Source organism: Arachis hypogaea, chromosome 19 (genome assembly GCF_003086295.3).
Source record: "Arachis hypogaea cultivar Tifrunner chromosome 19, arahy.Tifrunner.gnm2.J5K5, whole genome shotgun sequence".
Classification (NCBI taxonomy): Eukaryota; Viridiplantae; Streptophyta; class Magnoliopsida; order Fabales; family Fabaceae; genus Arachis; species Arachis hypogaea.
In genome coordinates this window covers 123,207,348-123,279,436 of record NC_092054.1, presented here as the reverse complement: position 1 = coordinate 123,279,436, position 72,089 = coordinate 123,207,348, and the positions used below count along the sequence as shown (strand labels likewise).

Genomic DNA, 72,089 nt, shown 5'->3' with positions numbered 1-72,089 from the left:
CGGTCTTTGCGAGTATGTCATCCACATAGACTTCTACTGTTTTGCCCATGAGTTCGCTGAATATCTTGTTCATCAACCTTTGGTATGTGGCTCCGGCATTTTTTAGACCGAACGGCATTACCTTATAACAATAGATGCCCCCTGGCGTTATGAACGCCGTTTTTTCCTCGTCGGGTCGGTGCATCGGTATCTGATTGTACCCTGAGTAGGCATCCATGAAGCTCAGGTATCTGTACCCTGCCGCTGCGTCGACAAGCGCATCAATATTAGGTAGGGGGTAGCAGTCCTTGGGACAAGCCTTGTTGAGGTCAGAGTAGTCCACGCACATTCTCCATCTCCCGTTGTGTTTTTTAACCAGAACTACATTCGACAACCAGGTCGAGTAGTCCAGTTCCCGGATGAACCCCGCTTCTAAGAGGCTGGCTGTTTGCTTGGCCACCTCATCTGCCCTTTCCTGCGACATTTTTCTCCTTCTCTGGGCCACTGGTTTGGCTCCTGCCTTTACGGCCAGGTGATGCGACATGAGCTGGGGGTCTATTCCGGGCATGTCGGCAGGTGTCCAGGCAAAGAGATCGGCATTGGCCCTGATCATTTCCATCAAGGGCCCCTTTATCTCGTGGGGGAGGTTTCTGTTTATGAATGTGAATTTGTCGTCCTCCTTGCCGACTCTGAACTTTTCCAAGTCTCCTTCTGGCTCTGGTCTGGGTTTGTCGTCTACCCTGGCGTCCAGGTCCGCCAGGAAGACCCCTGATGCTTCCTTGGATTTTTTCCTGAGAGAAAGGCTGGCGTGGTCGCAAGCGACCGCCGTTTCCAAGTCGCCTCTGAGGGATCCCACGGATCCGTCATCGGTGATGAATTTCATCACAAGTAGTCTCGTACTGATGGCTGCCCCCAAGTCGTTAATGGTCTTTCTCCCCAGGATGATGTTATAAGCCGTCGAATCTCGTAATATCACAAAGTCTGCCATGACTGTTCTCCATCTTTGTCCTTGACCCACAGAGGTCGGGAGCGTGATAATTCCGTCCGGCTTGATGAAGTGATCACCTAACCCTACCACACCGTGCTGGTGGGTCGTCAGGTCGGAATCTCTCAATCCCAAGGCATCGAAAACATTTCGGAACATGATATTTGAATCTGCCCCCGTGTCTACCAGGATTCGTTTGACGAGGCCAGTTCCGACCCTAGCCGTGACGACCATGGGCGGACTTTCCGGCGCCTCGTCGAACCATTGGTCTTCCGGGCCGAAAGAGAGAATTGGGAGACTCTTAGGGCTTCTAACGGGTGAGGTGGAGATCGCTAGGACCTTGGCGTCTTTTTTCTGTGCCGATTTCGACTTCGGGGCGGTATTTCTGGCCGTTACCACGTTTACCACCGTGAGGCCGTGGTCGTCACCTTCTGGTTCTTGTCGTCGCCTCGTTGGTCGGGATCTATCTTCGGTGTCGTGGTCTCGGTTGCGTCTCCTCGGTTCCCTTATGAGGTGGGCGAAATCGGCGAGTTTGCCGTCCCTGATAGCTTGCTCGAGGGCATCCTTTAGGTCAAAGCAGTCTTAGGTCTTGTGCCCGTAACCCTTGTGATATTCGCAGTAGAGGTTCTTGTTTCCTCCCGTCCTGTCCTTCAGTGGTCGGGGCTTCGCCAGTATTCCCTTTTCTGCTATCTGTTGGTAAACTTCTGTGATCGACGCCGTGAGGGGGGTGTAGTTGGTGAACTTTCCAACTCGGGGGAACGGTTTGGGTGGTTTACTCGGGCCGCCGTCCCTGGCGTGTTCCTTTGGTCTTTCTCTGGCTTCGAAGTGCCGGGCTTGGTTGTAGGCGGGCTGCCGTTTATTGGCAGCCACAACCCGGCTGACTTCCTCGTCGTTGATGTATTCTTTGGCCACGCACTGGATCTCTTGCATTGTCCAGACGGGTTTTGTGGTGAGGTGTTTCCTGAAGTCCTCATTCGAGAGCCCGTTCGTTAAGCACAAACTTGCCACCGAGTCCGTCAGACCGTCAATTTCCAAGCACTCGTCATTAAAACGGTCCAGGTACTTCCTGGTCGGCTCTCCGGGTCTCTGTGTCACCCCTAGCAAATTTATCGGGTGTTTGGCTTTGACAATCCTAGTCGTGAACTGAGCCAAGAAGGCGTGGCTGATGTCGGAGAATTGGGTCACCGAGCCTTGCGGGAGGTTGTTGAACCACCGTATTGCCGGGCCCGCTAAGGTGACCGGGAAAGCACGACACCTGACCTCGTCGCCCACTCCTTCTAGGTTCATCCTGGCCTCAAAGGCCGTCAAGTGTTCTAGAGGGTCTTGCGTTCCGTCATACTTCATGTCTGTCGGCTTGTCGAAGTGTTTCGGTAGTCGGACCTCGAGTACGGAACGGTGGAAAGGAGTCGCTCCTATTATGACGGGTCCTCGGGCGGTTCTTCTCGACTCATTGTTCTCGTGGTGAGCTTCCTCGTCGCCCCTGTTCGATGCGCGTCGCCTTTCGTGTCGGGCGTAGATAATGGGGTCGCGACTTCTTCTTCTGGGGCGTACTCGCCCCCCGGTGCTCTCCGACTCGTATTGGGGGCTCGGCGTGCGCCTCGAGCGGCTCCTTGAACGGGAACGGGTGGGGCTCCGCTCTGGGGAGCGTTGGTCGCACTCTCTTTCTGCTAGCCTGCGCTCTAAGTCCTACATTCTGTGGCGTAGTTCTTGCATTATCCTGGCGTGGTTATCACCCGTCCTTCCGAAGGGGCGTCTCTCGTGAGTCTGTGTCGCATCCCTCGGGGGCGACTGTTGCTGTTGTCGAGATTCCGTCGCGACGGCGCCTCCCCCGAGCACGGGAGGCGCTACCTCAGAACCTGCCCCAGTCTGGACCAGCACGAAATCCATGAACGAGTTCTTCCCCACAGACGGTGCCAATGTTCGGTTGGTCGGGTACCGAACGGTTCGGGTTGGGACCCTGAGGTCAATGCTGGGAAGGGTGGAGAGGCTCGTCTGGTCGTGCTTTCCTAGTCCCGGGTATACGAGGTCCCGAGCACTTCGTGTGTAGAGGAGGGGGACCACCTGCAAAGACACTCCGACGCCCTTGTCAGAATGTGCGCAAGTGGAGGGGGAATAGTGTAAGAATGTGACGTACCTTGGGGGGAGAGCCAGTCTCCCCCTTATATACATGTCAGTAGTGGGCCCTTTCAGTGGTCAGGCCCATACCCTCGAAGACGCTGTCCCACGGCCGCGTGCAAGCCGTACGGGACGCGTGTCCGGGTCGGATGAAGGGCGTACTATTGGGCCGGCAGGAACTCGGGTCGGGTTAACCCGCGTGAGTTTGGGTCAGGCCGTAACAATAATATAGAGTATTATTTAGCAAACAGGTCAATATTTATATTTGCTTTATAAATTTGTTTAATACTATACGTATAAAATAATCAAATATAAAAAAAAAATTACATATGACGACCTTTTTCATTATGTGACCATACAAAAAAAAGTTATAATTTATAAATTCAAATATTTACTAAAGCAAATATTTAAATATATATAAAATATAGATTACTAATTCAATTTTTATTATCATAAAATTTATTATGACAAAATTTTTTATTTCAAGAGTTATATAAATTATTTTATAATTAATAATAAAATAAAAATATATTTATTATTTTTAATTATTTAAAAAATTATAAATAAAAATTTTATAATATTAATTTTCACGGATTGTGCAGGTCTAAATATCTAATTTACTCTAATCTTAATTCAATCCAAAGACGGATACATGTAATGAGTTGTGGGGGCAAGTGTCCCCATTAGCATTTTGAAAAAATATAAGAAAATATATGTATAAATATATATATGCCCCAATTGAAAAATTATATTTGTCCCCACATTAAAAAAATACATATTAATTTTTGTGTCAAAATATTTATTTTGTATATATTTTTAAAATTTTAGAATTAAATTTTGATACACTATTAGTATAAAATAATTTTACATATGTATCTAATTACGTAATATCATATCATAAAAAATAACTATTTTTTATATTAATTATATTTAAAATAAACATAATTGGATAATTATGTAAAATATTTTATACTATCAATACATTAAAATTAAACTCTAATTTGTATCTAAAAATATAAAATAAAAATATATATTAAATTAATTTAATAAAAAACAAAATATTATTATTGTAGCATTATTTAATTAATAAATTTATTTAGTTGACGGTTATATCTTTGATTTTTTTTTCTACTTCACTTTAATATTTACTAAATTGAAAAATTTTGTATTAAATATTTATTTTGATAATTAGTTCTCAAACATCAATTAAAGTAAAAATCAATTAAAATATTAATACATTTTGTACTTTTATCTGTCTAAATGACTAACTCTATTATTATTATTTGAAATTTAGTCTTTTTTTATTAAATAATTAAATAATTATTAAATAATCTATAAAACATATAATAAGAATATGAAAAATTTGATGCATAATTTTTTTTCTAAAATACTATTTATCATATATAATTCATAAAAAAATATGTTTTCTTTTATTATTGGTTAAAAGATAATTTATTTATATTTTTGATTAGTTTTATTTATTATTATTATTATATTTAGTTTATAAAAAGATAAATTAATAATTATATTATTATTTATCAATATATTAATATTGATAATGAATAAATAAAAATTATTTAATATTTAATAATTTTATATTATTTATTTTTTATATATTTTAATATATTTATAAGATTTTTTTATTATTTTTATATGCTATATATTTATCTCCACTGTTTAAAATTTCTGGATCCGTTACTCATTCAATCACTATGTAATCCACAATGCCCAATCGATATTTACTCATACAGTATTGATTACATCATGACTATCTAATCGTTTTATTTCTTAAGGGGACAGATCGGAACTATATCATAATTTACATTGGGGCGAAACTAAATGGCGGTGCATAGTAGGAGACATGAATTTATAACAGGTGATCTGGATCCGTGCTTCATGGATGATTAAATGATGGTTGTTCACATCATGACATGCATGCCTTTATTTCATATCTCCTAATTAAAACATTATTATTATTATTATTATTTTTTTTTTAAAATATTATTTTTTGAATTATTTTTTTAAAAATTATTTAAAAAATAAAAATAATAGATATCTCATATAAAAAAAATTATTTGTTAATTATATTTAGATACAATAATATAAAAATATTTATTTATTTATTATGTAATAAATAATTTTTTAAAGTAAAAAAAATTTTAAAAAGATTTAAATAATAATTTTTAAAAAAATGTTTTTTTAGCATTTTTATTTTTTATTATAAATTTGCTAAATATATTAATTTTTTTAATAACTTAATAACACCAAATAAACTCTAAAAATAAGAATAAAATATTAAAATGTGTTAATTAATTTTTTTTCCAATGCTTTTATTCCCAAAATATAAAATAAAAGAAAAACAAATCCGAATCACATGACACGATATAGATTTGCAAGTAGTTCCACGCTAATCTAAATAGTAACTTCTCACCCACGTGTATGTTCTCTTCTCGATCTGTTTGATTATAATTTGCCCCACTTAAAGTATCTAGGACGAAGTTTCATTGATGTCTTGTTCAATCAATGGATATCATTTTTGTTTTATTTTTTTTGTTTTTATATATATATTTTTTTTATTTTGGACATCGATGATGTCCTTTGTGGGTGAGGAATTTTGATGATGAGTTATGGGGCCAGCATTATTGACTATCGTATTTCTACCTATTGGGCCAGTGTTTTCTTTTGACATTTTGTCTGCTCTAATAATTATTGACCTAATTGTAATTTGTGTCAAGTTCACATTACTACCTTTATGTGATTTTTAATTACTTATTATTACAGTAATAATTTATTACTAATAAACATTTCTAAATAGATATGCTAAACATTAAGCCGAATGGAAGACATATATCTTTCTACGTGTACGTTGGTAGTATTATAAAGCTACTAATTAGCAAATTAATTAATAATGTTACTGTTTTATTCTTTTTTTAGTTGACTTCAAGAGATGTTGTCGAAACAAATTTGTAACAAAATTTTAAGTATTGAATAACTAATTCTTCTAAAAAAAGGTAAACTCGACTCAGAAATTATTTAATTAGTGTCAAAATAATTTGTATAAAAATTGCTAATGATAAACTTAAAATAAACATCAAAAGAAAAAATATAAAAGATGATAAAAATGTAGAGTAATAATTGAAACAAAATAATAACACAAACTGTAAAATGAAATAAGCAAAAAAAAAAAAAAGCAAAAATTTGATTTGTAACACTCACATGCACTTGCACTCTATGTTTTTCGTTGTATTGCAGAGATTCAGAATTTGATGAGTTTAAGTGATGATCTAATGTTCTTGAACGAAATTCTAAACTTCTTTTGAATCTCTATTATTTATAGACTATGAAATTGACTGATCTTGGAGCATGTAGTCCACGATCACATTTTCTCCTTTTTCTCTGCCACGGCCTTGCTTTGACCACGAAAAACCTTTATCCCCAAGTTTTGACACCCATTTGTTCCTCAAATTCCCTCGCATGTTACCTTCTTTAACTTGAAGGTTGAATTAAGCTTTTGATATTTCGAAGGAGGTCACCAATTACCCTTTGATTTCGACATTTTTGTACCTTCCATCGATTCCTACTTGCCCAATTTCGTTTCTGTAGTCGAAATGCTGCTTCAATAGTCGAAAAAGTCTATTTTTTATACTAACAAATTGCCCCTTAAAACGTGTGACTTTGTTCAAACGATACAAGTTTTAATATTCCTCGTACTAGGCACATGTAATCTTTTCAAATTCTTTAAAATTTTAAAAAACTGTTACGCTTCTTTTAAAATCGCGCACTTTTGTAAAAATGCATAACGCCTTAGGCCTGAATTACCGTATGAAACAAAACATTACTCCTCGAATTAAATCATTTCAAATTCCAAAACTTTGCTTCTTGAAGAAACCCTAATCCTTTCTCTCCCTAGGCAATGTGTTTTCCATAGTTTTCCAACTCTTTCATTAATCTTTTTCGTCAACCATCATCGCCATATTTTCTTTAACATCCATGGCTACCACGTCTCATTCTCGCGGAAAAGAAGGCAAAGCCTTGCCTTTTCCTCCACTAGTGGCTGAAACAATAATGCAGTTTCATGATGACGATGGAGTTTTGAGAGTCCCAAATCCAAATGCCGAAACTTCTACTCTCTGGCATCACCATGTATTTTTGTCATTCTCGGTTAATGGGGAGTTGTATTCCTTTTTGGGTCTTTTGGCTACCCAAGAATAGATTGATTCTATTTCTTCCTTCTTTCCATCACCACTAGAACATCTACCATTGATTTTTTGTAAAAACATTAAGGCTTCATATTTTGGTGGTCGAGTGTTCATAACTGCTCCCCCTAAAGAGTTCTCTTTTTTCAACCTGGATGTCTGATGCGTGGCAGAAGTTAGACCAATTAAGAGATTTTTAAATAAGAGAATAGCGTTGCACATATAGCTCTTAACCAGCTAAGATCCGCCTCACCAATTTAAAAAGGGTTGTCACAAAAATTAGAAATAAAAATATTAGGAGTATGAATCTCAGGTCGTCTCCCAACGAGTTGCAGGAAAGAGTGCTAATTTATTAATCAGGAGTTTTCCAGAAAAGTTGAGTTGGGTAAAAATATTTATAAATTAAAGCAATAAAAACTAAGAATTATTATTAATATTAAAAAGCCTTGACTGGGGGAATGATTAATTGGAAGTTCTGTCCTTGTTGGAATCTTCTCAGGTGTAGTGTAAATAGGTTGTTATTTTCGCTTAGTTAACCCTTACTAAATAAAGGAAAGTCAAGTGATTGAGCTAATTCTTACCCGCAAATCCTAGTCCTCTCCCTTGGGAAGGTCTAGTGTTAGTAGGTACAGAATTAGCCAACAACGTCCAATTTAACTAAGTACTTGAGCATTCCAACTCAAGTGTTTCCTCTTAATCAACCCCCATGTCAAGTGGGATTTCTACTCCATTGACATGAATATAACGCTCATAAAAATATAAGTAGACATAATAAATTAATTAAAATAAAATAGAGAATTAAAATTAATTAAAAATAAAAGTAACTCTATATATTAATAAATTCAAAATGCAACATAATTATCTGAATAGGGTTAATGAGCAACTGAAAAGAGTAAAGGAATAAGGAAACAAACTAAAGTAGTGTCTTCAATGGAGGTAATGACTCTTCAACATCCAAAATCCAAGCAAAAGCATAAACTATGAATGTAAAGCTAATTTAGATTCAGATCTAAAACTGAAAGTAATCCTAACATCAATGTATCTGAATGTGTGTGGATGCGTGATGAGTTTCTGCATGTTTCCTAGCTTTATTCTGTGTTTCTGGACCAAAAATTAGGTTAAAACGCGGCCCGAAATTGCTCCCAGCGTATTCTGTTATTTCTGCAAATCGCGCAGGTCACGCGTATGCGTCGTCCACGCGTTCACGTCATTCAGCGATTTTCCTTGTCACACGTTCGCGTCGTCCACGCGTTCGCGTCATTCGTACAGACTCCAATCCACACGTACGCGTTAGGCACGCGTTCGTGTCGCTGCGATTTTCTCCATTCCGTGCGTTCGCATGAGGCACGCGCTCGCGTCGCTGTTCACTGGTCATCTCCTTAGTTTCTTGTGTTCCTTTCATTTTTGCAAGCTTCCTCTCCATTTTCCAAGCCATTCCTGCCCTATGAAGCCTGAAACACTTAGCACACAGATCACGGCATTGAATGGTATAAAGGAGAATTAAAATATACTAATTAAAGATCTTTAGGAAGCAAGTTTTCAATCATAAAATAATATTAGGAAGGAATTGTAATCTCATGCTAATTATATGAATAAGTGGGTAAAGACTTGATAAAACCACTCAATTAAACACAATATAAATCATAAATGGTTTATCAATGTCTCGACTAGCACTTGTATACAAGCCAATTTGGGAATCTTTAAACATTATTCATGCATTATAATTAGCTACTTTTGATCTTTCTTACATTGCTTCTTTGTTAGGGGCCAGTATGTACTTCTAGTGCCCAGCCACTAATAGCTTTCATTTCCCTTATGAAATGATGGACCCGACCCTAATGGACATTTTGGCCCTGACCGGTTTACCAGTCGATGGTGAATTTGTGTCATGGTCAACTGACCGTCCTAAAGATGATTTTGATATCAATTTTGACGTAAATTTCATAGCGAGCTTTATTGAAAACAACATGGGTTCTGACAAAGACCCTGTTACTGATAGCGAACATGTGGCCTTTCTCCTACTTTGGCTTAATTCTTTCATCTTCTGCTCTAAGTCGGTTCAAATTCAAAAGAACAATTATTTGTCTCTGACCATTATGCTCCATCACAAAAAATTCATTGATCTTCCGGCCTTAATCCTGAGTCAACTTTTTGAAACTCTTTCTTTGATTGTTGATGAAATCCGTCGAAGGGATCCTTCAATCAACCCTTTTGATCCCCTTTGGGTCGTAAACTTGTGGCTCAAAGATATTCTGGAGCCTCGACTCATAACCTCTGGATCGAAAATTCCCGACACTCCTATTGATGGCATTTTTCTTTTCCAACCTTCCTGGACGAAACAAAAACCATGTCCCCCATTGGTGCCCTTCGACACTTTGTCAGAACCTTATTCAATATTAAGGAGGACAATAATATCTTATATTTTCCAAACTCATTCTTATTTCAACCCAAATCTGTTTCATGTTTAAATTCTTTTACCAGTTCTCAACCAAAAAATAAAAAATCAGTCGATGATATGTGGACTAGGTTCTTAACTCCTCAAACCCTTCCTATTAGCTTACTGCATGAATCGACATGGGCTCTCAAAAGGCAACTAGTTATTTATTTGCTACAGTATGTGGCTCGACAATTTGGTTTAGCTCAACCCTTGCCTTTTTCCTTTGTCTCTCGACCCTGAAACTCAAAAGGTTCACTAAGAGGTGTCAGAGATACAAGAATTTGACCAAATGTTAGAAATGAATCACCAGAGGATGCCGACTCAATAACACCATCTTGATATCAAACATTGTTTCTTATCGAATCCTGATTTTTAAACATGGTGGTCAAACTACTTTTTTGATCATTGCACTTCTGCCGATCAAACACTCTCAAACCTGGTATTTTTCCACGCATAGGTGGCATAAAAAAGAACTAGAGGTAAGCAAAAGAAATCTTCTATTAAATTTTCAATATTTCTTTCAGTATCTCACTTACCTTGTTCTCTCAATGTCCTTAGTTACTCGACACACCCCTATCACTCAAATTACTGCTAGCCTACTCAACCTACTTCGACTGTTATTTCACTACCCCTGTTCTGACTCAACATCCAGTAGTTCATGCTTCAATTTTTCTTCATTGTACCCTTCTTATTTAGTCTTTCTATTAAGTTTCTTCTGACTGCTCCCTTAATCTTATGTTTTTATTCCTTGGATTCTTGACACAGAAATTCGTCGCCAAAGACACTACTTTCATACCATCGACACAGAAATTCGTCGATTATATTCCTTCTCAAGAAACTGGAGATTTTCATTCTGAGGATATTGACTTCGGCCTGAAAAATATCTTTTCCAAAGCTCGACGGGTCTATTCCTTTGAAGGAATTGTGGCAATGTCTCTTGACCCAGGGACGAAAACAACTAACAAATTGCCTCAGGCAGCATTAACCAAAAAAGAATATATTCTAGAAAAATGTACTCCACTTGTAGCCATGAATGATCCTCAAGTCATTGATAACATCAATATTATTCTTGACTGCTTGAAATCCAATAGTACTTATTTCTTTAGCGCGCTAAATTCGACAGTATTTAGTGCGCTAAAAATTATTTCTTTCCCTCAAAATATTACCGTCGGCGTTACCGTCAGAATTTGTGTTTCGACGGTAATATTTTAGAGTTACAAATTTATTACCTAATTCGACGGTAAATCTGACAAAAATCTCGCCATTATTATTTTTACGGTAAATCTGACTATAACTTCGAAAGTACTGAGCGTTTTTCTTGTTGTGTGCAGAGAAATCTAAGAAAAAGGAAGGTGAGGGAGATGCACCTCCTCAGGACCAGGTAGTTGAGCAGATTATAGCTGTAGCTAATGATGAGTAGCCTGCCAAGACCCATTTGAGTGCCCAACCTGTGGAGATTGATCTCTCTCAGCCAACTGGATCTGATCCTGAAGACATTCAATAGGTACAATGTTTAATTTATATATAAAGATATGCTATTTGAGTTTTCAGATGTATAATATATTTTTTTTACTCATAGGTTGTCGTTCCCACATGGTCTTTAAAGTTGGCACCAAGAAGAAGGTCTCTTCCCCAACAGCAACTATCCCAGTCAATCCAATATAAAATGCTAGTTCAGGAACAACAAGAGTGGTAAACTTCTTCAAGTTTGTCCCAACTCCAGAATTTAAGGCTCTAAGAAAAAAGAACTAAAGACTTTGAATAATATAGATAGGGCTTTATTTTTTGTGAAAAATTTAGGAACTGTTTGATTAAAGATGTGTAGTCCTAATTTGTTATTTTGGTATAATCCTATGAATATGTGAAAACATCATAGCACTAATGGTTATATATTATTTTCATTCTTTACGCTTATTTCTTGATTCAAGCAATATTCATGGATCTGAAAAAATTATAGAACAAACATTTTACACATATATTTCATTGCACAGAACATTCTAACAACTTCAAATTTTTTTCATTGCACAGAACATTATAACAACTTTAGATTTTTTATTATATACATAAACTAACCACAAAGTACGTTGAAAATTTAACCACAATGTACATCATGAGCGGATATTTTATACGCTTTTTCGCATCATTTTCATATAGTTTTCATTATGTTTTGTTTAAGTTTTATTCTATTTTTATAGGTTTTAGTGCAAAATTCATATTTCTAGATTCTACTTTGAGTTTGTGTGTTTTATGATGATTTCAGATAATTTCTGACTGAAATTAAGGAATTTTTGCGAAGTCTGATTCAGAGACAGAGAAAGGACTGCAGATGCTGTCGGATTCTGACCTCCATGCACTCGAAAGAGCTTTTCTGGAGCTACAGAAGTCCAAATGGCGTGCTCTCAATGGCTTTGGAAAGCTAACATCTAGGGATTTCCAGCAATATATAATAGTCCAAACTTTGCTTTGAAAATGAAGGTCCAAAACTGGCGTTCAATGCCAGCCACCAGCCCCATTCCTGGCATCCAGCGCCCAAAAGGGGGTCCCAAGCCAGCGTTCAGCACCCCTAAAGGGTACTAACTCGTGGAGACACTCTTAGCTCAGCCCAAACACTCACCAAGTAGGCCCCAGAAGTGGATTTTCCCACTACAAGACTAGTTTATCTTATTTCTGTAATTCTTAGTTATTAGATTAGTATATATAGGAGAAGATCAAGCATCAGCCATCATCTTCCCCCACTTTAGATTTGAATAGTATTCTTTGTACAGTATGAGCAACTAACCTCCTAAGGTTAAGGTTAGGAGCTCCGTTGAGTTTCATGGATTAATAATATTACTGTTCTATTTCAATATGTATGATTCTATTCTCTTATGCATTCTCATTCTTCATCTTATGAATTGAGGGTGACTCATGCAATCACCCTCGTTCTACATGGGTTCTGTGCGAGTCCTAACCCGGATAGTGTTGAACTAAAGATAGAGATTGCATCGCGGATTCCAATAGAGCATCTGAGCAACTTTGGATACATGACATGAAATTCTGTTGACTATAGGTGCGTGAGGTCTCTGTGGCGTTAAGGCTAGAGTCAGAGAAGCAGCACTTTCTGATCTGGAAGATCTGTCTTGTCTGTGGCACCTTGAGTAGGATCGTGAAGGGGAATGGATTGCTTAGAGCTTCATCTTCTGCTACGGTGAGAAACCTAGAGGTGGCTTGATGAGAGGACATGAGTCACTTAAACATGGTGGATTACTGCAGTAGAGGAGGTTAACTTGATGAGAGGATATGAGTTAATCACTTACGGCTGCCATTGAATGAATCAGAAAGTTATTGAAGTAGACAGTGAGAAAATTTAATCCGGAAAGACAAAGCATCTCCGAAGCCTTAACCATTCTCATACCATTGATTTCACACTTATCTAGTAACGTTTTATTTATTTATCTGTTTTATGCATTTTCTCGTGACAACTATATTTTCTATCCGCCTAACTAAGATCTGCAAGGTATCCACTACTTGCTCAAACCAACAATCCTCGTGGGATCGACCTGATGTGCGGAAAACGATCCGACACAAAACTCACCGGCAAGTGCACCGGGTCGCATCAAGTAATAATAACTCACGGGAGTGAGGTCGATCCCACAGGGATTGAAGGATTGAGCAATTTTAGTTTAGTGGTTGATTTAGTCAAGCGAATCAAGATTTGGTTGAGAGATTTGTGATTTGCAGAATTTAAATTACATGGAAAGTAAAGGGAATGGGTAATTTGCATGAAATTAAAGAGAACTGAAATTTAAAGTGCTGAATCTTAAAGAGCAAGAAATTAAATAGCAGAAACTTAGAACGCAAGAAATGTAAATTGCAGAATCTTAGAGTGCAAGAAATGTAAATGGCTTGAATTGTAAAGGGAATTGGGAATTGGATTTGCAGAAATTAAACAAGGAAAAGTAAAATTCAACACACAGAAGAGTAGAAGATGCCTTGGGTTGAATCGGATCTAAAACAGAGATATAAAAGAGCTTGAAAAGCAGTAAACAGAGAAATTGAGAATGGGAATCCAGATCTCAGGACTCAAGAGACTAGATAACCAAGTCTAGATCTCAATGCCTTCCTAGATCCAACAAGAGCAATTGCAAAGGAAATGTAAATTGCAAAGAAAGTAGAAGAAGAAGCAATTAACAGAAACTGAAATTCAATGATGCGGAAAATTAAACAAGATCCCAAGGTGAGATTGAAACAGAATTTCTTCAATTCTCCACCCAAGATCCGAAGCAAGAAAAGTAAAGAGTATTCAAGCAAGAACAAGGAAGAAGAGAGATCAATTCTCCTCCCCAAATTCTCTTGAATTAAAATAACAATGCCAAAATGTAAAAGTGAGCTCTCTACAAACTACCAAAATCAAAACCGAAAAGAAAGCCTCCCTAAAACTTAAATCTTAAACTATTTATACACTTTCTTCAAATGGTCTTCAAGCCTTGAATTGGGCCTTTGCTCTTGATGGAATTGGGTTGATATAGGCCTTGGTTGATTGCTCTTGGAGTTGGAGAGAGAACCGAAGTGAACCGGGTTGGGAATTATAAAAGCTTGAGTAAAAGTTTGAGTAAAAGTTTGAGGCAAACTTTTACTCAAACTTTTTACATCAGCAACCCCATTCTTGCTGCTACCAACGTTTGAGCTAAAGTTTGGGGTCAAACTTTTGCTCAAACGTTGGCCCCCTTATGCACACTCATGGCGCCAATGTTTGCCAGAAAGTTTGAGGCAAACGTTGGCGCAAACTTTTTGTCTCCAGGGTGTGTTGCTGATGGCGCCAACGTTTGCCAAAAAGTTTGAGGCAAACGTTGGCGCAAACTTTTTCTCTCCAGGGTGTTGATTTGTGATGCCAACGTTTGCCAAAAAGTTTGAGGCAAACGTTGGCTCAAGCTTTTCTCCCAAAAGTTTGAGCTAAAGTTTGAGGCAAACTTTTGCTCAAGCTTTTTGTTCCCTGGTGTGTTTTCACTTATCCGAAAGTTTGAGCTAAAGTTTGAGGCAAACTTTTGCTCAAACTTTTTGTTCTCTCTTGCTCCTAGCCATTCCTTCTTGCTTCAACCTTTCTCCAAGCTTTCTTCACCTATCATCAATCAACCAAACACATCAAAGCTATGCTCAAAATAATGAGTTTATCATTCTTTCATAATATGTGGCAATTATAGCATAAATCCTCATGAAATTGCATTAATTCATCTATGGTTGATTAAATCAAAGCAAACATGGAAATCTACTCAATTGGCTTGCTTGTGGCTCAAGAAAGTGCATAATTCAATTGAAAACAAAAGAAAAAGGCTAGTGAAACTAGGCTAAGATGACTTGTCATCACAACACCAAACTTAAAGCTTGCTTGTCCCCAAGCAAGAAATGAATTATTGAGAAGAAAGAATAAAATGGAAGATGATGTTCATGCTAGCAGAGTATTATTGGTAGTTCATGGGGTTTTATGTGGATATGTAAACACTCACTTCTTATTGACTCTTAGGCCTAGAAAGTCTTCTTCAAGCATCAAGCAACACACTGCTATGACCTCTCATTATTCCTTTACCCTTGGCTATTATTTTGTTCATAAGCTTTATTTGAGTGTCATGTGTAACAAGTTCATTGATTTCTTTATACTTGACACATTATTCACTATAGACACTTGGCTCACATTCCTTCTTAAAACATTGATGCCCAGCACCTCTTTGGGTTACTAAATGCCTTGTAGTTAGGTTGCTCTTGATAATGGACTTTCAGCTGATGATCCCGGGTTAGTTAACCCAAGTCACCAAGTGTTGATGCACTCCAAAGAGCTTAATAATCCAAGCAGATCCTAGTACAAAGACACCACAGGCATATATTCTAAGGTTCAAGCTATTGGTGTCTAGCTTTGTTTCTTTTTGTTTTTCTTTTGTTTTGTTGCCTTTTTTTGGCTTTTTCTTTTCTCTCTTTTTTTTTTGTTTTTCTTTTTAACCAAGAATTTTTATTTGATTGAGATTCATAGACAGTAGGCCACTTTCTACTTAAGAGGAGACATCCTAGTTCTCTTATTCATTAAAAGCGAGCTATTATGCAATCACACATTCATACCACCACTTACTTTTATTGTACTTCTATCTAACAGAGAACTATCTCACTTCACATTCAAACATTTCTTTTATTGAATTAAAGATATAGGGGACAAAGCATGCTTTTTGTTCAGTGAAAGTAAACACACAAGCACACATATAGGCTAGCTTACTTATTTTAAGAGTGATTCTACTTGTACTAGATGAACACTTTAGCAAGACACAAGTTAAAGCATTTTTCAACAGTAAGAGTTAGGTGTAGATACAACCTACTGGTTTGCAGTTCTTTTGTCCTTCCTTCTGTTGTGCCCTTTTGAGTTATGATGCATAGTGTCTTCAAATGGTAGTGAGTTCCCTGCACAATTCTCAAAAGTTGCTTGCTTCTCAAGCCCTTAGGTGACTGGTTAGTATGCATGAATTGAGTGTGGCTTTTGGGTTTGATTTGGTGTGGGAACACCAAACTTAATTCCTTGCCACTTCCTCTGATGCAACAGGTTGACTATATGTAAAATCTTGTTTCCTTACTAAAGGTTATGGAATTAAAACTAGAAATCAGTTAAGTAAGTGAATAACCTGTTTGATTGCTTAGAGCTAGTATTGTGCAGGAGGTGAGAATGTGCTTTTAAATGAGGTTTTGGTGGAACACCAAACTTAGAATCCTTCATTCTCCCTTAAATTATTTTGGTGTGCAACACCAAACTTATCTCCTTGCAATGCATACCAATTATTCAACATTTTTATTGAAAAGGCTATGAAAAGAAAACTACCTCAGGTTGGGTTGCCTCCCAACAAGCGCTTCTTTATTGTCATTAGCTTGACATTGGAGCTTTCTTTTATGGTGGTTGAGGATTGTAGTGCCTCAACTTGTCTCCCCTGACTGTGATCCTCTTCTTTGTTCTCTGGTGTTCAATTTCAGCATGTTCCAACGAGAGTATATTGCTGACAGTGTAATAGTCATCAGTCTGTTGGCTTGCTCCCAGTTGTTGATATATCAATTGTACTTTGTCACCTTTGGAAAGCCCCTCTATTGGAATCTTCCTGTTCTTCCAACCCCTTTTTGTTTTGTTTCTGCGTTTCATCCCTTTTTTTGTTGATCTTTCTTTTCTGGCTGTAGGCTTACCTTGGGGATCTCTCTCTTCAGTGGCTAATATTCCAATATCCTCTTGGACTTTTTCATCCTTCTGCACAATCTTCTGCCTTGGGATGTTGTTGTGAATCACCTTGTCAATTTCCATATAGTCCCTCCTCTCATTACTAAACTGGGCTTCTGGTAATACCTTCAGAGTGACACTCTTATCATGCATCCTGAGAGTTAGTTCTCCTTGCTCTATGTCTATGATAGCTCTAGCAGTGGCCAAGAATGGCCTTCCCAATATAATAGAGTCACCATCATCCCCATCTGAATCTAGAACCACAAAATCTGCAGGGTATATGAAATTGTCCACCTTGACTAGAAGGTTTTCAATCATACCCCTGGGGTATACCGTTGACTTATTTACTAGCTCTAGAGATATCTGTACCGGTTTAACTTCCTCTATACGCAGCTTTTTCACCAAGGAGGATGGTATTAAGTTAATACTTGCTCCTAGATCGCACATTACTTTAGTGATGGTTAATTCCCCAATGGTGCAAGGCAGCAAGAAGCTCCCTGGGTCCTCAAGCTTCGGAGGAAGCCCTTTTTGAATCAAGGCCCTGCATTCCTCAGTAAGCAGTATGGTTTCTTTCTCATCCCAACTTCTTTTCTTATTGATAAGCTCCTTCAAAAACTTGGCATACAGAGGCATTTGCTCCAGTGCCTCAGCCAAGGGAATATTTATCTCCAACTTCTTGAAAGTCTCAAGGAACTTGTGAAATTGTTGGTCCTTTGCCTCCTTGTTGAATCTCTGGGGATATGGCAGTGGAGGTACAAAGGTCTTCTCTGCTTGTTGCTTTTGATTCTTTGTTGGCTCTTCAATTGCTTCATTCCCCTTTTTTGGAATTTTTGATTGTTCCTCCTTTTCTTGAGTTTGCTTTGAAGCTTGCTTGCTTGCCATTGCATCATCATCATTGGCTTCTTTTGTGTGTGTTGACTGTTCCTCTTCTAGTGGTCTCTTGCTGCTCTTCAATGTTCTCCCACTCCTTACTTGTATTGCCTTGCATTCTTCCTTAGGATTTGGGATTGTGTCACTCGGCAGTGAGCTTGAAGGTCTCTCAACAGAAATCTGTTTGGAGATCTGCCCAATTTGCCTCTCTAGACTCTTCATGGAGGCTTCATGGTTCTTGGTTGTCATTTCCTGGTGTTTCAACATTTTGTCTATCAAGGTCTCCAAGTTAGTGAGTCTTTGAGATTCAGGTGATGCTTGTGGTGGGTTGTGAGATGTGGGTGGTGGATGGTAGGCATTTTGGTTGGTGGGTTGGTTATTAGATTGGTAATGGTTGGGGTTGGGGTAGTTGTTTTGAGGTTTTCTGTAGGGGTTCTGATTAGTTTGCTGCTGGTTGTGGTTTTGGTTATTTCTTGAAATGTTTTGGTTTGAGTTCCTCTGCCATGGTTGTTGGTTTTGGGTGTGATTATCTCCCCATCTGAGGTTTGGGTGGTTCTTCCAGGATGGATTGTATGTATCACCATACACTTCATTTGGTCCTTGGTTGTGCATATACTGTACTTGCTCTTGTTGTTGTTCTTCTTGAGTTTCTTCATTTTGCCCCCATGTGGATGATGGTTGGCTTGTGTTAACTGCTGCAACTTGGAGGCTATCAATCCTCTTGGCCATTTGCTCAAATTGTTGTTGAATTTGCTGCTGCATCATCTTGTTTTAAGCCAAGATTGAGTCCACCCCTTCTAGCTCCATTACTCCTCTCCTTTGTGATGGTTGGCGATTTCTTTGATGAGCAAAGAAATATTGATTGTTGGCCACCATGTCAATAAGATTTTGAGCTTCTTCTGCTGTTTTCATCAGTTGCAATGATCCTCCAGCTGAGTGGTCAAGTGATTCTTGAGCCTTTAGAGTGAGTCCTTCATAGAAGTTCTGTAGCTTGTCCCACTCAGTGAACATTTCTGGTGGACATTTCCTCAGCAGAGCCTTGTATCTCTCCCATGCTTCATACAGATTTTCAGCATCCAATTGCGTGAATGTTTGCACCTCAGTCTTCAGCCTGATGACTCTTTGAGGTGGATAGAATTTGGCCAGAAATTTAGTTACCAAATCATCCCAGATAGTGATGCTTCCTTGAGGAAAAGTTTCAAGCCATTGTGCGGCCTTGTCCCTTAATGAGAACGGGAACAGCAGAAGTTTGTAAGTTTCAGGATTCACGCCATTGGACTTGACAGTGTCACAAATCCTTAAGAAGGTAGATAGATGTTGATTTGGATCCTCCAATGGTCCTCCCCCAAACGAGCAGTTGTTTTGGACCAATGTAATGAGTTGTGGCTTCAATTCAAAGTTATTTGCATTGACATTAGGGGTGAGAATGCTGCTTCCACAATGTCTAGCATTTGCAAAGGTATAGGAGGCCAATACTCTCCTCTGCTGTGGGTTATTGTTAACCCCTCCTCCTGGATTAGATGGATCTCCTTCCATCTCGTGATATTCTTCCTCAGATTCTTCCTCTCCAACAATATTTTTTCCTCTTTCAGCTCTTCTCAACCTTCTAAGAGTTCTCTGGTCAGTTTCAGATAAAACAGGAATGGATCTTCCTGTACCTGACATACAAACAAAACACAAGAAACACCACCAGTAACTCTTCAGTCTATTGCAAGAACGAAGTTTAGTTTAAGCAAAATTTTAAACAGTTAGCGTGTTAGTCAAAGATTAGAGAAACAGAAAATAAAAATGCTAGATCTAGATCACCACCTCACTTAATCATTGTCAATCTAATCAATCCCCGGCAACGGCGCCAAAAACTTGATGTGCGGAAAACGATCCGACACAAAACTCACCGGCAAGTGCACCGGGTCGCATCAAGTAATAATAACTCACGGGAGTGAGGTCGATCCCACAGGGATTGAAGGATTGAGCAATTTTAGTTTAGTGGTTGATTTAGTCAAGCGAATCAAGATTTGGTTGAGAGATTTGTGATTTGCAGAATTTAAATTACATGGAAAGTAAAGGGAATGGGTAATTTGCATGAAATTAAAGAGAACTGAAATTTAAAGTGCTGAATCTTAAAGAGCAAGAAATTAAATAGCAGAAACTTAGAACGCAAGAAATGTAAATTGCAGAATCTTAGAGTGCAAGAAATGTAAATGGCTTGAATTGTAAAGGGAATTGGGAATTGGATTTGTAGAAATTAAACAAGGAAAAGTAAAATTCAACACACAGAAGAGTAGAAGATGCCTTGGGTTGAATCGGATCTAAAACAGAGATATAAAAGAGCTTGAAAAGCAGTAAACAGAGAAATTGAGAATGGGAATCCAGATCTCAGGACTCAAGAGACTAGATAACCAAGTCTAGATCTCAATGCCTTCCTAGATCCAACAAGAGCAATTGCAAAGGAAATGTAAATTGCAAAGAAAGTAGAAGAAGAAGCAATTAACAGAAACTGAAATTCAATGATGCGGAAAATTAAACAAGATCCCAAGGTGAGATTGAAACAGAATTTCTTCAATTCTCCACCCAAGATCCGAAGCAAGAAAAGTAAAGAGTATTCAAGCAAGAACGAGGAAGAAGAGAGATCAATTCTCCTCCCCAAATTCTCTTGAATTAAAACAACAATGCCAAAATGTAAAAGTGAGCTCTCTACAAACTACCAAAATCAAAACCGAAAAGAAAGCCTCCCTAAAACTTAAATCTTAAACTATTTATACACTTTCTTCAAATGGTCTTCAAGCCTTGAATTGGGCCTTTGCTCTTGATGGAATTGGGTTGATATAGGCCTTGGTTGATTGTTCTTGGAGTTGGAGAGAGAACCGAAGTGAACCGGGTTGGGAATTATAAAAGCTTGAGTAAAAGTTTGAGTAAAAGTTTGAGGCAAACTTTTACTCAAACTTTTTACATCAGCAACCCCATTCTTGCTGCTACCAACGTTTGAGCTAAAGTTTGGGGTCAAACTTTTGCTCAAACGTTGGCCCCCTTATGCACACTCATGGCGCCAACGTTTGCCAGAAAGTTTGAGGCAAACGTTGGCGCAAACTTTTTGTCTCCAGGGTGTGTTGCTGATGGCACCAACGTTTGCCAAAAAGTTTGAGGCAAACGTTGGCGCAAACTTTTTCTCTCCAGGGTGTTGATTTGTGATGCCAACGTTTGCCAAAAAGTTTGAGGCAAACGTTGGCTCAAGCTTTTCTCCCAAAAGTTTGAGCTAAAGTTTGAGGCAAACTTTTGCTCAAGCTTTTTGTTCCCTGGTGTGTTTTCACTTATCCGAAAGTTTGAGCTAAAGTTTGAGGCAAACTTTTGCTCAAACTTTTTGTTCTCTCTTGCTCCTAGCCATTCCTTCTTGCTTCAACCTTTCTCCAAGCTTTCTTCACCTATCATCAATCAACCAAACACATCAAAGCTATGCTCAAAATCATGAGTTTGTCATTCTTTCATAATATGTGGCAATTATAGCATAAATCCTCATGAAATTGCATTAATTCATCTATGGTTGATTAAATCAAAGCAAACATGGAAATCTACCCAATTGGCTTGCTTGTGGCTCAAGAAAGTGCATAATTCAATTGAAAACAAAAGAAAAAGGCTAGTGAAACTAGGCTAAGATGACTTGTCATCACGACCCTCACTCACCTGAGGTTTTACTTGGACGACCCGGTATACTTGCCGGTCTATCTGTGCGAAACGTGCGGAGTCAGTTTCGTGCACCAAGTTTTTGGCGCTATTGCTGGGGATTGTTCGGATTTGATAAACTACTGGATTATCTTGTTGTTTAGATTAGGTACTTTTTATTATTCTGTTTGAGTCTTTTATTTTCTTTTTCAAAAAAAAAATCGTAAAAAAATACCAAAAGTTTTTTAAAAAGCAGTGCTTTTCTTTATCAATCTTTGTATTCTGTTTGAGTCTTTTGTTCTTGTTCTTGTTAAAGTTTCAAAATTTCTTGCTTTCTTTTCAAAAAAATTTTCAAAATTTTTCTTTTGTTTGAGTCTTGTGTTAGTTTTTAAGTTTGGTGTCCCTTGGTCCCTTTGGTTTTCATTTCTTTTAACCTGTTCTTGGTTTTTCTTCTTGGTATTCAAGTTATTCTTGTTTCTTTTCTTTGTTTAATCTTAAAACTTTTAAGTTTGGTATATTTTAGTGTTTTTCTTTTAAAATTTTCGAAATTAGTATCTTTGATTTTCAAAATTCTCAAGTTTGGTGTCTTTTGGTTGTCTTTATTTTCTTAAAAGTTTTCGAATTGCTCTTAATGTTTCTTCTTAATATTCAAGTTGTTCTTGCTTCTTTTCTTGTTTTAATCTTAAAACTTTTAAATTTGGTGTCTTTTGGTGTTTCTCTTTAAAATTTTCGAAAAGTAAGTGTCTTTGATCTAAGAATTTCAAATTTGGTGTCTTTTGGTTGTTTTTCTCTTTCTTTATTAATTCAAAAAATAAAAAATATCTTTCCTATCTTTCTTCAAATTTTCGAAAATCTTGCTTTCTTTTTTTCTTTTGATTTAAAAAAAATTTGAAGTTTGGTGTTTTCTTGTTAGTGAAGTTAAATTTCAAATTTCAAATCTTATCTTTTCAAAACTTTTTCAAATCTTTTCATTATCTTTTCTTATCTTTCTTTAAATTTTAAAAATCTCATCTTATCTTAGTTTCATTTCAAATTTCAAAATCAAATCTTTTCAAATTTCAAAATCTTTTTCAAATCTTTTTAATTTAAAACTTATCTCTCTTAACTTCTTTTTTCTCCTTTTAATTTTAAAAACTTACCTAACTTGTCTTTCTTTTTAAATTAAAACCTTTTCAATTTCAAATCTTCTTCCTTCTTTTTCGAAAATCACTTCCTAATTTTCAAATCTTGTTAGTTAATTAGCTTTTAGTTTCCTTCTTACTTTTTCAAATTAACTAAATAAAATAAAAATAAAAATATTTTACTTTCTTAATTCTTAATTTTCGAATCCCAAATTTGAATTCTCTATCTTCTTCTATCCTCATTCTTCTTTTCTTCTTCATATCTCACAGAAAGTTCTCTATACTTTGACATAGAAACTCCTATTCTTCTTCTTCTTGTTTTCCTTTTCTTGTTTATGACCAGGAACAGAGGTAAAGGACCTCTCTTTGATCCTAATCTTGAACCTGAGAAGACCCTAAGGAGGCGCCTACAACAAGTTAGAGCACAACACTCTAGAGAGAACCTCACAGAAATTTTCGAACAAGAAACTGAAAATATGGCAGCCGAACCTAATAACAGAGAAGATGCAAGAAAGGTTCTTGGTGACTTCATTGCACCAACTTCTGACCTCTATGGAAGAAGTATCTCTATACCCGCCATTAGAGCAAATAGCTTTGAGCTGAAGCCTCAATTAGTTTCACTAATGCAACAGAATTGTAAATTTCATGGACTTCCACTGAAAGATCTATATCAATTCCTATCTGAATTCCTGCAAATATGTGATACTGTTAAGACCAATGGAGTGGACCCTGAGGTCTACAGGCTTATGCTTTTCCCTTTTGTTGTCAGAGACAGAGCTAGGATATGGTTGGATTCTCAACCTAAGGAAAGCCTATACTCTTGAAAAAAGTTAATCAATACTTTCTTGGCCAAGTTCCTTCCATCTCAAAAGATGAGTAAGCTCAGGGTGGAAGTTCAAACCTTCAGACAAAAAGATGGTGAATCCCTCTATGAAGCTTGAGAAAAATACAAGCAACTGATCAGAAGATGTCCTCCTGACATGCTCTCAGAATGGACTATCCTGGGTATCTTCTATGATGGTCTATCTGAGATGTCCAAGATGTTATTGGATCATTCTACTGGTGGATCACTCCACTTGAAGAAAACGCCTGCAGAGACTAGAAAACTCATTGACATGGTTGCGAACAACCAATTCATGTACACTTCTGAGAGGAACGTTGCAAACAATGGGGTAGCTCAGAAGAAAGGAGTCTTAGAGATTGACACTCTGAATGCCATATTGGCTCAGAACAAGATCTTGACCCAACAGGTCAATATGATCTCTCAGCAGTTGACTGGAACAAAAGCGACAGCTGGCAGCACGCAAGAAGCCTCTTATGATGGAGATGCTTATGATCTAGATCAACCCACCATGGAAGAGGTGAATTACATGGGAGAACCATATGGAAATACCTACAACCCTTCATGGAGAAATCATCATAAATTTTCATGGAAGGATCAACAGAAGCCTCAGCAAGGCTTCAACAATAATCAAGGTGGAAGAACCCAGAATAGGTTCAACAGTAGACCACCATTCCCATCTTCTTAACAACAGATAGAGACTTCTAGGCAAAGCCTCTATGACTTAGCCACCATAGTCTCTGAACTTTCTAAGATCACCCATAGTTTCATATCTGAAACTAGGTCCTCCATCAGAAATCTAGAGGTACAAGTTGGTCAGCTGAGTAAGAGAATCCCTGAGACCCCTCCTATGACTCTTCTAAGTAACACTGAAGTTAATCTAAGAAAAGAGTGCAAGGCCATCACTGTAGAGGAGGAGGCCAAATCTGAAGGGGATACATTGGCGTTGAACGTTAGTAACAGTCCTTACTGGGCGTTCAATGCCCAAAGAGGAGCCATCCTTGGCATTGAACGCCAGTAAGGGAGTCCCTACTGGGCGTTCAATGCCCAAAAAAGAGGAAGCTCTGGTGTTGAACGCCAGTAAGGAAGCACCTACTGGGCGTTCAACGCCCAAAGTAACACAAAAGCTGGCGTTGAACGCCAGCAATGGGGTCCCTGTTGCGCATTCAACGCCCACTAAAGAATTCCCTATTAAAGAGCTAAAGGAACCTAAGGCTCATATAGAGACCATAGAGGTTCCCTTGAATGCACTGTTGCAATTCATGAGCTCTGATGTATACTCTTCCTCTGATGAGGATGAGGAAACTAGGGAGGAGCAAGTTGCTCGATACCTAGGAGCTCTCATGAAGTTGAATGCCAAACTGTTTGGCACAGAGACACTAGAGGAAGAACCTCCAGTGCTCACCAAGGAACTCAATGCCTTAGTTCAGAAGAAACTACCTCAGAAGAAGCCAGATCCCGGACACTTTTTAATTCCTTGTACCATAGGTACCATGACCTTTAATAAGGCTCTGTGTGACCTAGGGTTAAGCATAAACCTCATGCCTCTCTCTATAATGGAGAAGTTGGGAATCTTTGAGGTACAAGCTACAAGAATCTCACTGGAGATGGAAGACAAGTCCATGAAAAAGGCTTATGAATTGGTAGAGGATGTTTTGGTGAAGGTTGAAGATCTATACATCCCTGCTGACTTCATAATTCTAGATACCGGAGAGGAAGATGATGAATCTATCATCCTTGGAAGACCTTTCCTAGCTACAGCCAAGGCTGTGATTGATGTAGATAGAGGAGAACTAGTCCTACAACTAGATAAGGACTACCTTGTGTTCAAGGTTCATAAACCTCATACTACCTCAATTGAAGGAAGCACCATTAACAAACATGAAGTGCTTCAACCACTCCTCTTAGTACAGAGCCTAACAGAGCCCCCAGACACCAACTCTAAGTTTAGTGTGGGGCAACCATCATCAAGCTCTGAGAGGAAGGGCAGTAAGAAAGTGCCCAAGGGCTGGAAGGATAAGAAAATCCCTACTGAAGGTCTCTCACTTGGCATGAGAGTTGTCTTCACTGACAATCCAGTCATTCCACACACAATAATTTGGATCCTGTCTCTAGAGCATGTGGAGCTCATCCATGGGAGCACAGGCAAGAAGTTCACTGTAAGGGGCAAAATTCTGAGCCTCTATCCATCTTCGTAAGGTGCTAATTGTCAAGATAATAACATTAAAGAAGCGCTTGTTGTGAGGCAACCCATCAATAATTAGAGTTTTCTTGTTTTTCATTAAGTTTATCTAAGTTATATCATTTTAAATTCATGTTTTTCTTTAAGTTGTGATCATGTGCAGTAGTTAAAATAGAAATAGAAACAGTCAGAATTGGAAACAGAACACCCTGTATTAAGTACCTTGCTGGCGTTGAACGCCAGTCAAGGAGGCCAGAGTGGGCGTTCAACACCCATGAGGTGCAGCATAGCTGGCGTTGAACGCCAGCTAGGGGGCAGAGATTGGGTGTTCAACGCCCCAAAGAAGGCAGAGACCTGGCGTTGAACGCCAGGCAGGAGGCCCCCAATGGGCGTCCAATGCCCTATGGGGAACATAGGGTTGGCGTTGAACACTAGCTAGGAGCAGGAGCTGGGCGTTCAATGCCCACAAGGGGGTAGGGAATTTGAATTTCTTAGCCTCTCAAGATCAGTAGGTCCCACAGAATCTTCACTTACCCTACTTTCTTCTCTCTCTTATTTTCACTCTTACCCATAAACCCTCAACCAATCACATTCATATCTCTTCCCAATAAACCCTCCACCAACCACACCCATTCCAAATTCAAACTTTCCCTCCCATTTCCCCTTCCCATAACCGAACGCTACCCCATCCCACCCCTATAAATAGCCCTTCCTACCACCTTTCCAACACACTTCATTTACTAAAGCCCTACTTGGCCGCATCCTCTTCTACTCCTTTCTCTACAAATTCTCTTCTACTTCTACTCTTTTCTTCCTTCTTTTGCTCAAGGACGAGCAAAGCTTTTAAGTTTGGTGTTGGAAAAGCGTTATTTTTTACTTTTCATTCACACTTATGGCACCCAAAGTCGGAGAATCCTCTAGAAAGAGGAAAGAAAAAGCTGTTGCTTCTACCTCCGAATCCTGAGAGATGGAGAGATTCATCACCAAATCTCATCAAGACCACTTCTATGAAGTAGTGGCAAAGAAGAGGGTAATTCCTGAAGTCCCCTTCAAGCTCAAGAAGAATGAGTACCCAGAGATCCGACATAAAATCCGGAGAAGAGGTTGGGAAGTTCTCACCAACCCTATCCCGGAAGTTGGAATCTTGATGGTGCAAGAGTTCTATGCCAATGCATGGGTCACTAAACATCATGATGTAAGGGTGAACCCAAGCCCTAAAAATTGGAGCACCATGGTTAGAGGGCGACCCTTGGATTTCAGCCCAGAAAGTGTAAGGTTGGCGCTCCATTTGCCAATCATGCAAGGAGACCCATATCCTTACACTAGGAGAGTCAATTTTGATCAGAGGCTGGACCAAGTTCTTTCAGACATTTGTGTGGAAGGAGCTCAGTGGAAGAGGGATGCTCAAGGCAAGCCTGTCCAACTAAGAAGGCTTGACCTCAAGCCTGTAGCTAGAGGATGGTTGGAATTTATCCAACACTCTATCATCCCTATTAGCAATCGGTCAGAAGTGACCATTAACCGAGCCATCATGATTCATTGCATCATGCTTGGAAGTGAGGTAGAGGTGCATGAGGTAATACCTCAAGAACTATACAAGATAGCTGAAAAGCCTTCCATCTTAGCAAGGTTGGCTTTTCCCCACCTTATCTGTCACCTATGCAATTTAGCTGGAATTATCATAGAAAGAGACATCTCCATTGAGGAGGACAAGCCCATCACTAGAAGAAGAATGGAGCAAACTAGAGAGCCTACACATGCATCTCAACAAGAGCATGTGGAGCCGCCTCAACAAGAAATTCCTGAAATGCCTCAAGGGATGCGTTTTCCTCCCCAAGACTATTGGGACCAATTGCACACTTTCTTAGGAGAATTGAGCTCCAACATGGATCAACTAAGGATGGGATATCAAGAGCATTCCACCATCCACCATGAAATTAGAGAAGCTCAAAGAGCCATGGGAGAAGAGCAACAGAGGCAAGGGCGTGATATAAAAGAGATCAAGCAGTCCATTGGCTTCTCTAGAGGAGGCAGTAATCACCGTCACTAAGGTGGATTCGTTCCATATTTCCATTTGCTTATGTTATGTTTCTATTTTTCATGAATTTTATGTTTTATTGTCTGTTTCTAGTGCATGATCATCTTTATCTATGTCTTAAGGCTATAAATATTCCATATATCTCTCACCTTACTTGAAAGAAAATTTTATTTGAAAAAGAATAGAGAGATACATGAATTTCAAGTTATATAAAGAATGGTTCAATTATCTTGATGTGGTGGCATTGCTTTTATTTTCTGAATGTATGAATGAACAGTGCATATATGATAGTGGAGTTAAAGAATGTTGGCTCTTGAAAGAATGATGAAAAAAGAGAAGTATTATTGGTAATATGAAAAATCCAAAAAATTGATTCTTGAAGCAAGAAAAAGCAGCAAAAAGCAATAAAAGAAAAAAAACACATGCAAAAAAAAAGGAAAAAGAAAAAGCCAGTAGCTCTTTAAACCAAAAGGCAAGAGCAAAGATCCAAGGCTTTGAGCATCAATGGTTAGGAGGGCCTAAAAAAACACAATCTTGACCTAAAAAATTCAAATGAACTCCTCCCCTAACTATATGCTTGTGGTGTGAAGGTGTTAAGTGAAAAGCTTGAGACTGAGCAGTCAAAGTCATGATCCAAAGCAAAAAGAGTGTGCTTAAGAACTCTATACACCTCTATCTGGGGATTCTAGCAAAGATGAATCACAATCCTAAAGGGTTCACCCAGTTAAGTGTCTGTGACGTTTATATATCCGGTGGTAATACTGAAAAAGAAAGCGCTTAGGGTCACGACCAAGACTCAAAAGAAGCTGTGTTCAAGAATAAAAAAGAACTAAACTAGGAGAATCAATAATATCATCTGGATTCTAAGTTCCTAGAGATGCCAACTATTCTGAGCTTTAAAGGATAATGAGATGCCAAATCTATTCAGAAGCAAAAAGCTACTAAGTCCCGCTCATCTAATTGAAACTGAGCTTCATTGAAACTATGAGATTTATTGTATCATTCTCTTCTTTTTATCCTACTTTGTTTTTGGTTACTTGGGATAAAAAATAGTTTAAGTTTGGTGTTCTGATGAGCGAATATTTTATACATTTTTTAGCATCATTTTCATATAGTTTTTATTATGTTTTGTTTAAGTTTTATTCTATTTTTATAGGTTTTAGTGTAAAATTAATATTTCTGGATTCTACTTTGAGTTTGTGTGTTTTATGATGATTTCAGGTACTTTCTGATTGAAATTAAGGAGTTTTTGCGAAGTCTGATTCAGAGACAGAGAAAGGACTGCAGATGCTGTTGGATTCTGACCTCCGTGCACTCGAAAGAGCTTTTCTGGAGCTAGAGCTGTCCAAATGGCGCGCTCTCAACGGCTATAGAAAGCTAACATCCAAGGCTTTCCATCAATATGTAATAGTTTATGCTTTGCTTTGGACATAAAGGCCCAAAATGGGCGTTCAACGCCAGCTACCAGCCCCATTCCTGGCGTTCAGTGCCCAAAAGGTGGTAGTTGGCGTCCAACGCCCAAAAGGGGGTCCCAAGCCAGCGTTCAACACCCATAAAAGGTACTAGCGCAGCCCAAACACTCACCAAGTAGGCCCCAGAAGTGAATTTTCGCACTACAAGACTAGTTTATCTTATTTCTGTAATTCTTAGTTATTAGATTAGATATATAGGAGAAGATCAAGCATCGGCCATTTTTTCCCCAGTTTACATTCGAATAGTATTCTTTGTACAATATGAGTCACTAACCTCCTAAGGTTAAGGTTAGGAGCTCTGCTGAGTTTCATGGATTAATAATATTACTGTTCTGTTTCAATATGTCTGATTCTATTTTCTTATGTATTCTCGTTCTCCATCTTATGAATTGAGGGTGACATGTGACAATCACCCTTGTTCTACATGGATTCCGTGCGAGTCCTGATCCGGATAGCGTTGAACTAAAGCTAGAGATTGCATTGCGGATTCCAATAGAGCATATGAGAAACTTTGGATACGTGACATGAAATTCCGTTGACTATGGGTGCGTGAGGTCTCTGTGGCGTTAAGGCTAGAGTCAGAGAAGCAGCATTTTCTGATCCGGAAGATCTTCCTTGTCTGTGACACCTTAAGTAGGATCGTGAAGGGGAGTGGATTTCTTAGAGCTTCATCTTCTGCTACGGTAAGAAACTTAGAGATAGCTTGATGAGAGGACATGAGTCACTTCAACATAGTGGATTGCTACAGTAGAGGAGGTTAACTTGATGAGAGGACATGGGTTAATCACTTACGGCTGCCATTGAATGAATCAGAAAGTTATTGAAGTAGACAGTGAGAAAAGTTAATCCGGAAAGACAAAGCATCTCCGAAGTCTCAACCATTTTCATACCATTTAGGGGTGGCAACGGGGCGGGTAGGGGCGGGTTTTTGCTCTACCCGACCCCGCCCCGCCTGACAAAAAACCCGCATGAAACCCACCCCGCCCTACCCGCGGGTAGTAAAATGTTAAACCCTAACCCGTCCGTGCGGGTACCCGCCCCGCCCCTACCCGCTCCTATAATTATTAAATCCAACAAATAAAATAAAATTTTAAAAATTATATAACCACCATTTACAAGCATAACATAAATTAAATAAAAATTTATATATGATATAATATTATTAATTATTTTACTAATTATTTTATATATATATATACCGGGGCGGGTAGGGGCTGGTTTAACCTAAACCCGACCCCGCCCCGCCCAAGAACCCGCCCCGGTGCGGGGGCGGTAATTACCCGCGGGTTCGGGTAGTGTTGCCACCCCTAATACCATTGATTTCACACCAATCTAGTAACGTTTTATTTATTTATCTGTTTTATGCGTTTTCTCGTGACAACTATATTTTCTATCCACCTAACTAAGATCTGCAAGGTGTCCACTACTTGCTCAAACCAACAATTCTCGTGGGATCAACCTTCACTCACCTGAGGTATTACTTGGACGACCCGGTATACTTGCCAGTCTATCTGCGCGAAACATGCGGAGTCAGTTTCGTGCACCAGTACATTCAAACTTTACATAACATTACTACAAAGAATACTACTATTAAAAGCAGAACCAACACTAACAAATGAAGAATTATTTTTTGACTCCTCACATCATCTTCCAACTTTTTTATTTTCCAAGCAAAGTTCAGCTTTAGGTCATCAATTTGACTAACAGATTCTAGGTTTTGCAGCAGCTTTATCTTGCCTAGTATTTGTCCACACAAATAACCCGCACCACCTCTTTTTATTTGTCTGCAATAAGTGAAAAAAGAAAAAAAAAAGATACTGCACAAACAGATAGAAAAGAACTAACAACCTAACACAACACTAACAAATTAACTCACATTATAATTGAGACAACAAAAAAATTGTTTGGATTCGAATTGAGACAACACTATCACAAAATCGAACGACAGCCACACCATTTCGGCACCCACACTATACTGTCATGGTTAGTTGTCCTCGCCCAGTACACATTGGAAGGTGATCTTATCAAATTGTTCGTAGTAATGCTCTCACCTCCCATCATAATTTCTCAATGTTTAGAGAGCTTCGATTAAGAGGAGGAAGAAATAGAAGAGTAAGAAGAAGAGGAATACAATTTGGACAATTAGAAATGAATTAAGGTTTTATAATGGGAAAGAGACTAAATTAAATACAATTACAATTTTGTCACATTATCTAACTGTTGGTTATTTTTAGTATGGTAAAAAGTAGTCACATCAATATTTTATTAGCTGAGTTAATAACAGAAATAATTCTAGAGACCACTATAATATTCAAAGCTGAATGTGAAGGACTATTATGATAAAATTAAAATTTTAAAGATTAAATTAAATAATTACAAAAATCTCATAAACTACCATAAAAATTTACTCGTACAAGGTTATTAGTAAGAAAGAGAGTATAATTAATCTTTTGTATTTTTTTTTTTGTGACTAATCTTTTGTATTTAATCACATACTAAAAAAATAATTGCAAAACAGTATGAAATTTTCAAAGACATCATCATGACCGTTATTGCTACAAATATTAATATTTTAACACGGGTCATGAAATGATGACCATCCCGATTGACAATCTACTACCTTTATGATAAAATAGATACATATATATCTCTCTAAAGAAAGAATAAATGTTATTGGAATAAGTTTGTTATGATGATTTTAACATTATTTATTTGAATTGTGTAATAACAAACTTATTTTACTATTATCCTTATTTATTATTATTTGATTTTAACATAACAAACGCTTTTGACATATACGATACATCACAAGATTTATATGAATTTATCTTCCCAAGATCATAAGATTTTATGAGAAGAGAAATAAAGTAATAAATTAGATTTTAATTTGTTTTATCCCCATTTTGTCCCTTTAAAACCAAAGTGAACTTTGGCGATCATATTTCTTCTTAACTTCCTTTCTTCCAACATCAGAAAGGCATCTGAATCCTCCAACTTTTGGATCTCCAATAATCTTTGAGCAGATTTCACTAACAAATCCTTTTGGTTTCTCCAATTTTCCATCATCATCATCATCATTATCATCATCATCAATCAACACATTCCTCTCTTCAACTACTGCTTCATTAGCACCACCCCAAAGGTGGCTCTTCACATTCTTTGATTGATGGAAGTTAACCCTATTTCCAAGATCTTCTTCTTGTCTTCCTTCTTGTGTTGGTGGTGAAAAGCTTTTTCTATTATTATTATTTTTGGAATTAGTATTATCAAAGAAGGAAGGAGTTGGAGTGGTTGGGGTAGAAAATGAACGAAATGCTGGTAGAGGTCCTTGTGGTGAACAAGGGGAAGATGGCCACGACGACGATGATGACGACGGCGACGATGAGGAAGATGGTGAGGATGATGAAATCCCATAGCCTTGGATTTCATTGGTTATCTTGAGAGCCTTCAAACGTGCTTCATTGAGAGCTTCTCCACCTTCTAATAGTTTTAGTATATGGTCTGATAGCTTTAGCATTCTTGCTCCCCAGTTAAACCTGAATCACCAGTAATATTATTGTTTTCATCATTAAAATTAATTATTTTTAAAAATAAAAATAGTATTATTGCTTGTGTAAAAAAAACTCCATAAACATAAAATGAAATAAGTTAGTACATATTCCTGTATTTTTTTATACATCTTATTTTATATTTTTTTAACAAAATAATTAACTACTCGAATAATAATGTAATTTTTTCACAGAAAAATAAACAAATATTTTTGTAACAATATAATCAAACCTTTTATAAATACTAAATATGTAATTTTATATCGTAGTAACTCATCAGTGACAATTTTTTTAATTCATGTAAAATAAAATGATTGTTAACAAAAATATAATCTCGTTTCACATAACTTGTTAATCTATCCATTCACTTTGGACAGTACAAATGCTAATTATTTAGTATAAAAACAAAAAAAAATTATTAACTCTTTTTTACGTGATTTTGAAACTCAATCTTTACATGAGAATACATTTATAATTATTGAATTAATTTAAATAACTAATTTAAATTATTTTTTAAATTTAAATCACGTGACATGAATTGGTAGTGGATTGAAAATTACGAACCCAACTAATTATTTAAATGCTGATAACGTGATTTGAATTTAAAAAATAATTTAATTCTTACTATTTAAGTTAATCTAATAGTTATATATATATATATATATATATATATATATATATATATATATATATATATATATATATATATAAAATTCTTTAAAGTAAAAAATTAGTAAAGTAATAAAGTAATAATGAATTAATCACTTTTAAATTAAGATAGTAAAACACACCTTTCATAAAAATTATAAATTTAACAGTAATTAATCACTTTTTTTTTTTTTATCAATTTTCTCAATTTAAAAGATTTAAATTAATTAATATGAGTATATGTAGTCTTTTGTTAGTCACCAAAAAAATATGTAGTCTTTTGTTTAGAAAGATTTCAATGGCCACTTTCTAATTTCTATTATGAAATACATTGTTATATATATTCTTCTCAACACATTATGAAGATAATTAACAAATTTTTCTAATATTATTAACTATACAGGGTTAAGGATTGATTCAGATTTTGAAAGTTTACCCCCTTTCGTCAATATATGTAAACCTTCCTAGTTCTTCTATAATTTCCGCATCACGTTGAAATTCCAGAGCAAACTCTACAGGACCATGTGTTATCAGGAATTCTAGAAGAACTAGTGCATTGTAAGATTGCCTCCATTGTTCCCAATCAATTGTGCAAAACCTGAAATTAATAAAATCAAATAAAATATATTATGCTGACAATATTTATTTACATCCATGATAAGAAAAATACTAATGCGTTTCGAGAAAAAGTAAAAAGCATATGTTTCTGAAAAAATTATAAAATTTAAAATTTAAATATTTTAAATTTTAAATTTAAATTATTAATATAAACTATAATAAATAAAAAATAAAAAATATATTTAATTAATAAAGAATGCAGTAAAAAAATGTTTAAAAATTTTTTTATCACCGAATTATATCTCAAATGATATAATCTTCTTATTCTCACTTAAAAGTCTTATGTTCAAATTTCACTCCTAATTTAAAAAATAAATGTTTAAAGATTTCTTGCATGGTATGATAGTAATATCAATGTAAAAACAAAATTCATACTGACAGTAAATATAAAAATTAAACTATTCGAAAGTATATATACTTTGAGTGAAGAACATCAACAATCCTCCAATAGTCATCTAACTCAAAGGATGCCTCTGCAATTCTAGTCATGGTCTTGGCATCAGGGCTACAATCATCCTTATTTATTGTTTCCTCCGCCAACCTATAACAAGCATGTATAATTATTTTACGCCATTCTCTCTTAATTATAATATACAATGACAAATGCTAAATATATATAGCTAGAAAAACACATACAGGTATAGTTGTTTTCGCCAAAAATCATGGTAATTCAAAAAATGAGAAGTGGGATCATCGGATTTGAGTGGAATCCAAACTTTCATCGACAACAAAAGTTTTGGTTGTCTAATAAAATTCTTAACCAAAACATATATTATTATTAACTCGATTACAAAAGGACTTACAATTCAATTTCAGTAACATCTGTAAATGTAATCCTAGCAGATTTGTACTTTTCTTGAAGGAAATTTGTTGTCTGCTTCTTGATTTGCTCTAGTAGTACGCTTCCCATTATTATTACTACCACTCAGATCAAACTTTCCACTAATAATGTTCATATAAGTAACAAATTGAATCTGAAACAAAATGCGATAGTAAGCAACATACACATAAGCTTATGGGTAGCCAAAATTATAGCTTAGACGATAGAGGAACAGTGTCATTGGACAGAGAAAAAAGTGGAGACGAAAAATGTGATGGAATAATGAACTAATATTAGAAAGTTAACTACTGTATGTACATAATGTATGACTTGTTCTCTTCTAGCTAGATAGCCATAACTTTTTGTATGACATTGGCTACTGAAAACTAGGATCTCAGCACCATAACAACCATTAACATTCACACATTTGGATTCGATTCATATAAATTCTGGCCGTCCATCCTTCCTGGGATTTAAATTAATAAACTCATCTCTAAGGTAGCGTTTGGTGGAGAGACAAAGACAGAAAGACTGAAATTGAGAAACAGAGACTAAGAGACATAAATTGAAATAAATCTGAGTATTTTGTTTAGTGCAAAGTGGTAGATAGAAATTAAAATAAGAATGAAATTCTAATTTAATTTGTACAAAGAGTAAAATTGGAATTAATTAATTAGAATGAAGGTATTTTAGGTATAAAATGTTATTAAAGTTTCAGTTTTCATGTCTAAAAATTTTAGTCCCCTGAGTCCTCACTTTTTGGAGGTACTGAAATACTAAAATTTTGGAGACAGAGACAGAAATTTTAGTATCAATCTCTGAACCAACAAACATAATATTGAGTCTTAGTCTTCTAGTCTCTGTCTCAATATCTCAAAACAAACGCTACCTGAGGAATTGTGAAAATCAGGGAAGAAGGTAGGTTAACTTTTAGGAAGGGAGCCAAAATAAAATTTTGGTAATAAAAAGAGATTAAAATAAAAAAGGTAAAGTATATTATTAAAACAATATTTTAATTTTTTAATTAATAATTTTTTAAGAGTATATACCCATTTTGGTCCTCAAAAAATTTTAAACTGGACACTTTAGTCCTCAAATAAAATTAATTACTTGATTGGTCCTAACAATTAATTTCCTCAGTCACTTAGGTCCTTTATTCCGTTAACTCTAGCGGAGGACAAAATAGTCCCTGACAACTCTAACAGGAGACAAAATGGTTCCTAACAACTCTAACAAGGGACAAAATGATCCATGACCCCTTTATTCGAAAACAACACTGTTCTTCTCCAATTTTTATCATATCTCGCATAACCCTAACATTTATACTCTCCTTCTTCACCTTTACAGTCTTCTTTTCCATCTTTTCCGATCCTTTCTCCTCTTTAGCTCCAAGATTAAGCCATGGTGTAATTGTCACATGTGTCGCATCTACCTCAATATGTCATGGACCACACACTTTCTAAATCTTTGTGACTGGTACATCCACCTCCTCTGCACTTCACCCACCAAAAGCATCCACTTCCACGTCTTCGATAACATCACCTCCAACCCCGACACGTCCACGACATCCTCAAGACCAAGTTTCACAACTACTCCAAGGGCACGCTTTTCTCCACTCTCTGGCAAGCAATATAGATTGTTGGAAATTAGGACATCATGAGAAGATTCTCCTTCGACATCATATGCAAATTTTCATTTAAAATAGACACCGAGTGCTTCATTCCTTCTTTTCTAGAGTCCAAGTTGACAAACAGCTTCGACCTCACATCCAAGCTATCAGTACAACGAGCAATGTCGCCGTTGCCGCTCATATAGAAACTGAAGCGATTACTGAACATCGGTTCGGAGAAGAAGCTGAAGGAAGCGATCGGAGTGGTGGACAATGTGGTCATGGAGATGATAGGGCAGAGGAGGAGGGAGATGGCAATGACGCCAACGGGTCTTAACAAATCAGACTTGCTGTCTAGATTCATGGGATCCATCGAAGATGATAACTAGTTGAGAGACATACGCATTAGTTTTCCGAGTATGAATTGGTTGAGAACAAGTTGAGAATTTTTTTTCTTGTGAATATTAAATTTATGGAGTGTGTGGTGCACGAAATCGTGATCGTTCATTCCTTGGTAACGGCACCAAAAACTTTATACGCACGTTTATAATCTTAATTCTTTGTCACAACTTCACACAACTAACCAGCAAGTGCACTGGGTCGTCCAAGTAATACACCTTACGTGAGTAAGGGTCGATCCCACGGAGACTGTCGGCTTGAATCAAGCTATGGTCATCTTGTAAATCTCAGTCAGGAAGATTCAAATGGTTATGGAGAATTGATAATTAAAATATGAATAAAACATAAAATAGAGATAGAGATACTTATGTAATTCATTGGTGAGAATTTCAGATAAGTGTATGAAGATGCTTTGTTCCTCCCAAACTTCTGCTTTCCTATTTCCTTCTTCCAATCATTCATACTCCTTTCCATGGCAAGCTTTATGTTGGACATCACCGTTGTCAATGGCTACTTCCCGTCCTCTCAGTGAAAATGGTCCAAATGCGCTGTCACCGCACGACTAATCATCTGTCGGTTCTCGATCATGTTGGAATAGGATCCATTGATCCTTTTGCGTCTGTCACACGCCCAACACTCGCGAGTTTGAAGCTCGTCACAGTCATCCCTTCCCAAATCCTACTCGGAATACCACAGACAAGGTTTAGACTTTTCAGATCTCAAGAATGACCGCCAATAATTCTAGCCTATACCACAAAGGTTCTAATCTAAGATTAGAAACCCAAGAGAATATACTCCAGCTGTCGTCTAATGACTACGTTGAACATCATGTAGATCGCTTTGTGGTTGTCAAGCACGCGACCTTGGCTAAGCGAGTAACGAAGATTTGGGTGATTGTCACGAGTCACCCCTTCATTCTGACTTAACTGAATTAAGAACGAGAGTATATCTTGGAGAAGAAGTAGGCGTGAATTGAATAGAAAAACAGTAGTAGTTGCATTAATTCATGAAGAACAGCAGAGCTCCACACCTTAATCTATGGTGTGTAGAAACTCCACCGTTGAAAATACATAAGAACAAAAGTGTCTAGGCATGGCCGAATGGCCAGCCTCCCAAAGATGAAAAGTATATCAAAGTCTAAAAAAGTGTGTAAAATACAATAGCAAAAGGTCTTATTTGTAGAAAACTAGTAACCTAGGGTTTACAGAAATGAGTAAATGGTGCAGAATCTTCTTCTGGGCCCACTTGGTGTGTGCTTGGGCTGAGCATTGAAGCTTTCACATGTAGAGGCTTTTCTTGGAGTTAAACGCCAGCTTTTGTGCCATTTTGGACGTTTAACTCCAGCTTTTATGCCAGTTCTGGCGTTTTGACACCAGAATTTCTATGCTGACTTAGAATGCCGGTTTGGGCCATCAAATCTTAGGCAAAGTATGGACTACTATATATTGCTGGAAAGCCCAGGATGTCTACTTTCCAACATAATTGAGAGCGCGCCAATTGGGCTTTTGTAACTCCAGAAAATTCACTTCGAGTGCAGGGAGGTCAGAATCCAACAGCATCTGCAGTCCTTTTTCAGCCTCTGAATCAGATTTTTGCTCAGGTCCCTCAATTTCAGCCAGAAAATACCTGAAATCACAGAAAAATGCACAAACTCATAGTAAAGTTCAGAAATATGATTTTTATTTAAAAACTAATAAAAATATAATAAAAAGTAACTAAAATATATTAAAAACATACTAAAAATAATGCCAAAAAGCGTATAAATTATCCGCTCATCACAACACCAAACTTAAATTGTTGCTTGTCCCCAAGCAACAAAAAATCAAATAGGATAAAAAGAGAAGAGAATATACAACGAATTCCAAAAACATCTATGAAGATCAGTCTTAATTAGATGAGCGGGGCTATTAACTTTTTACTTCTGAATAGTTTTGGCATCTCACTTTATCCTTTGAAGTTCAGAATGATTGGCATCTATAGGAACTCAGAATTTAGATAGTGTTATTGATTCTCCTAGTTCAGTATGTTGATTCTTGAACACAGTTACTTTATAAGTCTTGGTCGTGACCCTAAGCATTTTGTCACAGACAAATAACTGGGTGAACCTTTTCAGATTGTGACTCAGCTTTGCTAGAGTCCCCAATTAGAGGTGTCCAGAGCTCTTAAGCACACTCTTTTTGCTTTGGACCACGACTTTAACCGCTCAGTCTCAAGTTTTTACTTGACACTTTCACGCCACAAGCACATGGTTAGGGACAGCTTGGTTTAGCCGCTTAGGCCAGGATTTTATTCCTGTGGGCCCTCCTATCCACTGATGCTCAAAGCCTTGGATCCTTTTTATTTTACCCTTGCCTTTTGGTTTAAAGGGCTATTGACTTTTTCTGCTTGCTTTTTCTTTTTCTTTCTTCTTTTTTTTCGCCTCTCTTTTTTTTCTGCAAGCCTTTCACTGCTTTTTCTTGCTTCAAGAATCATTTTTATGATTTTTCAGATTATCAATAACATTTTTCCTTTTCCATTATTCTTTCAAGAGCCAACAATTTTAACATTCATGAACAACAAATTCAAAAATATGCACTGTTCAAGCATTCATTCAGAAAAACATAAAGTATTGCCACCACATCAAAAGAATTATCTGTTTTAAAATTCAAAATTCATGTACTTCTTTTTTTTAATTGAAAATATTTTTCATTTAAGAAAGGTGATGGATTCATATTCATGACTTTAAGGCATAGACACTTGGACACTAGTGATCATAAAGACACAAACATAGATAAACATAAAGCATAAAAATTTGAAAAACAGAAAATAAAGAACAAGGAAATTAAAGAACGGGTCCACCTTAGTGATGGCGGCTAGTTCTTCCTCTTGAAGATCTTATGGAGTGCTTGAGCTCCTCAATGTCTCTTCTTTGCCTTTGTTGCTCCTCTCTCATGACTCTTTGATCTTCTCTAATTTCATGGAGGAGGATGGAATGCTCTTGGTGCTCCACCCTTAGTTGTCCTATATTGGAACTTAATTCTCCTAGGGAGGTATTGATTTGCTCCCAATAATTTTGTGGAGGAAAATGCATCCCTTGAAGTATCTCAGGGATTTCATGATGAGGAATTTCCTCATGCTCTTATCCATGAGTGGGATCTCTTGTTTGCTCCATCCTTTTCTTAGTGATGGGCTTGTCCTCATCAATGAGGATGTCTTCCTCTATGTCAATTTCAGCCGAATTGCAAAGGTGACAAATGAGATGAGGAAAGGCTAACCTTGACAACGTAGAGGACTTGTCCGCCACCTTGTAGAGTTCTAAGGATATAACCTCATGAACTTCTACTTCCTCTCCAATCATGATGCTATGGATCATGATAGCCCGGTCTATAGTAACTTCAGACCGGTTGCTAGTAGGAATGATTGAGCGTTGGATGAACTCCAACCATCCCCTAGCCACGGGCTTGAGGTCATGCCTTCTTAGTTGAACCGGCTTCCCTCTTGAATCTCTCTTCCATTGAGCGCCCTCTTCACAAATGTCTATGAGGACTTGGTCCAACCTTTGATCAAAGTTGACCCTTCTAGTGTAGGGGTGTGCATCTTCTTGCATCATGGGTAAGTTGAATGCCAACCTTACATTTTCTGGACTAAAATCTAAGCATTTCCCCCGAACCATTGTAAGCCAATTCTTTGGATCTGGGTTTACACTTTGATCATGGTTCTTGGTGATCCATGCATTGGCATAGAACTCTTGAACCATTAAGATCCCGACTTGTTGAATGGGGTTGGTGAGAACTTCCCAACCTCTTCTTCGAATCTCATGTCAGATCTCCGGATATTCACTCTTTTTGAGCTTGAAAGGGACCTCGGGGATCACCTTCTTCTTGGCCACAACTTCATAGAAGTGGTCTTGATGCACCCTTGAGATGAATCTCTCCATCTCCCATGACTCAAAGGTGGAAGCTTTTGCCTTCCCTTTCCTCTTTCTAGAGGTTTCTCCGGCCTTAGGTGCCATAAATGATTATGGAAAAACAAAAAGCAACGCTTTTACCACACCAAACTTAGAAGGTTTTCTCGTTCTTGAGTAAAAGAAGAAAGAAAAGAGAGTAGAAGAAGAAGAAATAGAGGAGATGGAGGGGGGGTTAGTGTTTCGGCCAAGGGGGAGAAGTAGTGTTTAAGATGTGTAAAAATGAAGGGGTGAAGATGGGTTTATATAGGAGTGGAGAGAGGGTAAGGTTCGACCATGTATGGGTGGGTTTGGAAGGGAAAGTAGTTCGAATTTGAATGGTGAGGTAGGTGGGGTTTATGATGGATGGATGTGAATTGGTGAAGGGTTTATGGAGAAGAGGGTAGGATTTGATAGGTGGGGGATTTTTGGAGAAGATGTATTGAGCTGATTGGTGAAGGGTATTTGGGGAAGAGTATTATAAAAAGGTGAGAAGAAGAGAGAGAGTGAGTTGAGGTTGGTGGGGATCCTGTAGGGTCCACAGATCTTGAGGTGTCAAGGATTTCTCATCCCTGCACCAACTGGGCTTGCAAAACGCCCTTTGCTGCCAATCCTGGCGTTAAACGCCAGGCTGCTGCCCATTTCTGGCGTTTAATGCCAGCTTCTTGCCATTTTATGGCGTTAAACGCCAGTCTGGTGCCCATTTCTGGCATTAAACGCCCAGAATGGTGCCAGACTGGGCGTTTAACGCCCATTCTGCTGCCCTTACTGGTGTTTAAACGCCAGTAGGCTTCTGATGAGTGGATAATTTATACGCTTTTTGGCATTGTTTTTAGTATGTTTTTAGTAGAATATAGTTACTTTTAGGGATGTTTTCATTTGTTTTTATGTTAAATTCAAATTTCTGGACTTTACTATGAGTTTGTGTGTTTTTCTGTAATTTCAGGTATTTTCTGGCTGAAATTGAGGGACTTGAGCAAAAATCAGATTCAGAGGTTGAAGAAGGACTGCTGATGCTGTTGGATTCTGACTTCCCTGTACTCAAAATGGATTTTCTGGAGCTACAGAACTCAAAATGGCACGCTTTCAATTGCTATAGAAAGTAGACATCTAGGGCTTTCCAGCAATATATAATAGTCCATACTTTGTCCAAGTTTAGACGACGCAAACTGGCGTTCAACTCCAGCTCTCTGCCCAATTCTGGCATCCAGCGCCAGAAACAAGTTGCAAAGTGGAGTTCAACGCCCAAACTGGCACAAAAGCTGGCGTTCAACTCCAGAAAGAGCCTCTGCACATGTAGACTTCAAGCTCAGCCCAAGCACACACCAAGTGGGCTCCGGAAGTGGATTTATGCATCAATTACTTACTTTTGTAAACCCTAGTAACTAGTTTATTATAAATAGGACCTTTTACTATTGTATTAGTTATCTTTGGTCTCAGTTTTAATCCATTGTTCATCTTAGGAGACTATTGATCATGTTTTGGGGGCTGGCCATTTGGCCATGCCTGGACCTTTCACTTATGTATTTTCAACGGTAGAGTTTCTGCACTCCATAGATTAAGGTGTGGAGCTCTGCTGTTCCTCAAAGATTAATGCAAAGTACTACTGTTTTCTATTCAATTCACTTGTTCCGCTTCTAAGATATTCATTCGCACTTCAACCTGAATGTGATGAACGTGACAATCATCATCATTCCCTATGAACGTGTGCCTGACAACCACTTTCGTTCTACCTTAGATTGAATGAGTGTCTCTTAGATCTCTTAATCGGAATCTTCATGGCGTAAGCTAGAATGATGGCGGCATTCAAGAGAATCCGGAAAGTCTAAACCTTGTCTGTGGTATTCCGAGTAGGATTCAATGATTGAATGACTGTGACGAGCTTCAAACTCGCGATTGCTGGGCGTAGTGACAGACGCAAAAGGATAGTAAATCCTATCCCAGCATGATCGAGAACCGACAGATGAATAGCCGTGTCGTGACAGGGTGCGTTGACCAGTTTCACTGAGAGGATAGGATGTAACCATTGACAAGGGTGATGCCTCCAGACGATTAGCCGTGCCGTGACAGGGCATTTGGATCATTTTCCCGAGAGAAGACCGAAAGTAGCCATTGACAATGGTGATGCATCACCTAAAGCCAGCCATGGAAAGGAGTAAGACTGATTGGATGAAGATAGCAGGAAAGCAGATGTTCAGAGGAACGAAAGCATCTCTATTCGCTTATCTGAAATTCTCACCAATGATTTACATAAGTATTTCTATCCCTATTTTATTAATTATTTTCGAAAACCCCATTACTATTTTATATCCGTCTGACTGAGATTTACAAGGTGACCATAGATTGCTTCATACCAACAATCTCCGTGGGATTCGACCCTTACTCACGTAAGGTATTACTTGGACGACCCAGTGCACTTGCTGGTTAGTTGTGCGAAGTTGTGAACCATGGTATTAGCATCATGTTTTTGGCGCCATTACCAGGGAAAGAAAGAGTGATGAATTTTACATAATCAAAGTGTAATCACAATTTTTGCACACCAAGTTTTTGGTGCCGTTGCCGGGGATTGTTCGAGTTTGGACAACTGACGGTTCATCTTGTTGCTCAGATTAGGTAATTTTCTTTTTGTTTTGTTTTCAAAATTTTTCAAAAATCTTTCAAAATTTTCTCCTTTGTTTTCGAAAAAAAAAAATTTTAAAATAAAAATATTTTCAAAAATTTTTTAATTTTATTCAGAATTTTTAAGAATGAATTCTAGTGTTTCATGAAGCATGTGAAGCCTGGCTGGCTGTAAAGCCATGTCCAAAGTCATTTGGACTGAGGCTTCCAATTTGTTATCAAGAGCAAGCTAGTTGTTGCTAATCCACCTGCTGCTGTTCCTGATTTACATACTAAAGCTTGGCTGGCTATTAAGCCATGCCTGACCCTTTGATTGGAGCTTTAGACTAAAAAGTATAAGATTCCTGGAATTCATATTAAAAATTTTGGAATCCTTATTTTTCTTTTTCAAATAATTTTCGAAAAAAAAAATTATACAAAAAAAAATTAGAAAATCATAAAAATCAAAAATATTTTTTGTGTTTCTTGTTTGAGTCTTGAGTCATGTTATAAGTTTGGTGTCAATTGCATATTCATCTTGCATTTTTCGAAAATTCATGCATTCATAGTGTTCTTTATGATCTTCAAGTTGTTCTTGGTAAGTCTTCTTGTTTGATCTTTGCATTTGCATGTTTTGTGTCTTTTCTTGTTTTTCATATGCATTCTTAAATTCTTAGTGTCTAAGCATTAAAGAATTCTAAGTTTGGTGTCTTGCATGTTTTCTTTGCATTAAAAATTTTTCAAAAATATATTCTTGGTGTTCATCATGATCTTCATAGTGTTCTTGGTGTTCATCTTGACATTCATAGCATTCTTGCATGCATTCATTGTTTTGATCCATAACTTTCATGCATTGCATCATTTTTCTTGTTTTTCTCTCTCATCATAAAAATTCAAAAATCAAAAAAATATCTTTCCCTTTTTCTCTCTTAAAATTTCGAAAATTAGATTTGACTTTTTCAAAAATTTTTAAAAAAAATCTAGTTGTTTTTATGAGTCAAATCAAATTTTCAATTTAAAAATCTTATCTTTTTCAAATTTCTTAGTTATTTTCGAAATTATAAAAATATTTTTCAAAAATTTTTTTCTTATTTTTATATCAAATTTTCGAAAATAACATCACCAATTAATGTTTTGATTCAAAAATTTCAAGTTTGTTATCTACTTGTTAAGAAAGATTCAAACTTTAAGTTCTAGAATCATATTTTGTGATTTCTTGTGAATCAAGTCATTAATTGTGATTTTAAAAATCATATCTTTTTCAAAAACTAATTTCAATCATATTTTTTCAAAAATATCTTCTTATCTTATCTTTTTCAAAAATTTGATTTCAAAATATCTTTTCTAACTTCCTAACTTCTTATCTTTTCAAAATTTGTTTCAACTAACTAACCAACTTTTTGTTTGTTTCTTATCTTTTTCAAAACTACCTAACTAACTCTCTCTCTCCAATTTTCGAAAATCCCTTTCCTCTTTTTCAAAATTTCTTTTTAATTAACTAATTATTTTAATTTTTTTATTTTAATTTTTGAAAATTACCAACCTTTTTCAAAAATAATTTTCGAAAATCACTAACTCTTTTTCAAAAATTATTTTCGAAAATTCTCTTTCTCTCTCATCTCCTTCTTTTCTTCTACTCACACAGGGGAACCTCTATACCTGTGGTAAAAAGGATCCCTATTATTATTATTTTTCTATGCCCTCTTCTTTGTCATATGAGCAGGAGCAAGGACAAGAATATTCTTGTTGAGGCAGATCCAGAGCCTGAAAGGACTCTGAAGAGAAAATTAAGAGAAGCTAAATTACAACTATCCAGCAAGCATCTGTCAGGAATTTTCGAACAAGAAGAGGAGATGGTAGCCGAAAATAATAATAATGCAAGGAGAATACTTGGTGACTTTACTGCACCTAATTCCAATTTACATGGAAGAAGCATCTCCATCCCTACCATTGGAGCAAACAACTTTGAGCTGAAACCTCAGCTAGTTTCTCTAATGCAACAAAACTGCAAGTTTCATGGACTTCCATCTGAAGATCCTTTTCAGTTCTTAACTGAATTCTTGCAGGTATGTGATACTGTTAAGACTAATGGAGTAGATCCTGAAGTCTACAGGCTCATGCTTTTCCCTTTTGCTGTAAGAGATAGAGCTAGAATATGGTTGGACTCTCAACCTAGAGACAGCCTAAACTCTTGGGATAAGCTGGTCACGGCTTTCTTAGCCAAGTTCTTTCCTCCTCAAAAGCTGAGCAAGCTTAGAGTGGATGTTCAAACCTTCAAACAAAAAGATGGTGAATCCCTCTATGAAGCTTGGGAAAGATACAAGCAGTTGACCAAAAATTGTCCTTCTGACATGCTTTCAGAATGGACCATCCTGGATATATTCTATGATGGTTTATCTGAGCTATCAAAGATGTCATTGGATACTTCTGCAGGTGGATCCATTCACCTAAAGAAAACGCCTGCAGAAGCTCAAGAACTCATTGACATGGTTGCTAATAACTAGTTTATGTACACTTCTGAGAGGAATCCTGTGAGTAATGGGATGCCTATGAAGAAGGGAGTTCTTGAAGTTGATACTCTGAATGCCATATTGGCTCAGAACAAAATATTGACTCAGCAAGTCAATATGATTTCTCAGAGTCTGAATGGAATACAAGCTGCATCCAATAGTACTCAAGAGGCATCTTCTGAAGAAGAAGCTTATGATCCTGAAAACCCTGCAATAGTAGAGGTAAATTACATGGGTGAACCTTATGGAAACACCTATAATCCATCATGGAGAAATCATCCAAATCTCTCATGGAAGGATCAAAGGCCTCAACAAGGCTTTAATAATGGTGGAAGAAACAGGTTTAGCAATAGCAAGCCTTTTCCATCATCCACTCAGTAACAGACAGAGAATTCTGAACAAAATACCTCTAATTTGGCAAACTTAGTCTCTGATCTGTCCAAGGCCACTGTAAGTTTCATGAATGAAACAATGTCTTTCATTAGAAATTTGGAAGCACAAGTGGGCCAGCTGAGTAAGAGGATCACTGAAATCCCTCCTAGTACTCTCCCAAGCAATACAGAAGAGAATCCAAAAGGAGAGTGCAAGGCCATTGACATAATCAAAATGGCCGAACCCAATGAGGGAGAGGAGGACGTGAATCCCAAGGAGGAAGACCTCCTGGGACGTCCAGTGATCAATAAGGAGCTTCCCTCTGAGGAACCAAAGGACTCTGAGGCTCATCTAGAGACCATAGAGATTCCATTGAACCTCCTTATGCCCTTCATGAGCTCTGATGAGTATTCCTCTTCTGAAGAGAATGAGGATGTTACCAAGGAGCAAGTTACCAAGTACCTTGGTGCAATCATGAAGCTGAATGCCAAATTATTTGGTATTGAGACTTGGGAAGATGAACCTCCCTTGTTCACCAATGAACTAAGTGATCTGGATCAACTGACATTGCCTCAGAAGAAACAGGATCCTGGAAAGTTCATAATACCTTGTACCATAGGCACCATGATCTTTAAGGCTCTGTGTGACCTTGGTTCAGGGATAAACCTCATGCCCCTCTCTGTAATAGAGAAACTGGGAATCTATAGGGTGCAAGCTGCTAAAATCTCATTAGAGATGGCAGACAATTCAAGAAAACAGGCTTATGGACAGGTAGAGGACGTGTTAGTAAAGGTTGAAGGCCTTTACATCCCTGCTGATTTCATAGTCCTGGATACTGGAAAGGAAGAGGATGAATCCATCATCCTAGGAAGACCTTTCCTAGCCACAGCAAGAGCTGTGATTGATGTGGACAGAGGAGAATTGATCCTTCAATTGAATAAGGACAACCTTGTGTTTACAACTCAAGGATCTCTCTCTGCATCCATGGAGAGGAAGCAGAAAAAGCTTCTCTCAAAGCAGAGTCAAACAAAGCCCCCACAGTCAAACTCTAAGTTTGGTGTTGGGAGGCCACAACCAAACTCTAAGTTTGGTGTTGAACTCCCATATCCAAACTCTAAGTTTGGTGTTGGAGGGTCTCAATAATGCTCTGAACAACTGTGAGGCTCCATGAGAGCCCACTGTCAAGCTATTGACATTAAAGAAGCGCTTGTTGGGAGGCAACCCAATTTTTATTTATCTAACTATATTTTTCTTAGTTATATGTCTTTATAGGTTCATGATCATGTGGAGTCACAAAATAAAAATAAAAATTGAAAACGGAATCAAAAACAGCAGAAGAAAAATCACACCCTGGAGGAAGCACCTGCCTGGCGTTCAACGCCAGAACAGAGCATGGTTCTGGCGCTAAACACCCAAAATGGGCAGTATCTGGGTGCTGAACGCCCAAAATGGGCATCATCTGGGCATTTGAAAGCCAGAAATGCACCCTGGAGAAGAGCTGGCGCTGAACGACCAGAACAAGCATGGTTCTGGCGTTCAACGCCAGAAATGGGCAACAAATGGGCGTTGAATGCCCAAAATGGGCACCAACCTGGCGCTGAACACCCAGAGTTGTGTGCAAGGGCATTTTACATGCCTAATTTGGTGTAAGGTTGTAATTCCTTGAACACCTCAGGATCTGTGGACCCCACAGGATCATCTCAGAATCTGTGAATCTCACAGGATCCCCACCCACCTCACCCTCTCTCTCTCCATTCATGGTCATCCCTTCTATTTTCCATTCACCACTCACATCCATACACACATCCCTCTATCTCCTCCATATCTTCTTCTTCTTCATCTATTCTTTCTTCTCTTGCTCGAGGACGAGCAATATTCTAAGTTTGGTGTGGTAAAAGCATAAGCTTTTTATTTTTCCATTACCATTGATGGCACCTAAGACCGGAGAAACCTCTAGAAAAGGGGAAGGGAAGACAAAGGCTTCCACCTCCGAGTCATGGGAGATGGAAAGATTCATCTCAAGGGTCTATAGCTCAGTGGTAGAACGTGTGGCTACAAATCAAGAGATCCCTGAGATACCTCAGGGGATGCACTTCCCTCCACATAAATATTGGGAGCAAATCAACACCTCCCTAGGAGAATTAAGTTCCAACATGGGACAATTGAGGGTGGAACATCAAGAGCACTCCATCATCCTTCATGAAATAAGAGAAGATCAAAAAGCAATGAGGGAGGAGCAACAAAGACAAGGAAGAGACATAGAAGAGCTCAAGGACATCATTGGTTCCTCAAGAAGGAAACGCCACCATCACTAAGGTGGATTCATTCCTTGTTCTTATTTCTTCTGTTTTTCATTTTCTATGTTATGTGCTTATCTATGTTTGTGTCTTCATTACATGATCATTAGTAGTTAGTAACTTTGTCTTAAAGTTATGAATATCCTATGAATCCATCACCTCTCTTAAATGAAAAATGTTTTAATTCAAAAGAACAAGAAGTACATGAGTTTTGCATTTATCCTTGAACTTAGTTTAATTATATTGATGTGGTGACAATGCTTCTTGTTTTCTGAATGTATGCTTGAACAGTGCATATGTCTTTTGAAGTTGTTGTTTAAGAATGTTAAATATGTTGGCTCTTGAAAGAATGATGACAAGGAGACATGTTATTTGATAATCTGAAAAATCATAAAAATGATTCTTGAAGCAAGAAAAATCAGCAAAGAACAAAGCTTGCAGAAAAAAAAAGAAAATAAAAATAGGCGAAAAAAAAATATAGAAAGAAAAAGCAAGCAGAAAAAGCCAAAGCTCTTAAAACCAAGAGGCAAGAGCAAAAAGCCAATAACCTTTAAAAACAAAAGGCAAGGGCAAATAAAAAGGATCCCAAGGCTTTGAGCATCAGTGGATAGGAGGGCCTAAAGGAATAAAATCCTGGTCTAAGCGGCTAAACCAAGCTATCCCTAACCATGTGCTTGTGGCGTGTAGGTGTCAAGTGAAAACTTGAGACTGAGCGGTTAAAGTCAAGGTCCAAAGCAAAAAAAGAGTGTGCTTAAGAACCCTGGACACCTCTAATTGGGGACTTTAGCAGAGCTGGGTCACAATCTGAAAAGGTTCACCCAATTATGTGTCTGTGGCATTTATGTATCCGGTGGTAATACTGGAAAACAAAGTGCTTAGGGCCACGGCCAAGACTCATAAAGAAGCTGTGTTCAAGAATCATCATACTGAACTAGGAGAGTCAATAACACTATCTGAACTCTGAGTTCCTATAGATGCCAATCATTCTGAACCTCAATAGATAAAGTGAGATGCCAGAACTATTCAAGAGGCAAAAAGCTATAAGTCCCGCTCATTTGATTGGAGCTATGTTTCATTGATAGTTTGGAATTTATAGTATATTCTCTTCTTTTTATCCTATTTAATTTTTAGTTGCTTGGGGACAAGCAACAATTTAAGTTTGGTGTTGTGATGAGCGGATAATTTATACGCTTTTTGGCATTGTTTTTAGTATGTTTTTAGTAGAATCTAGTTACTTTTAGGGATGTTTTCATTTGTTTTTATGTTAAATTCACATTTCTGGACTTTACTATGAGTTTGTGTGTTTTTCTGTGATTTCAGGTATTTTCTGGCTGAAATTGAGGGATTTGAGCAAAAATCAGATTCAGAGGTTGAAGAAGGACTGCTGATGCTGTTGGATTCTGACTTCCCTACACTCAAAATGGATTTTCTGGAGCTACAGAACTCAAAATGGCACGCTTCTAATTGCGTTGAAAAGTAGACATCCAGGGCTTTTCAGCAATATATAATAGTCCATACTTTGTCCAAGTTTAGATGACTCAAACTGGCGTTCAACGCCAGCTCTCTGCCCAATTCTGGCGTCTAGCGCCAGAAACAAGTTGCAAAGTGGAGTTCAACGCCCAAACTGGCACAAAAGCTGGCGTTCAACTCCAGAAAGAGCCTCTGCACGTGTAGACTTCAAGCTCAGCCCAAGCACATACCAAGTGGGCCCCGAAAGTGGATTTATGCATCAATTACTTACTTTTGTAAACCCTAGTAACTAGTTTATTATAAATAGGACCTTTTACTATTGTATTAGTTATCTTTGGTCTCAGTTTTAATCCATTGTTCATCTTAGGAGACTATTGATCACGTTTTGGGGGCTGGCCATTTGGTCATGCCTGGACCTTTCACTTATGTATTTTCAACGGTAGAGTTTCTGCACTCCATAGATTAAGGTGTGGAGCTCTGCTGTTCCTCAAAGATTAATGCAAAGTACTACTGTTTTCTATTCAATTCACTTGTTCTGCTTCTAAGATATTCATTCGCACTTCAACCTGAATGTGATGAACGTGACAATCATCATCATTCCCTATGAACGTGTGCCTGACAACCACTTCCGTTCTACCTTAGATTGAATGAGTGTCTCTTAGATATCTTAATCGGAATCTTCGTGGTGTAAGCTAGAATGATGGCGGCATTCAAGAGAATCCGGAAAGTCTAAACCTTGTCTGTGGTATTCCGAGTAGGATTCAATGATTGAATGACTGTGACGAGCTTCAAACTCGCGATTGCTGGGCGTAGTGACAGACGCAAAAGGATAGTAAATCCTATTCCAGCATGATCGAGAACCGACAGATGAATAGCCGTGCCGTGACAGGGTGCGTTGACCAGTTTCACTGAGAGGATAGGATGTAACCATTGACAAGGGTGATGCCTCCAGACGATTAGCCGTGCCGTGACAGGGCATTTGGATCATTTTCCCGAGAGAAGACCGAAAGTAGCCATTAACAATGGTGATGCATCACATAAAGCCAGCCATGGAAAGGAGTAAGACTGATTGGATGAAGATAGCAGGAAAGCAGAGGTTCAGAGGAACGAAAGCATCTCTATTCGCTTATCTGAAATTCTCACCAATGATTTACATAAGTATTTCTATCCCTATTTTATTAATTATTTTCGAAAACCCCATTACTATTTTATATCCGCCTGACTGAGATTTACAAGGTGACCATAGCTTGCTTCATACCAACAATCTCCGTGGGATTCGACCCTTACTCACATAAGGTATTACTTGGACGACCCAGTGCACTTGCTGGTTAGTTGTGCGAAGTTGTGAACCATGGTATTGGCATCATGTTTTTGGCGCCATTACCAGGGAAAGAAAGAGCGATAAATTTTACATAATCAAAGTGTAATCACAATTTCTGCGCACCAGCTTCTCCTCCAGGGTGTTCTATTTTTCATTCTGTTTTTCAGTTTGTTTTTGCTTTTTCAATTGTTTTTGTGACTTCACATGATCATCAACCTATAGAAAACATAAAATAACAATGGAAAATAGAAATTTAACATAGATAAGTAAAATTGGGTTGCCTCCCAACAAGCGCTTCTTTAATGTCAGTAGCTTGACAGGGGGCTCTCATGGAGCCTCATAGATATTTAGAGCATGATGATGGCCTCTTAACACCAAACTTAGAGTTTGGTTGTGGCTTCCCCCAACACCAAACTTAGAGTTTGAATGTGGGGGGTTTTGTTTGACTCTGTATTGAGAGAAGCTTTTCATGCTTCTTCTCCTTGGTTACAGAGGGAGATCCTTGAGCCTTAAACACAAGGGAGTCCTCATTCACTTGAAGGACGAATTCTCCTCTGTCAACATCAATCACAGCTCTTACTGTGGCTAGGAAGGGTCTGCCAAGGATGATGGATTCATCCATACACTTTCCAGTATCTAGGATTATGAAATAAGCAGGGATGTAGTGGCCTTCAACCTTTACCAAGACATCCTCTACAAGTCCATAAGCCTTTCTTGAATTGTCTGCCATCTCTAGTGAGATTCTTGCAGCTTGTACCTCAAGGATTCCTAGCTTCTCCATTACAGAGAGAGGCATGAGGTTTATGCTTGACCCTAGGTCACACAGAGCCTTCTCAAAGGTCATGGTGCCTATGGTACAAGGTATTGAGAACTTTCCAGGATCCTGTCTCTTCAGAGGCAATTTCTGCCTAGTCAGGTCATCCAGTTCTTTGGGGAGCAAGGGGGGGTTCATCCTCCCAAGTCTCATTACCAAATAGCTTGGCATTTAGCTTCATGATTGCTCCAAGGTACTTAGCAACTTGTTCTTCAGTAACATCTTCATCCTCTTCAGAGGAAGAATACTCATCAGAGCTCATGAATGGCAAAAGTAAATTCAATGGAATCTCTATAGTCTCAGTGTGAGCCTCAGATTCCCATGGTTCCTCATTATGGAACTCCTTAGAGGCCAGTGGATGTCCATTGAGGTCTTCCTCAGTGGAGATCACTGCCTCTTCCTCCTCTCCAAGTTCGGCCGTGTGGGTTATGTTGATGGCCTTGCACTCTCTTTTTGGATTCTCTTCTGTATTGCTTGGAAGAGTGCTAGGAGGGAGTTCAGTAATTTTCTTGCTCAGCTGACCCACTTGTGCCTCCAAATTTCTAATAGAAGACCTTGTTTCAGTCATGAAACTTTGAGTGGTTTTAATTAGATCAGAGACTACAGTTGCTAAGTCAGAGTTGCTCTGCTTAGAATTCTCTGTCTGTTGCTGAGAAGATGATGGAAAAGGCTTGCTATTGCTAAACCTATTTCTTCCACCATTATTGTTGTTGAAGCCTTGTTGAGGCCTCTGTTGATCCTTCCATGAGAGGTTTAGATGATTTCTCCATGAAGGATTATAGGTGTTTCCATAGGATTCTCCCATGTAATTCACCTCTTCCATTGCTGGGTTCTCAGGATCTTAAGCTTCTTCTTCAGATGAAGCTTCTTTGGTACTGACTGTTGCTGCTTGCATTCCAGATAGACTCTGAAAAATCATATTGACTTTCTGAGTCAATATTTTGTTCTGAGCCAATATGGCATTCAGAGTATCAATCTCAAGAACTCTTTTCTTCTGACTTGTCCCATTATTCACAGGATTCCTTTCAGAGGTGTACATGAATTGGTTATTTACAACCATTTTAATGAGTTCCTGAGCTTCTGTAGGCGTCTTCTTCAGATGAAGAGATCCTTCAGCAGAGCTGTCCAATGACATCTTGGACAGTTCAGACAGACCATTATAGAAGATACCTATGATGCTCCATTCTGAAAGCATGTCAGAAGGACAGCTTTTGATCAATTGCTTGTATCTTTCCCAAGCTTCATAGAGGGATTCACCTTCTTTCTGTCTGAAGGTTTGGACTTTCACTCTAAGCTTACTCAATTTTTGAGGTGGAAAGAACTTTGCCAAGAAGGCATTGACTAGCTTTTCCCAAGAGTTCAGGCTTTCTTTAGGTTGTGAATCTAACCATGTTCTAGCTCTGTCTCTTACAACAAAGGGAAAGAGCATAAGCTTGTAGACCTCGGGATCAACCCCATTTGTCTTGACAGTGTCACAGATTTGCAAGAATTCAGCTAAGAACTGATGAGGATCTTTCAATGGAAGTCCATGAAACTTGCAATTCTGTTGCATCATAGAAACTAATTGAGGTTTAAGCTCAAAGTTGTTTGCTCCAATGGCAGGGATTGAGATGCTTCTCCCATAGAAGTCGGGAGTAGGTGCAGTAAAGTCACCAAGCACCTTCCTTACATTGTTGGCATTGATGTTGTTTTCGGCTGCCATATCTTCTTCTTGTTTAAAAAGTTCTGTTAGGTCCTCTACAGAGAGTTGTACTTTAGCTTCTCTTAGCTTTCTCTTCAAGGTCCTTTCAGGTTTAGGATCAGCCTCAACAAGAATGTCTTTGTCTTTACTCCTGCTCATATGAAAAGAGAGGAGAAGAAAATATGGAATCCTCTATCCCACAGTATAGAGATTCCTTGAGGTGTCAGAGGAAAATAAAAATAGAAGGATGAGGTAGAGAAGAGAGAATTCGAACTTATCAAGAGGGACAAAGTTCGAATTGCTGATAATGGAGAAGTGTTAGTCCTTTAAATAGAAGGATTTGAGAAGAGGGGAAGAATTTTCGAAATTAAAGTAAAAGATTTTGAAATAATTAAAAGAAATTTTGAAAATTTGGTAAATGATTTTCGAAAACTAAGATTGGGAAAGAAATTAAGTGATTTTTGAAAAAAGATTTTGAAATTAGAAATAAAAAAGATATGATTGAAAATTAATTTTGAAAAAGATGTGATTGAAAAGATATGATTGAGAAGCTATGATTGAGAATCAAATCAAAAAGAGAAATTTTTAAAATTAAAGTTGATTACTTGACTAACATGAAACTAAAAGATATGATTCTAGAATTTAAAATTTGATCCTTTCTTAATAGGCAAGTAACAACTTGAAAATTTTGAATTAAATCATTAATTGTAGCAAGGATTTTTGAAAATAGTAATAAATAAAAAAATTGAAAAGAAATTGATTTTGAAAAGATATGATTGAAAAGATATGATTTGAAAAAAATTTGATTTTGAAAAATTATGAAAATTTGAAAAAAATTTGAATTAAAAACAAAATCTTCCCTCTAGTGTCCTCCTGGCGTTAAACGCCCAGAATGGCATCCATTCTGGCGTTTAACGCCCAAAATGCTACCTTTTTGGGCATTTAACGCCCAGCCAGGTACCCTGGCTGGCGTTTAAACGCCAGTTTTCCTTCCTTACTGGGCGTTTTGAATGCCCAGCTTTTTCTCTATAATTCCTTTGCTGACTGTTCTGAATCTTCAATTCTCTGTATTATTGACTTGGAAAGACATAATTTTGAAATTTTTTTTTGAATTTTTAGAGAATAATAACAAAATGAAACTAAATCATGAAGAACTAAGATCAAATAAATAATGCATGCAAGACACCAAACTTAGAAGTTTGTATATTAGAGACTCTAACAAATAAATGAAAAACAACAAAACACACAAAACAAGTGAATTTAAAGATCAGAGCAATGAAATCATCAAGAACAACTTGAAGATTAATGAAGAACATAATGCATATATTCGAAAAAATGCAAGTAGAATAAAGATATGCAATTGACACCAAACTTAAGATTAGACACTAGACTCAAACAAGAAACATAAAATATTTTTGACTTTTATGATTTTAAATTTTTTTTTTGTAATTTTTTTCGAAAATTATATGGAAAAGAAAATAAAGAGATTCAAAATTTTTAATGAGAATTCTAGGAATAATTGCAATGTTAGTCTAAAACTCCGGTCCAGGAATTAGACATGGCTTACTAGCCAGCCAAGCTTTCAATGAAAGCTTCGGTCCAAAACACTAGACATGGCAAATGGCCAGCCAAGCTTTAGCAGATCATTACTCTCAACAGCAAAATTGATAGAAATCAACAAGCTCTTGTGATGATAAGTTGAAACCTCGGTCCAAAAGATTAGACATGGCTTCACAGCCAGCCAGACTGACTTCAACAGATCATCATGAAACTCTAGAATTCATTCTTAAAAACTCTGAAGAACAGAATATAATTTTTTTTTGTATTTTTGAAAATTTTTTTCAAAAATAGAAAGTAAAAAGCTTAATCATAAAATAAAATTACCTAATCTAAGCAACAAGATGAACCGTCAGTTGTCCAAACTCGAACAATCCCCGGCAACGGCGCCAAAAATTTGGTGCACAAAATCGTGATCGTTCATTCCTTGGTAACGGCACCAAAAACTTTATACGCACATTCATAATTTTAATTCTTTGTCACAACTTCGCACAACTAACTAGCAAGTGCACTAGGTCGTCCAAGTAATAAACCTTACGTGAGTAAGGGTCGATCCCACGGAGACTGTCGGCTTGAAGCAAGCTATGGTCATCTTGTAAATCCCAGTCAGGCAGATTCAAATGGTTATGGAGAATTGATTATTAAAATATGAATAAAACATAAAATAGAGATAGAGATACTTATGTAATTCATTGGTGAGAATTTCAGATAAGTGTATGAAGATGCTTTGTTCCTCCCAAACTTCTGCTTTCCTATTGCCTTCTTCCAATCATTTATACTCCTTTCCATGGCAAGTTTTATGTTGGGCATCACCGTTGTCAATGGCTACTTCCCGTCCTCTCAGTGAAAATGGTCCAAATGCGCTGTCACCGCACGGCTAATCATCTGTCGGTTCTCGATCATGTTGGAATAGGATCCATTGATCCTTTTGCGTCTGTCACACGCCCAACACTCGCGAGTTTGAAGCTCGTCACAGTCATCCCTTCCCAGATCCTACTCGGAATACCACAGACAAGGTTTAGACTTTTCGGATCTCAAGAATGACTACCAATAATTCTAGCCTATACCACGAAGGTTCTAATCTGAGATTAGAAACCCAAGAGAATATACTCCAGCTGTTGTCCAATGACTACGTTGAACATCATGTAGATCGCTTTGTGGTTGTCAAGCACGCGACCTTGGCTAAGCGAGTAACAAAGATTTGGGTGATTGTCACGGGTCACCCCTTCATTCTGACTTAACTGAATTAAGAACGTGAGTATATCTTGGAGAACAAGTAGGCATGAATTGAATAGAAAAACAGTAGTAGTTGCATTAATTCATGAAGAACAGCAAAGCTCCACACCTTAATCTATGGTGTGTAGAAACTCCACCGTTGAAAATACATAAGAACAAAAGTGTCTAGGCATGGCCGAATGGCCAGCCTCCCGAAGATGAAAAGTATATCAAAGTCTAAAAAAGTGTGTAAAATACAATAGCAAAAGGTCTTATTTGTAGAAAACTAGTAACCTAGGGTTTACAGAAATGAGTAAATGATGCAGAATCTTCCAGGCCCACTTGGTGTGTGCTTGGGCTGAGAATTGAAACTTTCACGTGTAGAGGCTTTTCTTGGAGTTAAACGCCAGCTTTTGTGCCAGTTTGGGCATTTAACTCCAGCTTTTATGCCAGTTCTGGCGTTTTGACGCCCGAATTTCTATGCTAACTTGGAATGTCAGTTTGGGCCATCAAATCTTAGGCAAAGTATGGACTATTATATATTGCTGGAAAGTCCAGGATGTCTACTTTCCAACGCAATTGAGAGCGCGCCAATTGGGCTTCTGTAACTCTAGAAAATCTACTTCGAGTGCAGGGAGGTCAGAATCCAACAACATCTGCAGTCCTTTTTCAGCCTTTGAATCAGATTTTTGCTTAGGTCCCTCAATTTCAGCCAGAAAATACCTGAAATCACAGAAAAATACACAAACTCATAGTAAAGTCCAGAAATATAATTTTTATTTAAAAACTAATAAAAATATAATAAAAAGTAACTAAAACATATTAAAAACATACTAAAAACAATGCCAAAAAGCGTATAAATTATCCGCTCATCAGTGTACATTGTGTAGTTTAAAATTACAGTGTTAGACTGCTAGTATTATGCGAGATATGATGGAAATTGAGAGAGAACAGTGTCATTTCCAAACAGAGGAGATCATGGACCATTTTGTCCTCTGTTATAGTTATCAGGGACTATTTTGTCCTCCGTTAGAGTTAATGGAGTAAAGAACCTAAGTGACTGACAAAATTAATTGTTAAGGACCAATCAAGTAATTAATTTTAGTTGGGGACTAAAGTGTCCAGTTTAAAATTCTTTGAGAACAAAAATGAGTATATACTCATTTTTTAATTTTTAATTAATACAGAACAATAATGTCCTTCATCATCTTCTAGTTCTCCTCTTTGATCATTGACTCACCCTTAGGAGTGTTTGTAGTGCGGTTTGGATCGATTTTGAGTCAAAAATTCATCCGATCCGAACACTAAATTTACTTGCGGTGGGATTTGGATTGAATAATTTAAAAAAAAAAATCGATCAAATCCAATCCAATTTCAAGAGGTATGGATTAGATTGGATTTGCGGTTTTGTAAATTAAAAAAATTAAATACATATAACAAGTCTTATCATCAAATTTTAAATAATAAAAAAACATAACAGCTCTCAACAATATCTTAAAAAGCCAATGATAACATAATAATAGAAATAAAATTTTAGATTAATTAAAATAAATAAATAAATAAATAAAATTTGGAACATAAAATATTTATTAAATAATAATAATACATAAATAATATAAAAATATAATAAATTGGACATGTTATAAGTATAATTATAAATATATTAATAAAATAATAATATTATAACACATTGTGCAGTTTGAATTGAATTGGATCGATTATGAAAAATAGATCCGAAATCTGATTCGATTCATCGATTTACAAAAATAGAATCCAATTAAATTCGAATTAGTATGATTTTAATCGATTTTTAATTTAAATTTGATTGAATGAGCGGTTTAATTTAAATCGATTTAGATTTAAACACCCCTACACTCATATAAGTGAGCAAGTAAGACGCGTATCCGCTCCTCAACTTCATGCAAGTGCTGGCCTTCGCCATACGTAACTGTGTGATGATTCCTTGAGAAGGTAGAGGTGGGCTTATATATAGCTGTGGAGGAAGAAACTCCCAATGAATCCGAACAAAGAGTCCTGGCAAATGAAGTACCACTCTTTAAGGGTATCGAAGTAAGCCGCATTAGGATCCACTTGGCCTTCCTTGCCACTTTGTTGGGTTCAGTGAGTCCGAGTCTCCATTTTTTGTGTGATCCTATGCAATAATAAGAAATTTTGTTATGAAACTAAAATGAACATTATTTGAAGTATATTTAAAAAAAAGGTAACAACTCAAATGAAGATGGTAAAAACATTTTTTTATGAAGATGCTTTGTTTAAAAATGTGATTTATTTTTTAGCTACATTTTAAATAAGACAACACTTCTATAAATATCAAAATCTAACCATACAATTCATCATCCAAAGGTCAAAAGAGAATATTTTCACATGAAGACAATTATAAAATATTCATTGTAGTATCCACCTTTAAAAAATACCAGACTTACATGTAAAGCGTGCGAACGTTCGTCCACCTACAAGGCCGTATTCTCTTTCTGACGTGGAGGTGGTAAAGCCTTTAATGTCATTTGGTTTATGCTTTAAGTCTTTTGTCTACAAAAATGAATACTAAAATAAATCACAATTTATTTTTAAATGCGTCACAGTGTAATAACAACTTGTTTGGCAGCGCGTCACAACAGCGTCACAACAGCGTGAAATGATGTGTTTTAATTAAATATTTTACCGTAAAATTTTTCAAGCAAAATTTAGTGATAAATTTTTGTGTTATAATTTTGTATTATTTTTGGCATTGAAAATTATAATTTAACGACAATAATTTACCAAAAATAAATTTCATTAATTATTATAAAAAAATTTATGATAAATTTGACAATAACGATCGTCGGAATAATCTGACTATAATTAACGTATTTCTAATAGTTTTTAATATGATAAATTTATTGATTATTTTGTTGGCTGCTGATTGTTTTTTTTGGAAAAATAGTATGAAAGTACCTGAAACTTTCAATGTCATTTAACTTATGTTTCAAGTCTTTTATCTACATAGAATAAAAAATAAACAAGTCACAATTTAATTTTAAATGCGTCACAATGACGACGGCATGACAACAACTTGCTTAGTAGAGGTGGCGCATCTCAACAATAATGTGAAATAATGTATTTCAATTAAATACCTTATTCTAAGATTTTTTCAAGCAAAATTTAATGGTAAATTTTTAGGCCGTAATTTTGTGTCAATTTTTACGTTGAAAAATAAATCTAGCGGTAATAATTTACTAACACTACTGGAATTTAGATATTTACTAATACTTTTTATCTAACATTTTTTAAAATGTTAGCTATACTAATAAAATTATACTTTTAGTAACATTCGTAAAATAAATGTGAGAAAATATAATTTTTATTTAAAAAAATAAATAAAAATAAGATACAAACGTTACCAAAGGGGTTCTCTTCATTTTTCCCCAATTTCACGCATCTGAAAGTCGTTCTCACTCCCACTCTCAAAGCTGTGAAACCACTTCTGTAAATCTCGTAAAATTAACAAATAATTAATCAATAAATTAAATTTTAATAAATAAAATTAAAAATATAAATTTTATAGTAAAATAGGATAGATCTAATTAAAATAAAAATTTTGACACTAATTTTAAAGAATTTGGTCGAAGATGGGGTCGAACGAACCGAACCGAACCGATCGAATCGGACTCAACATGGGCCGAAGGTCCAACCCATTGGCCTAATACTTAATGAAGAGAGAGCTCTCTTCTTCCCCATTCAGCAAAAAGGGACGCTAAAACAAGCCAAGGGAAAGAGAAGGGTTCCAACCCTAACCTCACCTTCCAACCACCATATCTCCTCACTCCGAGCTCTGGTCGCCGCACCGTTTGCGACCACGCGACCACCGCGTCGAGCTCTACGAATCTATCGGAATAATTTTCTTGGTAAGCGTCACTTTCACTCCAGTTGTTCTACTCCTTTGATTTTCAAAAATTATTAGAGTGATATTGAGATTTTGCTTTTTTGATGGATTAGGACCCGATTAGCTTGAGGAAAACATTCACTCTAGCTTATGTGACACTTGAGTAAGGTGAGGATCCTAGAACTCTAGCTAATTCTTTAAATTTATGTATTAGGTATTAAGTTTTGGATACATATATGTGGTAGTATAAACTTAGGTGTGTATATATATATATATATGAGCTTGAATTGTGGGCATTGGAAACTTGGTGGAGGATGGGTGTCAATGCTTTGGTGATTTTGGACTTTTGGGGCTGTGTTTGGATTTGGTGGGTTGCCTTGGGAAATACGTGAAAATCGGCCAAGGTATGATTTAGGTTTCACGTATTTAATATATAATATTCTGTGAAAACTTAGGTTAGATGATCTTAGGATAGGAATGAATGCTTGAGTATGTAAATTGTTTAGTACTTTAAATGATATATCTTGAACAACGTTGAGTTTTGGTCTATTGCTAATATTGGTATTGGAATTCTAAATGATAAATTGATGATGCTTGATAAGGTAGAAGGATTAATATGAGTTTGTGGTGGTTTGTTGATGAATCTTGTTGATTAAATAATGAATATTTGGTATGAGATTATGTATATGTTGAGGTTTAATTATTAAGGTAGGATGTAGAGGTTTTGGTATTTTAAATGGTATATTACTGTGTTGAATATGAGTAAAGGAAGTAGGAGTTGAGTTTAGTATTTTGTGAAAATTGAGGTTTGAAGTTTTTGTAAAAAAAATTAATTTTTGACCGAACTTTGACAAGCCATAACTCAGCTTCTGGATCCCCAAATGGTTTCAAACTTATTTCATATGAAAACTGGGTCCGTAAAGTTTACGCCGTTCGAAGAACGAATGAAAAATGTTTTAAAATAAAAAAGTTATGCACGTCGGAAGTTTGGTACTAAAAAGTGAAATTCTGCAACTTAAACAATTTTCTGGTTCTGCATAACTCGCGTACGCGACCACCACACGCGACACGGCCATTCCATTCAGGTTGGGCGTTTCGCGTATACTGGGTGGTGCATGCGTACGCGAGCAAAGGGTGCTAAGGGGGTTGCGTATGCGACCACTTGAATGCGACGTGACCAACCTAATCGGTTTAGGTATCTCACGTACGCGAGCAAGAGGATGCGTATGCAGTAAGGAAAAATCAGTCCTTGCGTACACGAGCAAGAATGCGATGTCCCTGTTTTCAGGAAATGAGTTTTTGTGTTTTAAAGCTAAATTTTGAACCTCTAAACATTTGTTTTTACTCTTTTAGCCTTAGATCATGGTAGTAAGCCTAGTAATAAGGCGAAGCTAGGAAATGGAGGTAACTTGGGGGTGATGCAAAGTTGGAAAAGTGATGAATTATATATGAAAATGGGTATATTTGGAGTGTATATGGTACCATAGCTTAAATGATATGATTATGCAATGATTACAAATGATTATAAATATTATTTGGCTTATGTACTCAATTATCTAAGATACGAGTTTTCCTAGATAAAGTACCTTGACTTGCCACCACGTGTTCCAAGTTGAGACTCGATACTCTGTTGACTCTATGTCGTAAGAGGTGACCGGGCACTTAAGAATTTCCGGGAATGTTGACCCCCATTGAGTAAAGTTTTATATATGTATGAATTATGAATAAAAAGAGAAAAAGTTATGCATAGACTCATGGGGGTGCGTGACGGGGGACAATCCAGGGTTTAGCAGCCGCACTTGTCGGGTTGGCTTGATAACCGATAGATGAGACTCATCAGCCACAGGACAGACATACATCATGTGCATATTGTTTGCTTTGCTTGTTGTGCGTTAATTGAGAATGCCTAAGTGAATTATTATGTTAATTATTATATTTGCTAATTGCAGTACTTGTATACTAGCTGTGTTTGCCGTTGCTTGCTTGTTTGTCTGTGCAGTATCACTGATGTTGGAGGATTGGAGGAAAGGTGGGGACGTTATGGATTTTAATCTAGTTTAAGGTTTGGTTAGTGGTGCACGGATTTTCACACTCCGTACCACTGAACCAGCAAGTGCACTGGGTCGTCCAAGTAATACCGGAGGTGAGTTAGGGTCGATCCCACGAGGATTGTTGGCTTGGATCAAACAGTGGTTATCATGTAAATCTTAGTCAAGCGTATAGAAAAGTAGTTTAGTTGTTTAAGTGTATAAAAGTAAAATAATTAAAATGTTACTCATTTGATGATGAATGCAATGATAATAAGATGGTTAAGGATTCAAAGATACTTTATTCTTCTGGATCAATTCGGTCTTACTGTCTACTCTAATTGTGAATGATTTCTTCTATAGCAGGCTGTATGTGATCAACGCTGGTTTGAAAAGCCGCCAATCTTCCTCAGGTTGAACACCAGGTTTAGTGTGCATCCAGTCTGAATGAGGGTGAAGCTCCTGCAGTTCATTCCCTTGGTGATCCTACTCAAAATGCCACAGACAAGGTCGAATCTTCTGGATTAGAGAATGTTGCATCTTGGTTCTAGCCTTTACCATAAAGACTCTAATCTCCCCATACCTCAGCTGAACTGATGTCTCGAGAAGTCCCCAACAAAGTCGTGGATTAGCCGTCTAAGAGATGTATCCTCAAGCTAGTGGTTCACTGATATCCGATGAATGACGCTCGCTGAACCCATGTAGAATAGAGATAACCTTGTGCCGATTCAACTCATTCATAAGGTTGAAGAACGAAGATACATCTTAGGAGAGAATCAAACACGAATTGAGATAGAATAATAATACTTTTATTAATCCATAAAACTCAGCAGAGCTCCTAACCTTAACCTAGGAGGTTTAGTGACTCATACTGATAGAAAAATACAATGAAAGGTTCGAATGGGCAAAGATTCAGGTCGAAGATCCTAAACAAGGGTGATCTTCTATTTTAAATACTAATCTAATGACTAAGAATTATAGAAATATGATAGACTTAGGCTTGTAGTGCGAAAATCCACTTCTGGGACCCGCTTGGGAAGTGTTTGAGCTGACTTTAGTGTCTCCCACGTGCTTGGACTCCCTAGGGGTGTTGAACGCTGGCTAGGGCCCTCTTTTGGGCATTGGACGCTGGCCACTCCCTTGTGGGCGTTGGACGCCAGGACTAGGATAGATGGCTGGCGTTGAATGCCAATTTTGGGCCTTCAATTCTAAAGCAAAGTATGGACTATTATATATTTTTAGAAACCCTGGATGTTAGCTTTCCATAGCCGTTGAGAGAGCGCCATTTGGGATTCTGTAGCTCCAGAAAAGCTTTTCCGAGTTCATAGAGTTCAGATCCTGACAGCATCTGCAGTGCTTTCTCTGTCTCTAAATCAGACTTTTGCTCCATCTTCTCAATTTCAGCCAGAAAATACCTGAAATTGCATAAAAACACACAAACTCAAAGTAGAATCCAAAAATATGAATTTTATACTAAAACCTATGAAAATATAATAAAACTTAAATAAAACATGCTAAAAACTATATGAAAATGATGCCAAAAAGCGTATAAAATATCCGCATCATCAGTTAGGCTAAAATCTTAGAAGACCACCTGTTAAGGTTTCTGTTTTAGTACCTTAAGCTTTATAATCTGAGTGTCGGCGTTATTGGATTGCCTCTAGCAATCCTAGGACCTTTATATCTTATGTGCGTGGCACCTTTACGATGCTGAGAACCTCCGATTCCCATCCCATACTATGTTGTTGTTTTTCAGATGTAGGTTGAGAGGCACCTCGGTAGGTGTCTGGAGTCCGCAGCGAAGTCGATTATTTTGTGCCCTACTTTTGATATTTTGATATATATATATATATATATATATATATGTACAGATTCTCCTCAGGTGTATATATATACTTTGCTTTTGTACCTCTTAGAGGTTTTATGGAGAACTAAGATTTTAAACATGTATTTTTGGGTTAAAGGTTGTATATTTAGTATGTAAATATTCTCCGACCAGCCTTAGCTTCGCAGGCTGAGTCAGAGGCTTGTTATCTTGTATTCTTGACCCTCTATTCCTTTTTTCTGTTCAATTTATGCTTATGAACTGTGATTTTCTTAGCACGCAAGTAATCTTGTCTCGTGAGCGTTGCGCTTTTTATTTTGCGATTTTGCTTTATCCATTTTTCAAGGCTCCTCGTATATTGTATCATTCTCATTACTATTATTATTATTATTATTATTATTATTATTATTATTATTATTATTATTATTATTATTATTATTATTATTATTATTATTATTATTATTATTATTATTATTATTTCGTAATTCCACACCACCCCTACTTTACAGCTTAAGCGTAAAGCTCTGCATGGTAGGGTGTTACAACCTCTTGCTCTCACTGCAGCTCGCGTTGTCTTGCCACTGGTTCATCCTCTCGCACCGTCGTCTTCGCGCTTGCACCGTCGTTTTCTCGCCGGTTCCATCGTCTGCTCGTCTCACGACCTGGTAAGTTCCAGTTCTCTTGTTTAGTTAGTTTCTTGCTCCTTCAATCCTCTTTAACCTTTACGTAATAATTAATTTCTTGTACAATTATTAGTTGATTTATATTTTTAATTGGTTATTTAGTAGTTAGGTTTTGAATTTAGGTTTTCATTTACCAATCTCGAAGCATGTTTATTTGCTTATTAAGTTGTTAAAACCATACATTATTATGTTTTCATATCCTCTATTTTTTAGTTGCTTTCTCTTACTAAGCTTGGATTCTAATTTTTAATTTCTGTTTTGTTTGATATTGCCAATTGGAAAAACTCATATATTGATTCCAGATGAAATTGTTGTATTGAGTAGTAATTAATTTTATACAAAATAAGAAGATTTAAAAAATATTTTACGATAACAATTCTAGTTCAAATGAAATCAGACATGTTTGGTTCTTTCTTATGCTTCAAATAAGAACGATAATAAGTTCTCTGTTTAGTTGCTGAGAAAAATTCTCTATTAAACGATCTCGTTAAGTTGCTCTTTTCAGTTCGGCTCGAATGGCTCTCGTTTTTCCATGCGTGTCAAATTTTTAGTTATTTGATTTGATTTTTTTCTCCTTTTTTTTTTATATATTTTTAAGGTTTATCATTAGTACTGTAGTAGTTATATTTAGGTACTATGTCTTTGTCCGAAGAAAAAATCCATCCAATTAGAAACACTATTAGCACGTAATTTTAGCAGCCTTTCTACTGTGGAAATTTGGAATTTAGGAAGAAGTTATGGTCAAAACGCACTGAATTGTTTGTCAAATATTTTTCAAGATATTTTAATAGAGTCAATGGACATTAGCAGAATGCAAGTTGCTGAATTGCTTCTAGATTAGAAAAAAGAAGAAAGGAGCTCGTGCTGTCTCGCATCATTTCTTAGTCATAAAAAAAAAGAAAAAGAAAAGGAAAAAAGAAATTATAGTTAAAGTATGAGAAAATGGCATGGCATATTTAGGTGGTGTACGAGTGCATGACCTATTTACTTTCTCGGTTGGAATATCTTAAGAATTTTTCTTACTACTAGTGATGCAACTGTTGTGCAGGTTAGTGGTTAGTTCTTTAAATTTCTCTTACTTGATATCTTATGCTTCAAATTACAAGTTTTACATGAATAATTAATTTTATCTACTTTTAGTATTTTATTTTATTCTTCATGTAGCCTAGGAACTTGAATAGTTCCCGTTTACCTAGTGTACTTCTACATCATATGATTTTTGGCCTTTGGTTAACCTCTTTCATGGGCTAGAATAGATTATTTATTTGATGTATCATAATATGTAAGTGGAAATTCAAACATAACATATCAAGCAAGAGTAAGTATGAGTTAAAAATGGTTACTTTTAGTAATTGGATATATTTGGGATTGATGGTGGTGATTATGCAAAAGAATCATAACAAGTAAAGGCCTCATCAAATGTAGTTGGCTTTATTTAGTGTGATAGGGCTCAGGTGTTGTTATTGATGTACTAGTTGTTTATGTCCCCTGCTTTGAGCTAATATTCTTGACTTGTTTAACTCTAGGGCTGTAGCTAAATTTTTCAAAAGTCGAATTACCCTAATTTTGGAGGACCCTGCTGAAAATCTCGGCTTGAATAAGATCTTGGAAGGGAAAACTAGAAGGATCTCTGCTCGCATGTTCTATAGCATATTGGTGAGTTTTCAGAAATATTTCCAAATTTTACATAAAAACCATAGTTATGCAACATGAATATGCAAGAGCATACTGATAATAACCTAAATCAGATTATGCTTTTGGAGAAGAGGTAGAAAAAAACTGTGTTTTCTAGAAGAATATTGAATTTTATATATATATATATATATATATATATATATATATATGTATCCTCTATTTTAAAATAAATCTACTTTAATATATTTGAAATCATGGAAAAGAGAAACTTGAAACTGGGAAAGAGAAACTTAAAACTGAAAGCTCTTATTTACTACAAGGATAGATAAGAGCCTCTAGCTATATCATCTTGCATTGTGCTCTTTATTCTCTCTTGATATTGCCCCTTTTCTATTGTGTTTGAAATTATTAGCATCTTGGTCGCCACTTTCAATAGTATGTTGTATATGCTGCACACATATGATTTACCCTATGAATATAAATGGACCATCAATTACAATTACACTATTGGTTAATTAGTTCAGGATTTTGTTCAGATTTTTCTTGAATACTTTCTCTCACTTTCTAGTCTAGGTATTCTACATAATTAATAATCTTTATCATTCCTGTGATTCTGGTTTATAATAGTACTATGGCAAACAAGAAAGACAAAGCTTTAAGGTCAAGCATCTTAATGAGAGATATTATCTATGAACAAGAAGAGCAAATTGGATTAGGTCCTCGTCAATCCCGATTAATATCAACTGTGAAGAAAAGTAGAGGATTGAAAGGTAGTTCTATGGTTAATATCATTGGTGAGCTAGAAGATACTGCATCAAGCCCTTCTCAAATACCTTTAGTACCATATGCCAATGATCAAAACTCATCATGTTATCCCATTTTTCCTCTCATTTTCTTCTCTCTCCATAAATCACTATGTGAAACCTACCTCTAATTTTACTATAATTTGTAGATGGAAAAAAGTAGTGTCTTTCGTAGCGAAATTTCCCCTTATATGTGGTTGAAGTGGAGAAGGAGAAGCATTAGCATGGTCATGGAATACTACAATGGCTTCAGATTCTTATCTTTCATGGTCTTTATACTCTGTTTCCTTCTAATACTTTTTTTACCAAGACCCAAAAAACATGGATTGCATAGACAAAGCAGTGCATTCATATTCCCCAATTATATTATGGTTAAGGGATAAATAAGTCTTGTTTCTCTGGAGAATTTAAAGGGTTGAAGTAGACTTTAAGAAGAATATTTGATGATTGGTAATGAAAGTTATGTCAAGTGACATATTTGTGTATTATACTATGATTTTATCATTTTTTTGGCTAAAACATAATGCTTGAAAATAAGTTAAAGTTTGTCTAAATTAAAATTGTTGATTTTAGCTATAATATGAAATATATAGATGCATGCACACACACAGAGCATTTACACTTTGCAGTTGTATGCATATGTATCATTATGCACAGATGTATATTAATTGCTCCTTCAACAGTCATAGTAAATCAAAGTCATCTATATTTTGGGTGGTCTAATAATATTTTATTTTTTCTATATTTTAAGTTCCAAGTAAATCAAAGTCAGATAGTGAAAATACTTTAGAATCATCTACTATAACAGAGGTGTTTCTAAGTCTCATACTAAGTCATTACCTCAAACAAGGGAGAAGAATGTGATTCTTTCACTTAGAAAGAAGCAGGTTTATTTATACTTAAAATTGAAGAAGTTAAAATAGCATTTATAATTCATGCTTTATAATAATCATATTGAGATTTATTGTGGAAATATTGGTATTGGTGCCTTAAAATAGTTATTATCTTTTTGCAGACTCTTTATTCTTCTCTTACTCAAGAGATTCTTGACTTGAAATTAGAGAAAATGAAGCATGGCCAGCTTAAGAAAAGATCAAAAAAAGAAGAAAGTGGTGTGCTTGTAATATTGAGATGAATTTGTGAATTTGTGAATTTAATGAAAGAGGCAAATTTGTACAATGATTATTGATTAATGAAAGAGGCTATAAAAATTTTATTTTGTGAATTTGTGAATTTAATGAAATATTTCATGTTATATTAATTAATTTTAGTATATTTATATTGTGTATAATATAAAATAAAAAAATAGTATAATATAACTAAAAAAATAATACTAAAGAGTAACATTTTCTAAGTGTTAAAAGAAATATTTATGGTAATATTTTTTTAAGTGTTACAAAAAATATCTATGAAAAATTTTTTTTCTAAATGTTATAAAAATAATTTATGGTAACATTTTTTTAAGTGTTACAAAAAATATCTATGATAACATTTTTTAAGTGTTACAAAAATTATCTATGATAACATTTTTTTAAATGTTACAAAAGATATTAATTGTAATATTTTTCTAAGTGTTATTATCATAAATGGTCTATTGTAACATTTCTCATAATATTATTATAGAATATCTTTAATAACATTTTTACTAAATGTTATGAAATCTTTAGAAAAATATTAGTAAAACTCTTTAGTAACATAAAGTATATTTAACATTTGTTAAAATGTTACTAATATACATAGGTAACATTTTAATATGATTTGGTAACATTTTTTTAAATGTTAGTAAAAATCAAGTATGTAGTAGTGCAAAAATGAATTTCATTGGCTATCGTTAGAAAAACATATGCTAAATTCAACGATAACGATCATCGGAATAACCCGGCTATAACTAGCACATTTCTAATAGTTTTTATTATGATAAAATCATTAATTATTTTGCTAGCTACTAGTTATTTTTTTGGAAAAAATGGTGTGGAGGTGCTTGAAGCCTTCAATGTCATCTGGCTTATGCTTCAAGTTTTTTCCGACAAGAATGAATAATAAAACAAATCACAATTAATTTTTAAATGCATCACAATGACAACGGTGTGATAGCAACTTGTTTGGCAGAAGTAGCGCATCACAACAACGTGAAATGATGTGTTTTAATTAAATACTTTGTCGTAAGATTTTTCCAAGCAAATTTAGTGATAACTTTCTGTGTTAAACTTTTGGATCATCCTTATTGTTGAAAATTATAATCTGACGATAATAATTTACCAAAAAAATTTTCATAAATTATCGTCAGAAAAATCTTTTCTAAATTTGAAAATAACGATCATCGGAATAACCCGACTATAACTAACGTATTTCTAATAGTTTCTAATATAATAAATTTATTGATTATTTTGCTGGCTGCTAATTATTTTTTTTTTGAAAAATGGTATGGAGGTGCTTGAAGCCTTCAATGTCATCTAGCTTTTTGCTTCAAGTCCTTTACCTACATAGAATGAATAATAAAACAAGTCAAATTTAATTTTAAATGCGTTACAATGACGACGGTGTGACATCAACTTGCTTAGCAGAGGTGGCGTATCACAATAACAACGTGAAATAATGTATTTTAATTAAATACCTTACCCTAACATTTTTTCAAGAAAAATTTAATGGTAAATTTTTATGCCATAATTTTATGTCATTTTTTACGTTGAAAAATAAATCTGGCGGTACTAATTTACCAAAAATGAATTTCATTGGTTATCGTCAGAAAAACCTATGATAAATTCAACGATAACGATCGTCGGAATAACCCGGCTATAACTAGTGCACTTTTAATAGTTTTTATTATTATAAATTCATTGATTAATCTGCTGGCTACTAATTATTTTTTTGGAACAATGGTATGGAGGTGCCTGAAGCCTTCAATGTCATCTGGCTTATGCTTTAAGTCTTTTGCCTACAAAAATGAATAATAAAACAAATCACAGTTCATTTTTAAATGTGTCACAGTGACAACGGTGTGATAACAACTTGTTTGGCAGAAATGGCGCATCACAACAACGTGAAATGATGTGTTTTAATTAAATACTTTGTCATAAGATTTTTACAAGAAAATTTAGTGATAAGTTTTTTCGTTATAATTTTGTATCATGACGATAATAATTTACCAAATAAATTTCATTAATTATCTTAAAAATATCTTTCCTAAATTTGACAATAACGATCGTCGGAATAACCCGACTATAACTAACGTATTTCTAATAGTTTCTAATATGATAAATTTATTGATTATTTTGCTGGTTGCTAATTATTTTTTTGGAAAAACGGTGTGGAGGTGCCTGAAGCCATCAATATCATCTTACTTATGCTTCAGTCATTTCCTTGCCTAGAATGAATAATAAAACAAGTTACAATTTAATTTTAAATGCATCATAATGACGACGGTGTGACAACATGTTTAACAGAGGTGGCGCATCATAACAACAACGTGAAATAGTGTATTTCAATTAAATACCTTACCCTAAGATTTTTTCAAGCAAAATTTAATGGTAAATTTTTACGTCATAACTTTTTGTAATTTTTTACGTTGAAAAATATAATCTGGCGGTAATAATTTACCAAAAAATGAATTTCATTGATTGTCGTAAGAAAAACCTATGATAAATTCAAGGATAATGATCGTCGAAATAATCCAGCTATAACTAGCGTATTTTTAATAGTTTCTATTATGATAAATTCATTGATTATTCTGCTGGCTGGTAATTATATTTTTGGAAAAATGGTGTAGAGGTGCCCGAAGCCTTCAATGTCATCTGGCTTATGCTTCAAGTCTTTTGCCTACGAGAATAAATAATAAAATAACTCACAATTCATTTTTAAATGTGTCACAATAACAACGGTGTGTTAGCAACTTGTTTGGTAGAAGTGGCGCGTCACAACAACGTGAAATGACATGTTTTAATTAAATAATTTGCCATTAAATTTTTCCAAGCAAAATTTAGTGATAATTTTTGCGTTATAATTTTGTATCATCTTTGGCGTTGAAAATTACAATCTGATGGTAATAATTTACCAAAAATACATTTCATTAATTATCGTTAGAAAAATCTATGCTAAATTTGAGAATAACGATCGTTCGAATAATCCGACTATAACTAACATATTTCGAATAGTTTCTAATATGATAAATCTATTGATTATTTTGCTCTTTACTAAATATTTTTTTTTTGAAAAAATGGTTTGGAGATGCTTGAAGCCATCAATGTCATCTGACTTATGCTTCAAGTCCTTTACCTGCATAGAATGAATAATAAAACAAGTCACAATTTAATTTTAAATGCGTCACAATGACGACGGTGTGACAACAACTTGCTTAGCAAAGGTGGTGCATCACAAGAACAACGTGAAATAATGTATTTCAATTAAATGGTAAATTTTTACGCCATAATTTTGGGTCATTTTTTTGGTTGAAAAATATAATCTGGCAGTAATAATTTACCAAAAATGAATTTTATTGATTATCGTAAGAAAAACCTATGCTAAATTCAACGATAACAATTGTCAGAATAACCCGACTATAACTAGCGCATTTTTAATAGTTTCTATTATGATAAATTCATTGACTATTCTGCTAACTGCTAATTATTTCTTTGGAAAAATAGTGTGGAGGTGCCTGAAGCCTTCAATGTCATCTGGCTTATGCTTAAAGTCTTTTTCCTACAAGAATGAATAATAAAACAAATCACA

General features: G+C 36.4%; 2 protein-coding genes and 3 non-coding genes across 5 annotated transcripts; 1 reads left to right on the top strand and 4 right to left on the bottom strand.

Annotated features, from left to right (window-relative positions):
- Positions 1-222: 222 nt before the first annotated feature.
- Positions 223-1,198, bottom strand: LOC140182332 (uncharacterized). Its single transcript, XM_072228496.1, has 2 exons — positions 356-1,198; positions 223-243 (listed from the first exon to the last, which is right to left on the bottom strand). The coding sequence occupies exons 1-2, from the start codon at positions 1,196-1,198 to the stop codon at positions 223-225; spliced, it is 864 nt and encodes a 287-aa protein (XP_072084597.1).
- Positions 1,199-1,546: 348 nt separating this feature from the next.
- LOC112778682 (uncharacterized) lies at positions 1,547-2,308 on the bottom strand. The gene has a single exon (XM_025822978.1). The coding sequence runs from the start codon at positions 2,306-2,308 to the stop codon at positions 1,547-1,549; it is 762 nt and encodes a 253-aa protein (XP_025678763.1).
- A 21,146-nt stretch (positions 2,309-23,454) lies between these two features.
- On the bottom strand, positions 23,455-23,558 carry LOC112781398 (small nucleolar RNA R71). Its single transcript, XR_003192176.1, has one exon. It is a non-coding gene; the product is annotated as a small nucleolar RNA R71 (small nucleolar RNA).
- Positions 23,559-45,520: 21,962 nt separating this feature from the next.
- On the bottom strand, positions 45,521-45,628 carry LOC112782152 (small nucleolar RNA R71). The gene has a single exon (XR_003192889.1). It is a non-coding gene; the product is annotated as a small nucleolar RNA R71 (small nucleolar RNA).
- A 7,616-nt stretch (positions 45,629-53,244) lies between these two features.
- On the top strand, positions 53,245-53,352 carry LOC112780895 (small nucleolar RNA R71). Its single transcript, XR_003191702.1, has one exon. It is a non-coding gene; the product is annotated as a small nucleolar RNA R71 (small nucleolar RNA).
- Positions 53,353-72,089: the final 18,737 nt, after the last annotated feature.

Bases quoted from the DNA above. Each gene is read 5' to 3' on its own strand.
- LOC112778682 (XM_025822978.1), bottom strand. From the start codon at position 2,308: ATGAAGTATGACGGAACGCAAGACCCTCTAGAACACTTGACGGCCTTT.
- LOC140182332 (XM_072228496.1), bottom strand. From the start codon at position 1,198: ATGGTCGTCACGGCTAGGGTCGGAACTGGCCTCGTCAAACGAATCCTG. The intron at 244-355 runs GTTAAAAAACAC...TTGTCGACGCAG, and splicing joins GGTTGTCGAATGTAGTTCTG to CGGCAGGGTACAGATACCTG.